This window comes from Protopterus annectens, chromosome 6.part0 (genome assembly GCF_019279795.1).
Source record: "Protopterus annectens isolate FY-2018-M chromosome 6.part0, PAN1.0, whole genome shotgun sequence".
Lineage (NCBI taxonomy): Eukaryota > Metazoa > Chordata > Ceratodontiformes > Protopteridae > Protopterus > Protopterus annectens.
The window spans coordinates 192,526,337-192,598,425 of NC_056737.1; positions in this window are offsets into that span (position 1 = coordinate 192,526,337).

Sequence of the window (72,089 nt, forward strand, 5' to 3'; positions counted from 1 at the left end):
TTCCCCTCCCCTATCTACTGGACTCACTTTATCAATTACCATAAATAAAAACTTATGTACCCCATTATTAGTCAAATCATACCTAGGTAGGGCACAAACTGAATCCTTAGCTCTCAGGCTACTAACATGCTCTCTAATTCTATCCCTTAGCATACGAATGGTCATCCCTATATTGAAATATTGGCAGCATTCACACTGAGCTAAATATACAACATCTTTGGATGTATAATCTGCTTCAACCTTGAAATCATATATTTTACCTGTACTTGGGTGTGTGAATTTATTACATTTTATATATTTTTTAGTATGCATTTTATAAATGAATTTTTAGTGAACGTTACTTCTCGTAGAGGTTTCCTTTAAGCTATCTTTTCTGTTCACTGCATGACGTCAGGGACATGCACATAGTATACTAGGGGATGAGGATTTGAAACTCAGTGTGAAAGGTAAAAATAATTCAATTAGATCGTTTAATGGGAAGCAATAAATTTGAGTAACTAGGAATATATATAATGCATTGTTTTAATGTCATTGTTTATGGTCTGAGGAAGCCACTGGGATGGTGGTGAAAGTGCTTGCCTAGTTGTGAAAAATAAATTTCATGATTTTACAGCTGTACGTCTTATGACCATTGTTTTTGTTCCCCCATTATTAGTCAAATCATACCTAGATAGGGCACTAACTAAATCCTTAGCTCTCAGGCTACTAACATGCTCTCTAATTCTATCCCTTAGCATACAAGTTGTCATCCCTATATAGAAATACTCCTCAGCATTCACACTGAGCTAAATATACAACAGATTTGGATGTATAATCTGCTACAACCTTGAAATCATATATTTTACCTGTACTTGGGTGTGTGAATATATTACTACATTTTATGTAACTACACCAATTACAGTTTCTACATGGACGTGTCCCCCAAGGTACATCTATTGGCTCCCTTTTAGGATAGGTTTCGAATGGCCCAACAGCTTGGAATACAAAAGTTTATTGTGCCTTCTTCAAATACGAAACTGCACGTTGTACACAAATACGAAAATAAGCACCAAATAAATCCACAACGAAAGAAGTTGAACTCAAGCGCTTTCACCCGGGACCTCCCAGGCTTTGTCAAGATGTCTTGTGAACTACTGATCACTTTTTTATACAGATTGTAAATTGATTAATAATACAATTAGTTATCTAATTATATAATTAATTTAAGCACAATCTATTATTATGTGCTATCTAAACATCAACTTTTGAAAAAATACTTCATGCAGCATTGCAATGTTGTTTTTTACAACCACGTTCCTATCTCTGAATTACAGAAACTTAAAAAACATACTTTGTAAAACACATATATAAAAATTTTTACTAAAAATACGTGGTACTTAGTATTGACATAATTTTAAAATCATGTTGTTGTTCCTATCAAATTTAATGTAATGCTCCCTGTTAACTTAAATCTGCAATATATCTCACTTTTTAATTACCTCAAAAGTATCCAACCTAACCAAATGCATTTTGTATTTTGTAAAACATTAAAACATTATTAAGTATATACCAAATTTAATCTATTCTAAAAATATACATACATAATAATAAATATGAAATAAATAAATAAATATATATAACTATCTTAAATTTATATATGAAAACAACTGCCCTTATAAATATGAATATTGACATAAACGTGTACATATAAATTATAATCTTAATAACTAAGAAAAAATTCTATAGCATTTACAATCTGTATAAAAAAGTGATCAGTAGTTCACAAGACATCTTGACAAAGCCTGGGAGGTCCCGGGTGAAAGCGCTTGAGTTCAACTTGGTTCGTTGTGGATTTATTTGGTGCTTATTTTCGTATTTGTGTACAATGTGCAGTTTCGTATTTGAAGAAGGCACAATAAACTTTTGTATTCCAAGCTGTTGGGCCATTCGAAGCTTTATTTTACCTGGTTGGTAAGGCTGTGTCGGTTTGAGAGTTGTTACTCCCTTTTAGGATAGCATAACATCCTTTTCAAATTCTTCCGATTCCTATACTGAAACCTCGGTGCATCACCCACCACTTTTTTAACTTTGTCATCTGTCAGTAAGATGGGCCAGTATTTTTCCAAAACCATCTTAACTTTCCCAATATCACTAGTGTATTATGTCAGGACATCAACTCGTCCCTCTGTTATTAACCCTTCTTCATGCCTCACCTCATTTTCAGTCATTGCTGAATAATATGGCCTTGATTTATCTGTCCCCAGTTTAATAACTTCATCAAGGCTAGAGACTACCTCCCTCTCCTTATAGCCTCGGGACCTTAGATCATGCTTCAAAGTCTTCATTCCTTCCTCAAGGGCCCCTACCTCTTTACTCAACCTCGACACTCACATCCCCTGACCTTTTACAACATTCCCAAAGGTTCTCCTAGGATGCATGCTGGTCCTATGTAGGAGTGTATTCCTGTAACACTCCTTCCTATACAATCTAGTGTCCATCCTCCCTTCTATGGATTTCTCCACATGTGCATCCAGATAATCTATCTGTGTGTTAGATGACCTCATTGTAAACTTAAGAAAAGTGGTGGTATTATGCAACTGCTCAATAAACAGATTGAGCTCCATATGTGTGCCAACCCACAAAATAAAAATATCGTCCACAAAGCGACGATAATATTTCACACATTTCAAGTATACATCCATCTTAAACACCATAGCGACCTCCCATTTTAACATTAATGTGCTGGCGTAGCTATTAGCACAACTAGTGCCCATAGCTACTCCCTCAAGTTGAAGACAGTACTGCCCATTAAATACAAACACATTATTATTCAATACTGTCTTCATAAATAGAGTAAACCCAGTCTCTTTTCATATTCACTATTCTCCAATAGGTACTTTCTCAAATACTCCACTGCAGTATCATTCGGGATACTGGTAAACAGGGAAACCACATCTAAAGTGACAAACATATATTCCTGTGTCCCTTGATAACCCTCCATAAACTTATACAAATTCTGTAGAAATTGTTTTGTGTTCTTAAGTACAACATTTGATCTATCTAGTAAGGTGCTTTTCTATAAACACTGAAAAGGGCTCCATAAGCCACCCCCTCCTTGTCACAATAGGTCTAAAGGGTGGTTTCATTGGGTCTTTATGTATCTTAGGAGAGCCTTGAAACATAGGTATAACTGGATGTTCAACATTCAAAAACTGCATCAGCTCTAAACTAATTTCATATTGCATTAAACAGTTATTCAGCATGAGATGTACACTTCTAATCATACAATTAATATGATGTATATAAACCTCTTTATATACATTACTATCACTTAACATCAATTTCAGTGATGTGACATAAAAGTCCTTATCCATGACCACAATCATCCCACCCTTATCAGCTGGCCATATCATTAGAGATGCATCCTCTCTAAGCCTCTTTATGGCTTCTTGCTCAGGTTTAGTCAAATTTACAAACCTCCTTCCATGTTGTTCTTTCCCCAATATTTCATGTAGGTCATCCTCACATACTTTATTAAATGCCTCAAGAACTGGATGGTTTATGGGTATAAAACTATCACATTTTCTAAACATATTATCCCCATCAACACATTATCTTGGTTCACCAGCTTTAACATAACATTTCTACAAAAAAGTTTTAAATCAAGTAGTGTGTATGGTAGGTCAGCACCCTGTGCTGGAATAAAGGACAAGTCTCTATTCAATACTGATAGTTCATATTTAGTCAATGTTCTCGCTGAAATATTCCATACTATTGATCTGTCTGGCTCCACATCCTCTTCAATATGGGATAGTTTTCCGGTTCAGTCTGTTCCTTCCTCTTCTTTCTCCCTCGACTCATTGATCAGTAATGCTCCCTCCCTCTCTCCTGTTTTATGGGTAATGGGAGCTTCGGAAAAACCTATGATGATGGCTGGGGATTAACTTTCCTCTTAACCACCATTTGTGCTGGTGGTATTTCTTGGGAATCATAAGAAATAACTTCAACATGAGTATCTGTCTTTCGCACCATCTCATTATACACCTCTCCTCTATTACCAGTCTCTGTTATAGTATTTGGCATCAACCCAGTGTCCCAGGTTTATCCGTTTGTTCTACAGTCTGAACAACATCATCATGTGTAGGGCATACCCCTCTCCCAACTTCCCCTCTTGGCCAGGAGAAAACATGTCCCTTCTTAAAATCAGACAAACCTCTGTCTAATTTTTTCCATTTCTGCATGATCAACCTCCTTACATAGAGGGTAACCGATTCATCAGCTTCACCAATCGCTCTATCCACCATCTGTGCAGGGAACTGCATATACAGCTCCTCCTGTTGTCTCTTGATCTTCTTCATGTATCTCTCCTCCTCCGGTCTGAAAAAATCATTCATCAGCCTCAGATAAATGAAGCTTGTTTCCATATTTATATTTTGCCACCATGCCAACAGTTCTGGGTGTTGGGTCCTATACACAGGCATTTTAAGGACCCTTAACCCCCTAGGGACTACACGATAGTGGAGGCAGGTCTCAAAATGAAACCATTGTGCTTGCTGCCTCTTCAGCTTGAACATATCATCCTCTAACTTGTTTAGGCATAGCCTAAACTTTGTCTGATCCACATCTATTACTTCTTCATCAGGTACTGCTCCCCAATTGAATTTCAGCTAATAGCAGGTTCGTCTCTTTCCAAAGCAAACCAGTCAAACCATCTGATTTACGTCTGCTTTGAACCCCAAACGGATTATAATCCAACTCAGTGCCACTATGGGGAACTCCTGCTGCCATACCCCTGCTTGTGTCCAACACCCAAACAATTAAAATGAAGAAAAACACTAAGCAGGCTAACGTACGACTGCAATATAATAACAGCAAACAGGTACCAGAACAAAAAAAATGGTCATAAGACTAACGGCTGTAAAATCATGAAATTTATTTTTCACAACTAGGTAAGCTCTTTCACCACCATCCCAGTAGCTTCCTCAGACCATAAACAATGCCATTAAAACAATGCATTAAGTATATTCCTAGTTACTCACATTTACTGCTTCCCATTAAATGATCTAATTGAATTATTTTCACCTTTCACATTCAGTTTCAAATCCTCATCCCCTAGTATACTATGCACATGTCCCTGATGTAATGTAGTGAACAGAAAAGATAGCTTAAAGAAAACCTCTACAAGAAGTAACATTCACTAAAAATTAATTCATAAAATGCATACTAAAAAATACATTAAATGTAGTAATAAATTCACACACCCAAGTACAGGTAAAATATATGATTTCGAGGTTGAAGCAGATTGTACATCCAAATCTGTTGTATATTTAGCTCAGTGTGAATGCTGCCAATATTTTGATACAGGGATGACCACTCGTATGTTAAGGGATAGAATTAGAGAGCATGTTAGTGGCCTGAGAGCTAAGGATTCAGTTAGTGCCCTATCTAGGTATGATTTGACTAATAATGGGGTACATAAGTTTTTATTTATGGTAATTGATAAAGTGAGTTCAGGAAATAAGGGAGGGGAACATCAGGAATAAGGTGGAGAGTAGTGAGCTTAGGTGGATCCTTCAAATGAGAGCAGAGAAAGGCCATGGCCTTAATGGGAAGATTTCAGTTAAGCCAGTTCTGGATGCCCGGGGAGTTAGAAGTTAATTAATGAAAAAGTATTCTTTGAATACATTTTTATATAAGTGGACAGAGTGGTAGGGGTTTATAATAATTGCATTTGTTATTGCATATAGTATTTATCAGTTGTTTTATATATTAAATGTTATTATTTAATATAATATAAAATGAAATATGTGTATTCATATATTTATATGTTAAATATAGATATATTATATAGTAAGCGTATTAGATATAAATGTATTTTATGAGGATTTTTGTTTTAGTATGCATTTTATGAATTAATTTTTAGTGAATATTACTTCTCATAGAGGTTTCCTTTAAGCTATCTTTTCTGTTCACTGCATGACATCAGGGACATGCGCATAGTATACTAGGGGATGAGGATTTGAAACTCAATGTGAAAGGTGAAAATAATTCAATTAGATCGTTTAATGGGAAGCAGTAAATGTGAGTAACTAGGAATATATTTAATGCATTGTTTTAATGTCATTGTTTATGGTCTGTGGAAGCCACCGGGATGGTGGTGAAAGCGCTTACCTAGTTGTGAAAAATAAATTTCATGATTTTACAGCTGTACATCTTACGACTGTTTTTTTTTTTTTTTGGTACCTGTTTGTTGTTATTATATTGCGGTTGTACATTAGCCTGCTTATTGTTTTTCTTCATTTTTCCTCTTAAAGTAAAGTTTGATTGAAGCAAGAAGTAACAAATTCTGAAACTTGCTGTTTCACCTTTAAAGCATTTTTGAACAAGGCTTCACCCTCCTGACCCCGCCCCCCAGGTGTGAGCCCAACACCCTGCTAATATCTTTGAGACAGTTGTATCTTGGAATAAGGAAATACACTGAAATAAATTAGTTTCAAATTTAATATATCTTTCACTGATTCACTCTTTAATTTCCGGTTTCTGATTTTTTAATTTTATTTGCACTTGTTTTTGACTTTCCACAGCTAACCATCAGCTACTACCAGGTCCTCTCCTCATCTCCTAGGTGTACCAGAGTTATAGCCACTGGCAGTCTAACCCTAACCAATGTCTTGGGCCTGTCAGAAGATTGAGGTACCTGTGGCATCATCATACCACTGCCTGGGAATGTTTGTCTTAATTCTCCACACTCCCTTTGAATCTCAATAACACTCTGAGGGTGAGAAGTACAATGGGCATCAGCACAGGGGCTGGTGTAATGGTTAAGGTGTTTACCTCGTAGACAGATGGTACAGGGTTTGATTCTTAATCTTGGGATGAGAAATCTGTCCAGGCTTTAAATGGCCCACAAGGGCAGATGGCCTATTGCTAACCTACGAACAGAACTGACCCTCACTTCTGAGACTGTCTCATGTGAGCAGATGAATACTCCACTCACTCTGAGGTAGCACTGCATGAATGTTTCCTGGGTCTCCACTAGGGAAACTAGACCGCACAAGTGTCCCCAGTGTGAGCATTTCCCACCTTCCCACCGAGGATGGAAAAGCCCATCCTCCCTGCCTGACCATCAAGTACCTGAGCTGTTATTTAAAGTCGGGTCACCCTGTGTCATAGTTAGAGCTGTATTCCCCTGTGCTACCAGTGCTGGCTATAATTTCTGATATTCTGAACATTGCAATTACAGTACTCATAATATCAATGGGATCCCATGCTACATACACTGGAACTGAATAAAGAACAGTTGTTGTAGGGCTTGTTTGGTTAGAGTTAAGGGCTAGGCTGGTTGAGATGGTGTTTACTACATAGCTTTGTAGCACCTACAACAGTGTATCTGTTTAACAGAGAGCATCTTTTATCAACTTTAGATTTTGTTTCTTCATTTTCTACTTCAGGAACTTGACCTAATGGAGTTGAATTTAAGCTATAGACTGTTTTCCCAAAAGCTGATAAGTTACCCTGAGGTTGTGTGATCTCAGAATTTGTCATATTAAGGAATGGGTTGCTGGATGCTAAAGGCTTCTGGATGGGCATGCATGGAAGCTTACTTTCATGTCATCTAGAGCTTAATTGTTAATTTTTTTATTTTTCCATGGCCCATTATTTAATTTTCTCTTGATCCATTTGCTTCACATAGATGTTTACCTTCATCAGTTGGCTCATATATTTCTTTGGAATTCCTAAAAAATTCCATGTAATTATACTCTTTGTAATGTTTTTTTTTTTTTACTTTAGACCATTCATCTATTTCCCAAGTAGTTTGCATCACAATGCATTGTGTTTGTTACACATCTTCCTGCAACTTCCCATACCTGTTGCACATGAAGTGGAGGCAACTCAGGCTTACCCAGCTACGTGGAGCTCTCCTCAGCAGTCCTTTGCTCATTACCCATACCCTTGTGTCATGGCGTTGTAAGCTATGATGACTGGGTAATAGAATCACAGAAAGGTATCACTCCAGATCATACCTCACAACTGTCCAGATTTTTGCCTCATATTTTTGGTCTGTTCCTCATAAAATTTGTGTTTTTTTCTTGGCAAATCAGTCAGGATAGAAGTCATTAAATAAAGAGAGAAATTTCAATTTCTCATCTTATTGGTAAACACTAGGCTAATTATCTTCATGATCCAATTTGCCTTGGTAAGAATCAAACACTGTTCTTTTTGTCTGCAAGTTAAGTACCTTAACCATTATGCCAAACCCCATCATATGTGTCAGGAAATACATGCTAACATATAACCTATTATTCTAGCAACATTCTATGTGTAAAAGAGCAATATTTAAAATTTATCCCTGTTTTTGGGCCTTTATTTCCCATTGTTTAAGGCTTTGTCTAGATTTCTTGTGCTAAGAGGTTGAGAGGTATGATCCAGATGGAGGTTTTAAATATCATGTCTTTGTTTCATCAGAAGATGCCTTTTTTCCTTGTCCCTGTCTCCTAATTCAAATAAATGGATTCTGGCTGTGACTAATGGTTGAATAAATATTAATAAAAAAGGAAATTTGTGTCTGCTTCCTACAAAATACTTTATGTGAGATGACATAATGTTTGCCCTTGACCTTTTGGCCTTAAACGAATTTATGCTGATCGGCTACTAGTTGGTCATCCCTATATATATATATATATATATATATATATATATATATATATATATATACATATTTTGATTTTTAAAAAGTGTTATTTCACATGTTTATTTTAGAAACATAAGTTTTTGTATATAATTGTATTCTGAATAATAGGGATATGGGCAAATATTACATACTATAAGCTTACATACTATAAGCTTATATTAGTGATTTTTTTGTGCTTGTCACTTTAAGGATTTTCTATATAGATGGATAGCAGAATGCACCATGTGTTTGCTGTTTTGCACTGAAGAAGGCTATGGTATTTTAGCCAAAACCGGTTTGCTGATGTTGATGCTGATACTTTTATGGATGCCACATTAAATATTTAATTAGCCTGTCTCCTGAGTGCTGGTTAATTTTTGTTGGCGCTTAAACGAATTTAGACTTGATTGGTTGTCTACACTGGAAACAGATTGGTTGTCTACACTGGAAAAATATGCTGGGAATAGGCAGACCTGATGGGGTGTTCTGACTGCACTTTGAGCTAATTTAGATAGTTTGGATTCTTGCCTTCTGTAAGTGCCGTCATGTAATAGTGATAAAGATTTATGTCACCTGAAGACATTATTACAAGAACAATTACCTTTTCTGCCACTGATTCTATTTCCTCCTTTATGTTTCTCAGTATTCAGAAGAGCATGGAAGACTCCTGTCTGCAAGTTCTTCCCGAACTGCAACAGACTCAACTGCATATTTTACCATCCAAAGGTAAGGAAAGCTTTCTGCTATTTTTTTACTCCCAGCTTAAGAGTAGTCTGCACGTGTGGAATACACGTCTGTCAATGTATGGCACCATTTTGGAGAAGTTTCATCAGGGATGCTTTCTAAGTTGTCCAGATTAGGTCTTCATCCTTGGACACAATTAGTTCATGCTATTGGACAGAGTCAGTTCCTAAATGCTGTATTCCATGCATGGTTCCCCTCAGTTTATCTATGGTATGATTCCAGTTATTCTCAATAGGGATAATGTGTAATTATTGACCATGGGATGTGTAAGGCTAGTCTCTAACCAAATGGGATAGGTTAATTTGACCACAAAAAAGGAAACTGGCTAGTCATAAAATGATCTGCAAGGGCAGCTAGCCTAGTACTTACCAATGAACCTATAATAGACATTACTTGAGCACAAAAAAAAAAAAAAAACATCCTACATTAAGAAGGCCCTCTTGCACCCTTGTGGCAGAAGTGTGCAGCCCTGGAACCATCTGAGGTGGGAAAAACGCTCAGTTTTGGGCTTTCCTATTTGTTCATTTGTATTAAATCTGTTTAACTTTGCTTGTACTTTTCCAGCGACAACCTGATTGACATGGGGATCCTGAGGCAATGTAGTAATAGCTTCATGTAGACTGACAACCACTTGCTCCTAAAGCAAACAAACACAGCATGTGAGAGCTGTAACTATAATATGAAATTAGAATCAGTCCTCTCAAATAACAATATCAAAGACATATAACACATTGTCAGCACACACAACTCCCCTCTCACACAAGATAAGGCCAAGACACATGAACCCACATACGCGGAGGTACTCACAAAGAGCCTACCAAAAGGCCAGAGAGTTCCCAAGTGCAAACAACATACACATACTGGTACATGAACAGAACCCACCACCACACATAACAACACACATATCAGTGCCTCAACAATTAAGCCTCTAAGGCAAAACACCTCAAAACCTAATGTTCTAGTCATAGGTGACTGAATAGTGAGACACACAGATGTCCCCCTCACAAGGCTGAACAAGGAGAAGGTTACGGTCAGCTGCCTGTCAGGTGCCAGGCTCTGTCAAACCATTCACAAACTCAAGTCACTCAGCTACAAGTATAGTTATGACTCTGTCATAGTGCATGTTGGGGATCTATATCATATAAGCGAATCGCACAAATTGTGAATGCTCATAATATTGAACATACCAGACCTCGAACTTCCTATTGTGGGGGGCTATGCCCCCCACACCCCCCGCTTAATATATATTCCAACTCCGAGATCACACTACAGTGAGGAAAGGGCAAATATCCCATTCTTCACTGTACCTCGATCTCAGAAAAAGCACTTCAGGGTACGGTACGTTCAATATTATGAGCATTCGCAATTTGTGCAATTTGCTCATATGATATAGACCCCATGTTGGTGTGAATGACTTGAGAAGTACCTCTCTGACTATATGAAGAGAGACTTGACTGAGGTCTCAGATTATGTGTCCAAGGTAGGTATGTCCTTAGCCCAAAACAGCATTCTACCTTTACCTAGAGTGATGCCACAATGCAGACAAAAAAATGATTGATTTCAATAATTGGCTTAGCTTCTGGTGTCACTCCAGGGAGATCCAGTATCTGTCTGCCTGGGATTCACCTGTCTCCTCAAGGCTTTTGGATCCTGGCAAAGATGCTTGCCTCCCCCATAGTGCCTTTTTTAGGCAATGTCCAAACAACAAAATTTCAAAAAGCTTAAACAAGTGCAAATCCGTGCAAACACAGGCTTTTAAACCAGAAAGTTGAAAGAGATGGAAAAACTGCCCAAACGGCCAATAAACTACAATTTCTGGGCCAGAAACCACTCCTCTTGTGATAGATTGGCTACCTAGTGCTTACCACTCCCACTGATAAGCTAGAAGACTTCCCTCCAACACAGAAAGGTTGGTGGGGGTTCAGAAAGGGTTCCTATCACATAGTCGAACTTTTACAAGTTCGAACCTCATATGGTTGAGACCATAAGTTGGAATTTGTAAAAGTTTGAGCGTTTCAATGGAAATCTCCATAAGCGGAGGTTTCCATTTTGTTCAATGGGGTGCGATCTTGGAGTTGGTATATTTAAGTAGCGGGGGGTGTGGGGTGCAGGGGGGGTACTTTATTTTGTTTTCCGTTGATTTTTGTTTTTATCCATAGTTGAAGTTTTGTAACATTGAACATAATGGTTAGAACATTACGTGTTCGAAGTTATAAGAGTTCGACTATGTGATATAGACCCGTTCAGAAACTTACAAAACAGTCCTGAATAAAGCACATTTGTATCTGGACTAGACTAGTTACAGGAAAGATGGGAAACAAGCTTAAAACTTTTTTGTTTGTTTGTTTTTTTTTTTTTTTTTTTTTTTTTTGCAGAAAAGCAATTAAAACAGTAGAAAACACTTTAAATGCAGTACAAGCTAGCACACTTAAGTGTGTAGCAATATTAAGGCAAATACAGTATAAATAAATGCAGATAAATTAAAAACAACAAAAAACAAGTGCAGAGAGCAGTAAATTATGAAAAAATCAAAATGGAGGCACTTAGAATATCTCTTTCTCCTTCCAGTCACAAGACTGGAAAACCTCCCTAATCAGCCACAACAAAAAGCAGAGATCCGTTATCAAATCCTCTAAAGCCAGCTATGAAGGCAGAATTGCAGCTGACACCAAAAACAACCACAAAGCCTTCTATAGCTATATCAAAAACCTCCAAGGCAATACCCAGATTTGCTCTGAGTTATTGCACAATGGCACATCCTATACTGAGCCAACAGATTTAGCCAACATACTGGTCAACAGATTCAGTGCCAAGTTTACCACTGTCTCCCTCCAGGGCCCTATCACAATACCAGAAGAAAGCCTGGTACCCACCATTTCTGCGGCACAGGTAAAAGCTGCACTGCCAAGAATACAGCATCCATGGGACCTGATAATATCCCTGGCTGCGTCCTACATGAGGTACAAAAGGAACTGGCACCACATCTCTGTGCCCTGTTCAATCACAGCCTTACATCAGGCTATGTCCCTAATGAATGGCGCACTGCTACAGTCATCCTGCTCCATAAAAAGGGAGCAATTACAGACCCTGGGAACTATCGCCCTATTAGCCTGATGAGTCTGGTATGCAAAGCTATCGAATGCATCATCATGGACATGCTTAACAAAGATATAGGTAATCTCCAAACTCTTGACCCCACACAGTTTGGCTTTGTCAAGGGGGGAGATCCTGCCTGCTGAATCTGGTTGACTTCTTCAAGGCAGTCACCAAGGCTTTGGATGAGGGTAAGGCAGTGCATACAGCCTACCTCGTCCTAGCCAAGGCCTTTGATACCATTTCCAGCTCAGGTATCATTGATCAACTCACCAAACTAGGCATCGATCCTTTCATCACTAGGCGGGTTGCAAATTGGCTCACAGACAGGACCCACAGAGTGAAAGTTGCAGATTCCAAGTCAGAGTGTCGACCAGTCATATGTGGAGTCCCACAGGGCTCGGTCCTGGGCCCTCTCCTGTTTGGCATCTACTTCTCCAAAGTCCAGGCCAACACAGAAGGACTCTGGCTGACCAAGTTCACTGATGACTGCAAGCTAGGAGTCATTATCAACTCCCCAAGTGAGTGATGCAGACATCCTACAAAAGGGTCTATCTGAGACCAAGCACTGGTGTCAAAACCATGGCCTGAAGCTTATTGCCAAAAAATGCGTTATCATCCCCTTTGGAAAAACTCAGTTACCATGAATTACCACGTTGATAGGAGCCCACTGAACACTAAAGGGGCCATAAGAGATCTAGGCACCCAGGTCAACAGCCACCTCACCTTCGACCACCACATTGCCACTGTGGTCAGAAAACCCTTCTATGTGGCACATCTTATAACCAAAGGTTTCACATCCCAGAAAAAAGAGGTCATCATCCCTCTCTACTCATCCCTCTTTAGAGCAGTCATCGAATATAACACCCCATTTGGCATGTACCTGACCAGACACCTACAACAGTTGGAAAGGCCACAAAAGTAATTCACAAAAAGGATCCTAGGCCTTAAACACATGTCCTACATGGACAGACTCAAGAAACTTCAGCTGTTCTCACTCTCTTATCATCTACTTAGAGGTGATCTGTGCATGACTTACAAAGCTATGTCCGACCCAGCCCTACTTGAAATGCTACACCTAACGAAATCCCAATCCCCCCATGCCACATGCTCCAGATATCACAACCGCATTACCACAATTAACAGAACATGCTGGAGGGACAGGTTCATCTCCCAAAGACTGCCAATACTCTGGAATAAGCTTCCCATTCATGTCAAGCAGAGCACCTCGCTGGCCCTCTTCAAGAGAAATCTTGACGAGTGTATGGTTAACAGAAAGTTCATCGCAGGGATCACTCCAGTTGCTCTACTGGATAGGGGCACTATGAACTAACATCAGGTGGCACGGTGCCAGGGAAATTTTTTGGGGCTAGGCCATTAGCCTAGTACACACCTATGAACCTGTGAACATAAAGAAATCCACTAAAGACAAACTCAAGGTCATGCTGCTTAATGCTAGGAGTTTAAAGAGTAAACTGCACTCCCTGGAAGCACTCCTCACCTTGGCAGATGCTGATGTTTGTGCAGTCACTGAAACTTGGTTCAAGGCCACTGACAACACCCCAGCCGTGCAAGGCTACAATGGCTTTCACATGTTCAGACCCCAAAATGAGCATTAAAGAACCATAGGTTGAGGTGTATCCATCTTCATCAAATCCAAATACACCTTAAGACTGGTGAAACAGTATGACTCTCTTGAGCCACTCTAGGTCGAATTAACTGTAGGTAAAATACCCCTCAACATCATCGCTAGCTACAGATCCCCTACCATGAACCAGTAGAAGTACACCACCTACCTGGACTTGCTAGAGTCACTCAGTATACAGTCAAACACCTTGGTCATGGGAGATTTCAACTATATTTCCATTGAATGAGCAACTTACATGAGCACAAACACAATCATTATGAGGTTCCTGGACTTTGTTAATTCATATGCCCTGGAACAATTGATCCACACCCCCACAAGGGGCTCAAATGTCCTAGACTTAGTGCTCACCAACATGGGGGGGGGGGTCAGTGTGCTACCCACTGTGTGTTGCCCTCCCTGGTTAAGATCAGATCATAAATCTCTCTTGTTTGAAGTAAAGATCAAACCTGACACTCCCCACAGGAGTAAAACAACTGAAAATTTTCTCCAAAGCAAACTATTGCCTACTAAGCGATGATATAAAAAGTTTTAAAGCCCCTGCCAACATAGCCAACAATGAATATTATGTAGAGGAATACACAAATGCCCTATACAGCCACATAAAGAAATGCATTGAGACGGCTGTACTCAACAGTAACAAAAGCAGGTCTTCCCAAAAAAAACAATACACACTGGTGGACTGTAAGTATAAATAAGCTATAGAACAAAAGAACGAAACTAATAATTAAGAACAGGAGGGAACTTACTCAACACAGCAAGAATATCCTCCACAGCTTGAACAAGCAAATCAGATATCTTGTTAAGTCCTCTAAGGCTAGCTACAAGTCTAAATTAGCATCCCTAGCTAAAGACAATCATAAGGCATTCTTTAGCTAAATCCAAAAACTAAAAGGGAATGCCCAGCTGTGTGCCGAACGTATAGTGGATGGTACCACTCACACTGAACCTGAGTAAATTGCCAACCTGCTAGTTTGACGGATTCATCAATAACCTCACCCACCCCCCCATCCCCACCAGACATACCCCAAAGCATTTCTGACACCAGTCCTCTACTGAGTATCTTCAAAGAACAGGTCATACAGGCACTCTTCAAGGCCAAAAACACAGCCTCTGTATGACCAGATGATATCCCAGGCTGCTTACTAAACAATCTAAAACAAGACCTAGTGGAACCACTCAGCACCCTCTTTAACCATAGTCTGAGAACTAGCTTTGTCCCGGCAGAGTGTAGAACACAGCAACAGTAATCCCCTTGCACAAAGGGAGTGCATCAACTGACCCTGAGAATGATCAACCCATAAGCCTAACCGGCCTTATCTGCAAGGCCATGGAAAGAATTATCATGGACCTTATCCACAAGGACATAGGCGACTTTCAAACCCTTGACCCAACTTCTTTGAGAATGTCACTAAAGCCCTGGATGAGGGCAAAACAGTACATAGCACCTATCTTGATTTAGCCAAGGCCTTTGACATAATCCCCCATTCAGGTATCACAGAGAAACTCTACTAGCTTGGGATTAACCCATACATTACTAGATGGGTAGCAAACTGGCTCACCGACAGAATACACACTGTCAAAGTTGGGGAGTCCACCTGCACCAGTAGACCAGTTACCAGTGGGATACCATAAGCATCTGTGCTGGGCCCTCTACTGTTTGCAATCTATTTTTCTGAAGTTCAGGCAAAGGAAGATGGCCTGTGGCCTACCAAGTTTGCAGATGACTGTAAACTGGGCACAATCACAGAGTCCCCCAACTGATGCTAACATATTACAGAAAGGGCTGACATAGACAAATTATTGGTGCCAAACCCACGGACTAAAATTTAATGCAAAAAAGCCTCATTATCCCCTTTGGAAAAGAAGTAGCCGCTGCTAATTATGATATAGATATCATCCCTCTAAGCTCAAACTCAGTGTTGAGAGACTTGGGAACACAGGTTAATAGCAATCTAAATTTTGATCACTATGTGTCCATAATCATAAGAAAAACATTCTACATTGCACATTTCATAAAAAAGGGCATCAAATCCAAGACCAGGGAGGTTATATCTCCTCTGTACTTGACCCTTATTAGACCACTAATTGAGTGCAATTCTTTATTTTATATGGTCCTCACCAGACCTGCAGCAACTGGAGACCACAGAAGCTTCTAACCAAGAGAATCCAGGGCCTCCAAAACATGACATACATGGAAAGACTGAAAGCTGTGTCACTGTACTCTGTATCATATAAGCTGCTGAAAGGGGACCTGTGCCTGGCCTACAGAGCAGTCTCGGACCCTGCCCTAATGGAAATGCTGCACATCCACAAAGCAAATTGGACAAGAATAACTCATTCCAGGGATCTCAGCCTAGCCTGTGACATTAACAGAACATGCTGGAAAGACAGATATATCTCCCAGTGATTGCTGCTCCTCTGGGATAAGCTCCCACTCCATGTAAAGCAGAGCTCCTCAATGACAATATTCAAGCACAACCTTGATAACTGGATGGATGACTGTAAATTCACCCCAGGGGTGGCACCTATGTCCCTCATGGACAGGGAAGTCAGTGCTGATCACAGAATCCCTCTAACAATGACCATCTAACTATGGTCAGTAAGGGTACTCGGGTTATTACACAGCTAGGCTTGTAAAGGCCCTAGGGCCATTAGCCCAGTAACCTCCTATGAATCTATGAACATCTTCTAGTAGGTTATTTATAATGTTTTGCATCTTTTTATTAGAACTAGTGATAGTATAGGCATTCACAGCCCACCTACCTTGTTTTCTAAAGAGTGATCTGCAGCCCTGTGTGTTCTCAGTTTTACCTGAGAACTGGATATAGTGTAATGGACCTAGATTCTTAACTGGGTAACCTACTAGTGGACTATTAACTCAAATGAAGCAAAACAGTAAAGAAACACTTGATTTATTCACAGAATACAAGATAAAGCTTTCGGGTAACACCCTTCATCAATATAATATTATAATATATATTAATATACTGATGAAGGGTGTTACCCGAAAGCTTGCAGTTGGTATGTATTCAGTAACCTACTAGTGGACCATGATTGAACTCTCAAGTTGAAAACAAAATAGCAGGGGTGGCTTGCAACTATTTTTTGTTTCCCCACATTGGTGACTTATTGTGAGCTTTCTTCTGTCTCTTTTCTCATTATTTTGGATTTAATCTGTTGAGTTTATGTCTAACATAGTTTTTATTTAGGGAGCTATTCACATTATATCATATTATTACTTGACAGGGGATTTACATGAGCTGGATCATTAAACAGATTAATATCTGTATATATATATATTTTTTTTCTTTCTCTCTGTTAACACATATTTTGTATGCAACATGAATTAGTTGAAGTAATAATACCTGTGAATGTATTTTAATGGGTACGGGTTTGTGTACGTTTCATTTGAATTCATTGGAAACTTTTAAATGATAAAGAACAACACTTTAGTAGTAGAGTTGCATAAAAATAAACAAATGCTTTAAGATACTGTTCACCTAATGTAGTGTCTAGCATTGACTACCTGATGAGTCCTTTCAAAAGTTAGGATTTTATTGTTAAATTCCTGCTTTGTATTTTTACACTTCTGTATTTTTGTCTTTTAGTGCCGACAGTTTAGTCCCCTTTGTAAGAGACTAGATTGTCTATTTCACAATCCTTCCGCTGCATTTCCTATCACATCGTGCTGTTCAGTGGAAACAAAAACAAATGAGGTAGGTATTCTTCTGTAAGCTATTTTCCATTTAGTTTTCAAATGTAGCCTACATTGTCAGATCTTTCTGCACTGAAAGACTCCTGCTGTTGCCAGGCCTTTTGCCACAATACAGACAAAAAAAAATCTCAGTCCATCATTCCCTCCCCAAGGATACAGTTAAGTTGCATCCATTTTTTTCATTATCCATTGTGCTCATTTTATTTTTAATGCTTTGACATGTCAGAATATTTCTTAAGTATGTTTCTCTTTATCTTTCTCATGCCTGCTTGTAATTGGCTGGCTAAGCAGAACATGCCAAAAATAGGAAAATAAATGGCTTTTCAAAGAAACAAATACTTCTTCCTGTCCAAACATACTAAAATGGTTTATTGCCTATGTTGGAAAATAATATCAGACCTCTCAATTGTTCCTATTTTATAGGAACACCCCTGATGTTTCTCAAAGTTTTTTTTTTCATTTCTCCTAAAATTGGAAATCATTTTGACAATTTCAAAGATAATAGTGCCAACATTTAAAATGTGTCCCTATTTTTGGATGTTTTCCTTCGTTATTTTTTATTTTGTTCAAAATTCTGTTGATAAAAGTTGAGAGCTGATAGTGTTTGCCCAGAAACATTCAGCCAAGCCTTTGCAGCCCTCAGTCCAAACTATAACTTACTTCAAGGTATATTAGTTTCGGAATTAGTATTTTGTAAGGAGTGGGTAAGGGGGACATAGCTCCAGTAAGTATGTTGGCTACCTTGTTCTTGTTTATTAGAGTTAAACTTGTTTGACTAAAGTTCTTAGGCAAATATTATCAGGGAGTGAACTTCTGGAAAATTTGCATTCAAATCAGCTGACATGCAGACAAAAACAATATGTTTCTGTATAGTTTTAAACATGGTCAGTGTAATATACATACTGTGCATAACAGTCTTTGTTGGGATGCACAAATCTTGGACTAAAACACCTAGAAGGTCTGGTGATATATTCTTACCCAGTCATGGAATTTTCCAGGCCTACATTTAACAATATATGAAACAGGGTTTTAGGATATTTGGACTGAGATATTTGCATCTTGCAAAGGTGATCTTTGAGAAAAAGCATTTTACTCAACTATTCATATCATTTGGGTATTCTTACTGGCTCCTTATCATAAATCTTAAATAGAAAATTTGAGGTCATGGATGTCTAAAAATGTTGGTTCTAACAGGAAAACACAGCATCTCTCTTGACTTGCTGTTTTACCATGAAGGTGTTTCTGCAGAGGATCGCCACCTTTCTGGTCCCCTGATGTAGGGATTGTGCCCCCACATCCCACACCACTGCTTCTTATATAGTAACTCTGAGTTCCAAGTACCTTGGAGTAGGGGAGCATTCAAAGACACCACAACCAGAATATATATTCTCCTAGTTTCACTGTTTTGAAAATCTGAATTATTGTTCTCTGAATGTCATCTGGCATCCACTCTTATCTTCCTTGATTGCATCAGTGGTATTCATGCCATTTAGTTGAATTTGCTGAAGCTTCAAGTACATTTTCACAGTTGGAAGAGTTTTTTTATTATTATTTCCATTTTCTGCTGATAGCTACAAATTTTACTCATTGTTTTATGCTGGATTTCAATTAAACTTTTTTTTCCTAAATGGTTTAATATTAATATTTTAACATTTTCACAGATTACTTGCATTTGTCCTGTGAGGGTTTTCTTTTATTTTTTTCTTTTTTTTTTTGTCTTATGCTATACAAACATTCTTGTGGAAGGCATTTGCCCCAAAGGGATTTCTCCCCTCAATGTATAAATGGGAGATGAACACATAAAAGAGAACTGCGAACTTTACAAAAAAATTAAAAATATATACTTTGTTCACCAGGAGCAAAAAACTAACCATGGAGGCCTACTTATTAAAGGGAAAGATTAGTAAGTGTGCCCCAGACTTCAACTGCCTCTTCCTAGAGGAAGCACTGCGGAAAAGAAGAATAAAATATTCCTTAAAGAGTAGTAGAAAAGAAAGCTACTTAAAAAAATAGAAGACTTCACCAGCTTAAAATCTGTCTAGGGAAGTGTTTGGCTTCACTATAAGGCATGACTTCTGGTTTTGTTCCCATTTAACCTTCTAACAGGAGTTGCAGAGACAACTGATACCACCAGAAAGCCTTCACCGATAATCTTTTTTGCTAAGAGGAAAAGGTGCTCCATCTGCAATAAGAAGCATTCTGTGCTGCCTCACTCTGTCTGTTAGCAGGTGGCTTTGATTTGCATTTCATTATTTCTTTAGTCATGGCACATGGCTGTGCCACTTCAACCAATCGTGTCCTTGTGAATGGAAGGCCTGTGACCCACAACCATATGGTCAAGCAGTTCCTTAAAGGGGTTCTTAAGGGTGTCTCTATAAAACCAGCAGCTGCTCCAGCTCAAAGCTCAGTCTTTTGGAAGATTATGTTCTTAGTGGCCATCATCTGTTCTCATAAAACCTCAGACCTTCTGGATTTCTTTGTGGGGAAACTTGTCTGGTCTTTCACAAGAACTACATGTTCCTTAGGGACAACCCTCATTTAATTTAAAATGAGATGTTAAAATTTTCCTTAAACCGGTCCATTAAATCCCCTCTATGCTTTCTGGGAACAGAATCCATGGACACTGCACATTTTATTTCCTCAGCATGCATCACCGACTAAGGTTTTATTTTTGGCACTTAGTGCAGAGGATTAAGGCTATGAGCTGTTAGTAAGCTGCTTCATGTAATCTAATGTTTGAATCCCTCAGCCTCCATTTGTCTATTGTATAACACTGAGGATGTCAGTTAACCAAACAGTGCTTGAGGGCAATTTGGAATTTGGGCAAGGCTTCCCAATGATCTCTTGGGCTAGAAAAGAAACAAGAACCTCTGGACAGTGCATAAGTTCAGGAAGATGGAAATATGCTAATCTCTTTTCCTCCAGAAAGGGGAGATACTTGTAGTGGCTGAGCAAACACTTTCTAAGTAGATTATTAACTGCAGTGTTTGGCTACTGAACTAATAACCACACTGCAAATTGTCATTGCTTAAGGACACTCATTTAGGGTTTTAGAAGTTTTTAGAATGTCTCCTTTGCTGATATTTGTGCTATGGGCATTTAAATCATCAGTTCATGCCTTTACAAGCCATATTGCATGGATCATGACTTCAGGGGTCACACATCTTTTATCCCTTTGGTGTTACAGGTGTTGGACTGTTGACGTTCACCTTTTGATCCTTCTCCAGCACTGATCTTCCAGGAGGTTTTATGGTACTGCTTGGGATTCTTTCCAACAATCAGTCAAATGAAGAGAGGTCTCTATTATTGGATCTAACATATATTTACTTCTGTGAATTTTTATGCTACTGGTTGGAATTCCTGAAAGGCCTCATATTTGTAATTCCAAAATTCCTAAATGTGAGCCTCAGAATTATGACAAAAGTCCAAAAATGCAGGAGAACAATAAATGCTGAACATTGCTGTTTTCCTTTGAAGTTATTTTTGATGGGGGGGGGCAAACCCCCAATGTACCCCCAAACCCCCACATACCTCAAGCTCATATACACTGACTCCAAAGTCACTATACTTCAGAGAAAAGAGAATATTCTGAGAAATTTCAATCCTGGACTTAATACATATTAGTTTGCATTTAAGATGTTCAGTCTTACTGTTCCAGGATTCACACTAATAAGTCTTAGAATATCAGACAGTTACCCTGTTCTAAACAATTGCCCACTATGGAGAACTTTCTGGCATGTATGGGTGTCTACAGCCCTCTAGATAGTCAGTGTTTTAAGTATTTATTGAGCTACGCTGTTCTTTATCATTATTTATCAAGTAAGATATTTTTAGGCTGTATTCAATAAAACATGCTATGTTTTTAGTGAAAAATGCTTCTTCTGAAGGCCTTAAGCAACAAATAAATTACACAGTTTATTGTTATATATCAACTGATGTGCTTATCGTAAATAAAATAATCAAGAAAATAGGTTTAATTGGGGGTCAATAAACTGGTTGTAATTGTAAGGTACAGAGGCAGTTTATGGATGAAAGTGAATGACCTTCTCCCAGTTGAAACATTAATTAGAAGTCTCGTGATGACAAATATATCAAGCAATTAGAAAACTGCACTGAAATGCACCACAAGGCATCTAAAATCCCATGGGTTCCTTGCCATCATTTGTTTCCTACAGCAAGAACAGACCATCCAAAAAATCCATCACTTCTCCAGTTTACATAACTTTCTTGTTAGTACTACAAGTTTATATCAACAACCCTTAATTTTGTGGTTCATGAAAATCCCCCCCACCCAGATAATTTTCTGTAAACACCCATACTGGCATATCAGCTGATATGCTTCCTCCCTGCTCATTCCCCATGCTAGTGTTTAATATTAAGATGAAAAACTTGAGAGTCACATTTTATTCACTTAGTTGTAGGAAATCCGAACAGCTATAGGTATTGTGCATCAAATGACCATATGCAGATTTGCATTAAAAATTCAGAATTGATCAGTTACAAGCAGAATTGTATGTGGAATGTATCTATGTATTCTGCCTTGACCTCTGCTGAGGTCATGATAGATTCTTTAGTATCATACAGATTTTCTTAAAACTAAACATTTCTATATTATTTTAAAATAATCAGTATATATTTCTTCTGTTCTTTTTGCATGATAGAATACATGTTGCTGTGCTATTCTCTAGAATTTCAGTTTGTAGTCTTTGCTTTTTAGGGTAATCCTTTCCCCTCAGAAGTTGACTTAAGGTTGCACGTTTCATAGTTCCCCTGTTTATTCTCATTAATAAGTTGTCTCGCTGACAGTGATGAGTACTTCTAGGAAATATTTACTTGTTCCATCCCAACCTGGGTCAGGAGTGTCATCGGATATAATTATCTCAGATATGTATGCATATGTGTGTGTGTGCGTGTGTGTGGGTGTGTGGGTGTGTGTCTGTGTCTGTGTTACTGTCCTGACTAGCTTACTGTATTTTGGAACACCTCCCTTATATACAGGATCCCTACCTTTACTAATCACCTTTTATTCTCTCACCATCTATGAAAACCAATCCCATATAGGATTCAACCATCCCAAACACCTTACTACCGTCCAATCCTCTCAAACCTTTCCGCCCACTCATTCATGTCCATTGATGCCAACTCCTTTACCCCTGCTAACACCCACCCTGTTATATCCAGATATGTTCACATCAAAACTAAATACTACCAAAAACTGATAAATACATTTCTAAAGCTCATAGCTAGTCTGCCCCACAGCCTTACTATTGATGGGGATATCCACCTCAACCCTGGGCCACCATCCCCAGACAACACTAACTCTAATCATAATAGCCCAAACATAAGACAAAGCCTAAATAGACCCCCTAACTCACTATTGACTTGCCACTTAAATATTAGAACATTAGAAGCATCAACAATAAGATCCACAACTTCCATACCCGCCTGACAACCTACTCCCCGACATACTCTGTCTCACCAAAACATGGTTAAAACTAACTACGCCAGATAATGAAATTCTACTTCCAGGGTATAATATACTCAGGCTAGATCGTACTACCAGGAAAGGGGGAGGGGTTACTGTTCTCTATAAAATCACCCTAAATTTTACTCTAGACAACCTTCAACCACCTATATTTAACAAAGCAGAAATTATGATTTCCAAACTACAAATAAATAAAAACAAATGTATAAACATAGTATGTGTTTATACTCCCCCAGGTAATAACTCAGGGACCCTAGAAGACATCCTCTAATGGCTATTCAATGGCTATCCCTAAGAGACCATTGTTCTAGGGGACCTCAATATAGATTGGAATACCTGCAATGCAGAGACCCCAACCACCCACGTAAACCTACATGGTTTTACACAAGCTATAACCTCCCCTACTAGGATCAGCAAGCCTAACAATAAAGAAAGTATCCTAGACTAGATACTAATTAATAGCCCCCACCACATGTGCAAATCAGGTACTTTCCCTGAAGATCTAAGTGATCATTTCTTAAAGTATACTATTAGGCATAAAGTTGAATGTCCACATCTATCCACCTATAAAACAATAAGAAATAACTAAAACTTCATCCTTAAAATTCTTAGAAGAACTTAAATTATGCAATTGGTCAATTCTAAAACAACTACCACTAGATGAGGCAGTAACACACTTTAATAATACATTCCTGAACATCCTTGACAACCATGCACCTGCATACTGTATTAGAATTAAAACAAAAATTGTCCCCTGGCTCACTGAAGAAACCAAACTAAAGATCATCCAAAGAAATCATGCCTGGAACACCTGGCACTCCTCTAAAGCCCAAGATCAACTCAAATTTCGACAATATAGGAATGATACAAAAAATCCATATTACTAGACAAAAAAAATATTTCTGCCATCTACAGCAGAAACACCACAACAAGCCACAGAAGTTCTGTGCAGGTATTAACAAACTCCTCCACCCTGGGCAATCCACAACTCCAGCCCCCTCAGCCCCAACCCAAATATTGCCAAAGTCCATTGCCAACACCTTCAACAGTTTCTTTACAGAAACCATCCAGGCCCTTACAAGCAAACTTAAACCCACTTGTCCTAACGCTGAAACGCCTAAACCCAGTGACATTCTCTCCTTCAGCTTCCAAAAAGTTTTGACTTCACTCATTAGAGCCCTAATTAAAAAATTCAAACCAGCCACCCTTTCAGCTGACCTCCTCCCTGCAGACTACCTGCAAAAAGCAGCTGATGTTATAGCATTCCCTGTCTCTATTTTAATAAACAGAACCATAACTGAAGCCTCTGTCCCGTCTATCTGGAAAATATCATATGTCGTACCACTCCATAAAGGAGGCAGCTCCATTGAGCTGCCAACCTATAGCCCAATAGCTATCCTTTCCCCTTTGGCTAAAAGTATGGAAAAGTGTATCCATAAACAACTCTTATACTACTTTATTCAACATAATCTTCTGGCCAACTCCCAGCATGGATTTAGACTACAGAACAGTACCACCACAGCCCTCTTCTCCTTTTCTAATGTCATAAATTCCAACCGTAACAACAACAAACTATCTTCTGCCCTGTTTCTTGATCTTTCCAAGGCATTCGACATGGTTAACCACCAGCTACTCTTACTTACCCTAAAAAAAAATCCCCAAACAAGCATGCCATACAATGGTTTCAGTCTTATTTTAGTGGAGACAGAGGGCTGTCCTTTGGCAGGGCAAACTCTCCACCCTTCTCCCCGTTACCCTTGGTGTCCCTCAAGGCTCCATATTAGGCCCCCTTCTTTTTTCCCTTTTTAATGACCTCCACACTGTAATCCCAGATGCAACCTTTATACAATATGCCAGTGACTCCACCCTGATTTGCTCAGCCTCTACCCCTACAGATCTCCGTAGTTTAACCCAGAAAACCTTTAATACAGTGGAAAATTGGATCTCTAATCAACAGCTGATATTAAACCCCAATAAAACAAAGCTGTTGCTCTTCTCCCCTACTCACAAATCCTCTCAACCTTCGTTTACTATAACATCTAACAATGCGACCATAATCTCGCTAGATATGTATACCAAACTCCTGGGTGTTATAATAGACAACAACCTCAAATATGATATGCATGTAAACCAAACTGTTAAAACCATTAATAAGAAACTTGGCACCCTATACAAAAACAAACCTTTTCTCACCCCTCTAGCTAGGACTGCCATTGCTCGTACGCATCTGCTTTCATCTCTACTCTATGCTTCACCAATACTCACTAGCTTGAACAAAACTGATCTCAACAAACTCTAGCTGCTACAATCAAATTGCCAGGTTTGCCACAGGAGCTCCCTACAAGGCTGGCTAGAACTCCCCAAGCTAATTCAATTTAATCAACTTACTGTAACATTCAAGGTTATTAACCGTCCAGAAAAAACATCCTCCCTTAAAAACATTATCCATCCCTACAAAAACGCTACGCCACTTCGTTCCACTACAAAACTTTTGGTTCAATCTGTCAAAGCTAACAACCTACCTGGAGAATCTTTGTTTGCATGTTCAGTAGGCAAAACCTGGAATTCGATCACATCTGACCTTACTCTGAACCCCTCCCTTAATCAATTAAAAAAATAAATCTAACCCAGTATTTTAAAACTCACTGGTTATGTCCTTGCCCTAACCCTGACTAAAGCCTAAGCTACTTCCATATCCCTGCAATTTTTTATTCACAGCAACTTACCTCTTACACTAAAAGGTTTGAAAAGAAAAACTTTCACATCTCTGCAGATACTCTGTATATAGCTGCACCTATAGGTTTGATAAGAGAAACTATAACATATTTGTATATATTTCTGAATATAAATGGTATTCTTCATTGGCTTGAAATGTGACTGTAACTTGTATGTTAATACAATATGCTTGTGCATATACTGTAACTTGCTTGTCTTTGTCTGTTTGTAAGTTTGGAGCTTTTCTTCCAGGCCTCTGTTGAAAATGGACATGTATCCAGTCAGACTATCCCGGTCAACAAATGTAAAATAAATAGGTAAATAATTAAATGTTACACAAGCACAGAAGTCAGAGTTGCTGCTTCACAGGACTTGGTTCCCTGGTTCAGTTCCCAGCTGGAGTACCTTCTATGCACAATGTGCATCCTCCTGTATTCATGCAATTTTTTGCAGTTTCCCCCCATATCTTCAATGTCATTCCATAGCTGAACTGAAGAGCCTTGTGAGTGAGCATGCAGTGCGTGAGTGAATGCGCATAAGCATCCTACAGTAGAATGACATTATTTCTAGGACTGGTTTCTCTGCCTTTCACTTAGTGACTGTTCTGCTTCCCCATGACCATGAATTAAGAGGGTGCCTGACATAGATACCAACTCTATGTCAGGTAAATGCATCTCCTCAGTGTATTCATTTTTTGCTGGTTTATTATTGCTACTGCACACACCAGACTTATTTTTATCTGAATTTACATTGTCTCCCTTAGGCTGCTTTTGCATTACTTGGGGGGAAATAGCTATATATGTCCTGTAAAAATTATTTGTGGCCAATGCATTTTGGAGTAACTACTTATTTCTTGCATCATTTTTATAATGAATTTCTTCTTTGCTGCTGAGATTTTTTCCTCAGTGCACCTGTTTTGTGATCGTTGTAAGAAATATTCTTAATTACTATTTTACTGAGTTCTTTTGTTAACCTAAATTTTATAAAAGTTCCACACCAGAGAAAAGTGCTTTTTTTATTCAGCTTTTCTGTGCTTTTACACAGACCACTGGGGCTGTCTTTTATAGTAAAAGTCCTCAGCCAATCCCCACATCCTCCCTACCTTACCTTGGGATCTCCTGGTCTGTCCCTGGCAGATCCATATTCCCAGGAGTATAACCATTGGCCTCCTGTTTCCTCCCTCTTTTATCCTCTCCAAGACTCTCTCATCCTACACTGACATGTGCAGGGACCAATACACTGTAATGGTCCACCAGCACTTCCCTCTTTTTCCTCTGACGTAAATGTTAAAAATGTCTACCCTAGATTCTTCTTCAATCAGTGGCCATGTTTCTTGTATAGCAGCACAGCCCACCTGCTTCATTTACATCACTACTTGTAACTCTCCAGTCATTCTTCCCACAGTCCTTACACTACATACTGACTACCCAGCCATGCTCTGAAATCACACTTGTTTGTTCCTTTGCTATCATTTTTTTTAATTTTTCTCAATTTTCCTAATGCCTAAATACCTACCCCTATCTTTGGCATTAATGACAATGTTCTCCCTTCCATTGTAGTTTAAAGGCACAAGTTTGCAGCTATAACTTTGTGGCCCACCTTTAGTGTTGCCAAACTTTTGGGCTAAGATGGAGCATTTACCTGACATAGAGTTGGTATCTGTGTCAGGGACTCTCTTTCTCTACTAGCATCAAAGCTCTTCCCTTCTTGTTCATCTAGTTCCACAGTCATTATACTCCCTAGTCTGTTATAGCTACTAGTACAGATAACACTTCTGACTTCTGTGACTTCCTTTTTTTCTCTGTCATCTCCATGGCCCTGCTTGCAACCATTTCAGCATTTTTTCTTCCACTCCTTCCTACTGGTGAACACCTTGGGGTCTTCCTCCCCTACATTACAAAATTTAAGACACCAAGATCATTTTAATTCTAATCTGGTCTCACTTGTTTCTACTGCCAGGAGTCTAGATCCCCTTTTCTATGTAGTCTTCAATCATTAAAAGTCGTTCCTCTTTGCCCACATTGACTACACTCTTCTCCTTCCCTTCTGTCTTGTGTTGCTACAGCACTAACCTGCAGCCTTTTTCACTCTAATTGCACCACTTTCTCCGTACCTGATGTGCTTATCACCTGTTTCCCCTCATGTATTGTGACATTTATTTTATTTTATTTATTTTATTTTACATTTGTTTACCAGGATAGTCCGACTGGATACATGTCCATTTTCAGTGGAGGCCCGGGGAGAAAAGGTCCAAATAGACAAACTTACATAGATTACATAAGAAGTTCGATAACATTAGAAAATATAAAAAACAAAGTGATTATGTACAGTGGTTTAGTAATGTTCCCTAGTAGAGACTCACAATTCTCATGGACAGACACAATTAAAAGCAAGTAGTATTCCCTAGTAGGGACTCACAATTCACATGGACAGACACAATTAAAAGCAAGATATGTCAGATTAGATGCAGAGCTTGGTGACGTAGTTACATGTTATGATATTTACAGATTATGTTTTCAGTTTATAACTTAATTAGGGTTGCTACATGGGCAAAGCCAGTTCACTTTGAGATACTGTTTGAGGTTTTTTTGAAGAGACTTTTGGAGTATTGTAGGGTGATATAGTTTGGCAACGAATTCCAGGTTTTTGCCAACAAAGTTGGCAAACAGAGATTAACCAGTGGAGTTATTAGCTTTGTGGGTTTGGACCAGTAGTTTGTTGGCTGACCGTAGGGATCTCAGGTTGCTATATAGTTTAATAATATTTATGAGTGAGGGGATATCCTCAGGGCTGTACAGAATTTTGTGTGCTATTAAGAGTTGATTGAATTGAATTAAGCTGGGCAGTTCTAGCCACTCCACTTGTTTCAGGTTCTGGCAGTGGTGGGTTCTATAGGTGGAGTCAGTGGTGAATCTGGCAATATGGTTGTAGCTATGGGGCAGCTTACCTAATTCAGATTTGTTGAGGTTTGAGAGAACAGGCGAGGCATATAAAAGTGTGGAGAGTAGGTGTGACCGGACTATTGCAGTCCTAGCTACTGGCGGTAAAAATGTCTTGTTTCTATACAGTGAACCAAGTTTCTTATTGATGGTCTGTATGGTTTTGTTGACCTGTAGGTGAAATTTGAGATTATTGTCTGTGATAACCCCTAGAAGTTTGGTGTGTTGATTGGGGGAGATAGTGGTACCATTGTTGGATATAACAGAGAATGAAAGTGTGGCAGATCTACTAGTGGGGGTGAAGAGTAGCTGTTTAGTTTTATTGGAGTTCAGCAGTAGGCGTTGGTTGGCATGTTCCTTTCCTGTCCCTAATATACACTTTCAAAAACCCTGTCCATAGTTTTTCACTCATGGCTATTCCTTCTTTTACTCCCCTCCCATGCTGTATCTTAAAACTATTGGTCTTTCTTCCTTCATTCCTTCCTCTTCTCTATATGCTCCCACCGATCCTTGTACCCCCCCCCACAGTATGCACCACTTTCTTGTCTACTTCTCCATTCCAGTTCCTACGCATTACCTGTCTGTTCACCTTGACCTGGCTCTTGCTTGCCTTTCTCTGCCTATCCGTATCAGGCTCCTATATTTTCCCTCACTTCATCTTATTCATCCCTCTTACTTCATCCAACTTTTCCTCATAACTTCCTGTCACCTATCTTTTGTGTCCATCCACTCCTTACCTCACTTCCCATTTCATCCTCTTCTACTTCTACCTGTCTTCCTACATGCCTCACATCCAGGAACCCCCTTAGAACCCCCCCCTCCCCCACAACCGCACCTCTAACCCATACCTATAGCAATGCACTCACAGCTGTTTTTGTCTCTCTTCTAATATTTCACTTCCTTGATTCAGTTTAATGCATGTTTTGTATAATTCATTTGCAACATGCATGGTCTATTACACCTCAGTAAACTTTCAGTGAAAGGTTCCACTTGACAGCAGCAGATTTATTTATTGCCTAATATACCGTTGTGGTGTTTCTTCATCAGTACACTTCTACCCAACAGACTTGTAAAGCTTCTTTAACACACATTCTCCATGAAAATAACAGTTATAGGTATATACAAAAAAGGTCAGTGCTGTGGACCTTGGGATAAATAGTTAGCAATCACAAGCAAAACAGGAATGGGAGAATGTTTAACATTTAATTGGTAGAACAGAATACACATGTTAAGAGCTAGCAAGTTTAAGAATATAACAAGGGTGTAGTTGTACGCTGATTAAAAAAAAAATAGGAACAAGCCTGTATTAAAAATGAAAAAGAACAACAAGGTATTGATTCTCAAGATTTTAAGGATACGCCATACTGCACTCCTTCACAAATTCACATAACTAAGCAGCTGGTCAGTAATTTACATTTAAACAGTTATAAAAAGTAATGCAAGAACAATTAAGTTTAATTTTCTGCCCTAAACTATACTTTCAAAAGTTAAGAAAGACAAGCTGAATTTTGCAACTAAAACCAACATCAAGTCAAAATGTATTGTCAACATACTCATCAGTTTATGTCAGTGAATAAGGTAATTGCAACTTCATAATGAAAATTGTCTTTGTAAGACCCAGGTGAAAGGATGCATGAACAACGTAATCTTCGTGTGATGTACATTACGCATATGAATCCAAATTTGGAAAGGAGTCATAAATTTGTTGGCAGAAAGTTCCCTCTTATTTTTACACCAAAATATGTTAATGTTCACAGGGTCATTAAGCAGAATTTATTAAAGCATTTTAATGTGAGTCTGTGTGAGTAATTTGATATGACTAAATCCATATTTATTTTTACTGAAGAACACTTTAAATATTAACAAGACAAAAATAAAATAAAAATAAACACTATAAGATGTAGTAGACTTGACTTTGAATCTAGTACTGACTATTGACTACTTGAAGGTTTAAATGCCTTATTTGCCTTTTAACCTTTATTACCTTTTGCCTTTTAGTGCTGTCAATTCATCATGCCATATGACAAACCAGACTGCCTATTTTATTGTCATTCACCTACATAGTGATCCATGGAATGTCTTGAAATGTAACAGAAGTAAAAGAAATGGGTAACTACTCTTCTGTGATCTGCAGGAATTTTCCCTTCTTTGTAAGTTTCATAAATTTGTATTCAGGGCTCATATCACAGATCCTCAAGGAGTGGCCACATTTTAAATATAATGCATATCCAGATCTACATAATTTCAGTGAAAAATCTATTTATTGAATAACTATTCGTCAAACCCAAATTGTCAAAAGCTATCTTCATTGAATGACCATTTCATCAAACTTTTTCACAGGGAAAATAAACAGCTGTCCAACCTAGCGCCCATCACTAGACTCTAAAAATGTAAAACCCATCCAAGTGGGGGGGCTGCACCCCTCCCACATTCCCTTAACTAAATATATCAACTCCAAAATTGCACTACAGTGAGGAAAAGGGCACATTCCCAATGATGGCCAACAGTTGTTTTTTCCTGTGAAAAAGTTCTATAAAGCTGCTGTTTGATGAAGAGAGGTTTTGACGATTTGGGTTTGATGAATAGTTATATGACAAATAGGTTTTTCGACCAAGCGTTACAGACCCGTATATTCAGTCCAAGTTGAAAACCTGTTGATGTTGACAAGTCTTTTCCTTAACTTAGGATTACCTTTCTAACTAATATGTTTTGGTTACTTTTTAGTTTTCATATTCCACAGAATCATTTCCTTTCAAAAGGCCATGAAAAATTAGTGACTTGTTTAATCCCATCATACTGATCATTTTCCAGAGGAATGTCACCAAACTGTTTTTGGCTCTTTTTGCTCTTTATACGTAAATACATAACTCATTGCACCGGTCTGATATTTTTATGAAAATATCAAAGACTGTTATTTGGACAATTATCTGTACAACATCTGCAGATTATGCTCCAGCCCTGAATAGTGCCAGGAGCAGCAGCAGCTTGAATTTGAATTTTAAAGAAAAGAAAATGCATTTTAAGTCATTGAATCCCACATCAAATACTCAGAATAAAAATTCACTTTAATGCAAAAATAAACATTAGTTTTAGAAGTAAAGCAACGACAACACTAAATAAATATATGGTGTATAAATATAAATGCTTTCATAAGTTTTATTATTTTTACATCAAAGAGAACTGAAGGCTAACTTTTGCCTTCATTTGAGTATTCTGAAAATGTTGCAGTTTATCCATTCCCAAAGGTAATTCTTGCCTGAATTTGAGACTGTCTACAAATGCAAATGTCTAATTGTTCCTTCAGGATATCCATCTATAATTTTCAAAACAAGACAACTGGATGGTCAGCTTTATACTGCACTCCCTAATAACCAAATGTAAACAGCAGAATGCCAACTATATTGCAAGAATGTCAGGACAACTAAAATATGAACTTTATTCCTGTAATACTTAAAAAGCAGGAAAATTAAATAAAATGTCAATTTTTGACAAAGGAGTATTATTTTTCATTGTTATTTCATAATACAATAATGCCATGATTCGGAAATACACTGAGATTGTCAGCCTGCAATCAGGTGAAAGGTATATGCTTGTTATGAACCAAACGGCAGTAAGAAGAGAACCCAGATGGCTATTAAGAATGATTGATGGAGGTACCTAGCAATAAAGAACCATATTTCCGAAAACATTTGGAATAATCTAATACATTTCTTAGCAAAATATGTTAAAGCCATCTCCACAGAATGCACTTAGTGATTCCAGATATAACAATATATGAATAATGTTACCCTCATGTGATGTACTATACTGCATATGAGTTTAAATTTAGAGGAAGGAGTCATAATTACAGCTCAGTAGAACTATATCTACACATGTACTGCATAGTTCAGCTTAAATAGAAGTCATATACCTATTTCTAGTGCAAAGCAAGTACAATGCAATAGGCTAAAACTATTGAAAAGACCTGTTAAAGTATTACATTTGGTTCCTTTATATAATAGGTGATATGTCAGGTCTCTAGTGAGACACATTTACAAAACCTTCAGGGAATGAGAACAGTATGCTTTGCTAAAGAATATGCCCAAGACTTATCCAGCCCTAGGGTAAGATGACGATTCGGGTCATAGCCTGCTATAGGTCCCCAACCATGTCCCAAGACTCTCACTCCACATTCCTAAGCACCCTAGAAACTATTAAGATCCAACCCAACACTCTCATACTAAGTGACTTCAACTACTCCTCCATCAGCTGGGAAAACTACTCATGCACCAATGCACTGGCCCAGCGCTTCCTGGAATTCATCAGTTACAATGCCCTGGACCAGCTTATTCTTACCCCCACTAGAGGAAGAAACATCCTTGACCTGGTTATTACTAACATGGGCAACCATTGCTCTACACCAATACTCAATTCCTCCCTGGTTAGATCCGACCACAAAGTAATCACCATGGAAATCCACATCTCACCCACACCCCTCCACAAAGGTATTCACCATGAAAAACTTCTCCAAAGCTGACTTTAGACTCCTAAAAACAGAAGTGGCTAACTTCACGGCACCCATGCCAATGGAAAATAAATGCATGACTGCCGAATCATACACCAATGCACTGTACAAACACGTAAATAAATGCATGGAACTAGCCATACCCAACAGAACTAAGATGCTCTCCTCCAAAAAAAGGAAGCCAGTCTGGTGGTCCCCTGCCATTAATAAACTCTACAACAGAAGGAAGAAACTGTTGCAGAAAAAGGTGAAGTCCCAAGACTGGAAAAATTCCCTTATTATCCTCAACAAAAAGTTGAGACTCTCATCAAAACCTCCAAAGACAGCTATGAAGGCAGAATTGTGGCAGAAACTAAAAACAACCACAAAGCCTAGTATAGTTATATCAAGAATCTCCATGGAAATACCCAGATTTGCTCTGAGTTACTGCACAATGGTACCTCCTATACTGAGCCAACAGATATTGCCAAAATACTGGCCAGCAGATTCAGTGCCAACTTTACTCCTCTCTCTCCCCCAAAGGACCAATTTCAATATCGGAAGAATGGCAGGCAACCAGCATTACTGCAGTACAGGTTAAAGCTGCATTGCCTAAAGGCCAAGAATACAGCTTCCATGGGACCCGACAATATCCCTGGCTGTGTTCTACATGAATTACAAAGTGAACTGGCACCACATTTGTGTGCTCTGTTCACTCACAGCCTCACCTCAGGCTTTGTCCCTACCGAATGGCGCACTGCTACAGTCATCCCTCTCCATAAAGGAGAAGTGACTACAGACCCTGGAAATTATTGCCCCATTAGCCTGATGAGTCTGATATGTAAGGCTATGGAGTGTATCATCATGGACTTAATTAACAAGGAAATAAGGAATCTACAAACTCTAGATCCCATGCAATTTGGTTTTGTGAAATGTAGATCATGCCTGCTCAACCTGGTTGACTTCGTTGAGTCAGTCCCCAGAGCGGTGGATGAAGGTAAGGCAGTTCATACAGCCTACCTTGATCTGGCTAAGGCCTTTGATACTCACTCAGGAATTATTGATAAACTCAGCAAACTAGGCATCAACCCCTATATCATTAGGTGGGTTGCAAATTGGTTCACAGATAGAACCCACAGTGTGAAAGTAGTAGACTCCCAAGTCAGACTGCCAACCAGTCATGAGTGGAGTCCCACAGGGATCATTCCTGAGTTCTCTCCTGTTTGGCATCTACTTCTCAGAAGTCCAGGCCAACACAGAGAGACTCTGGCTGACCAAATTCATAGACGTCTGCAAGCTGGGAGCCATTATTAACTCCCCAAGGGATGCAGACATCCTACAGAAAGGCCTCACTGAGACCAATGACTGGTGTCAAAATCATGGCCTTAAGCTTAATGCCAAAAAATGCGTCGTCATTGCCTTTGGGAAAAACTCAGTTCCCACTAATTACCCCATTGATGGGACCCCACTGAACACTGAAGGCGTTATAAGAGATCTGGGGACACAGGTTGACAGCAACCTCTCCTTCAACCACCACATTGCCACTGTGGTCAGAAAGTCCTTCTATGTGGCACATCTCATTACCAAGGGTTTTGCATCCAGGAAGAAAGAGGTCATCATTTCTTTCTACTCTTCCCTCATTAAACCAATCATAGAGTATAATGCCTCATTTGGCATGTACCTCACTAGACACCTGCAACAGTTGGAGAAACCACAAAAGTACCAGACGAAGAGGATCATAGGCCTTAAACACATGTCCCACATGGACAGACTCAAAAAACTCCAGCTATTCTCTGTCTCATATCATCTACTAAGAGGCGATCTCTGCTTGACTTACAAAACCATGTCTGACACAGCTCTGCCAGAAATGCTACATTTAAAGAAATCCCATTCCCTCCACACCACATGCTCCAGAGAACTCAACCTCATTACCACAATCGACAGAACATGCTGAAGGGACAAGTTCATAACTCAGAGACTGCCCATGCTCTGGAATAGACTTCTCATACATGTCAAGTAGAGCACCTCACTAGCTCTCTTCAAGAGGAATCTTGATGAGTGGATGGGAAACAGAAAGTTCACCCCGGGGATCACTCCAGTGGCTCTACTTGATAGAGGCACTGGGAACTAACGACAGGCGGCACAATGCAAGGGCAGTTCTATGGGCTAGGCTTGTAAGGCCCCAGGGCCATTAGCCTAGTACACACCTATGAACCTATGAACCTTAGAGATTTCAGTACAACTCAGTGCTGAATTTGACACTAACAGATTTTCTAACATAGAACATAAAGTTTGGTGAAGCTAAGTTTACTCTTACAAAAATATGGTTTGTCAAAGTAAAGATACAGGGATTTTACTTCTGATGCAATGAAAACTCAATAAAGAAATATTCTGAACATATCCTTACTACTTCAGCACTAGCATAAGTCATAGCCAAAAATAATGTAAGAAATTACTATAGTTAGTGAAATGACTGTGAAAATGCTACACAGGTGGTATATGTGTACAAAAGATCAAATGTCAATGCCTCTTCTATATGTTTTTGCTAACATTTCATTACACAGGATATGCATGTATAAAATGCACCTGCTATTCTACTGTGAGGGAGTTCATTTTAGAATAATGCTGGAACCGACATCAGCAAATCCTCTTCCTCAGCACAAGGAGTTTTGATGATTTTTAGTTTGTTCTCTTACAAAAGTTGTTTTGTCTTGTGAAATACATAGAATGTTTACTCCTAATGCAATGATATCTCAGTAAATAAATATTCCTGACAGGTACTGCATGCTTTAGCTTCAGCACAGCTCTCAACTGTCCAGATTTTTGTCTCATATTTGTGGTTTGTTCCTCATAAAATTTGAGGTTTTCTGGCAAATCACTAAGGATTGAAGTAACTAAATAATGACACACACGAGTTTGAGACTTCATATCCTTCAAAAATGCATACTAAAGCAAATCCTGTTATTCTAGCCACTTTCTAAGTTTATCAGAACAATATTTAAAATCTGTCCCTATTTTTGGGCCTTTGTCCCGTCATTATTTTAGGCTTTGTCCAGATTTCTTATGCTATGAGGTTGAGAGGTATGCAGCACATTAGGGATCCAATTCCAAAAGACTTGTTCTCAGTGTAAGTGACAGAGGATTCTTTTCTAAAATTAATCTGATTTAGGCATTTGCTAAAGGAATGATGACTTCATTCGATCTGTATGAGATATATTTAAGCTATCTGGGCTAAACAGAAGGATTTCCTGAATATTTTTGCTGTGTAACTGTTAAAACTGTTAAAAGATAGGAAGCTGTCTACATAGCTGACAAGATCTCTAACTATATCAGGCTGGGGGGGGGGGGGGGGGTTGCCTGTACTTTAAACTGCTCTCAGAATTTTTTTACCAAAGGTGACAATGTTACACTTCTTTGCATCCACCCCACAGTAAGTCTGTTTATAGGCAGGCTTTGGATCAAAGTAAGTCACTTAAACTAAGAACAGGTATTTCAGAATCAGGGCAGAATTACACTGACAGCAACTCTTTCGGAATATGACCCTATATTTTTACCACAGTAGAAACCAAAAATAGCCGAGCATGCCAGACAGTGACAGCAAAATGTCTCTGAAGTCTTTTATTTAATACCTATAGTTAGGTTAAATAAAATCATAAATTGAGCTATGACATAAGCTTGAATTATTAAGCAAAGGTTAAAAAAATCCTGATTGCCTTTTTAAAACAAGCATTTATTTTTATCTGACAGATAAGCACTTTTGCCCTTATAGGGTTTGATCAGATCTAAGGATGCAATAAGCTTAGTTCTTAATTTATACATTTAAACACTTAAAGTAAGAGTTGGGCTGTTAATGTTGTGGATTACAGTTTAATAAATGTTGTGATTTTCAAATAAATAACTAAATAAATAAATAAAGTAAGAGATGGGGATGATCACACCAGGGCTTAGAAAATAAAAATTGGAGTTATCTAACTGGGTGAGACCTTAGCAACCCTAATTAAACATTGCAACACTTTTACTTTTTTTATCCCCCAGTGTGACCATGCCCATCTCTAACATTCAGAGTTCAAAAGTATAAAGTAAGAAATAAGCCTACAAATCCTCAGATCTGGTGAAGCCCAATGACAGGGCAAAAGCACATATCTGTCAGATAAAAATAAATACTTGTCCCTAAAAAATGCATGCTAACAATAACTCTAACTCTGCTGTGCCCCTAACCCTAACCCTATACCTTACCTTTAAAACATTTTCTGTAAGATATCCAGTATTCAGACAGATCTAGTGTTATGGGCAGTTTATTGTAGAGAACACAAAAGGAAAACATGAATCTTTTGTAGGTTTGGTGTATGTGGTTGTTGATACTATGAATGTACAGTGAGTTTAGTGATGGTGTTTTCTTTTCTACATTTAAACAATTTCATCATTCATACTATAATTATAAATATATATATATATATATATATATATATATATATATATATATATATATGTACCAGAAATTAGGAAAAAACACCTAAATTCGACCAGTGAAATATCAACCACATTTAATTGAAAATATGCAAGTTGACACCTATCATACCTCTCAACTGTGCGTGCTAACATAAAACGTGTTATTCTAGCAGCTTTCTAAGTTTTTAAGAGCAAAACTTAAAATTTGTCCCTATTTTTGGATCTTTCTTCCTGCATTATTTTAAACTTTCTCAAGATTTCTCTCACCAAGAGGTTGACAAGTTTTTCTACTATACATGCAGCAAGAAACAGCGAATGTGCATGCAACGACTAATTAATAAATTAATAAAACAAAGTAAAGCATTTTTTTTCAGGGTGGGTAAGCCCACTTACACTCTTCCCATTCCATGTTAATTATATATACTAACTCCCCTTCCCAGGGATTGTTGATCTTGCACATCTGTCAATCAGCTGCCTATTTGACCATATGCAGTCAACTAGGCAACTGTCAACGTTAAACATACTTGATATTTTCACTAACACCTACTACACACACACACACACACACACATATGTATGTATATATATATATATATATATATATATATATATATATATATATATATACATACATATATATATATATATATATATATATATATACATATGTGTGTGTGTATATACACACATACACACACACACACACACACACACACACACACACACACACACACACACACACACACACACACACACACACACACACACACACACATCTCTCTCTCTCTCTACATATATATATATATATATATATATATACATATATACACACACACACACACACACACACACACACATATGCATATGGTTGCAGTTCATTTGGTCAAACAGTTGATATATGGAACACTGCTTTTGCTGGCTTAAGAGACTGAATTCACTTATTGATGTCGTGTGTGTGTGTGTGTGTGTGTGTGTGTGTGTGTGTGTGTGTGTGTGTGTGTGTGTGTGTGTGTGTGTGAGAGAGAAATCATGGTACAGTGAGGAGCTGAAACAACAGAGACATTTATCTTTCACTCTAGAAGGATTACAAAGGGATATAGGTTGTAACCTTTTTCCAGAAGAACCACACAGGTGAGAGCCTGATACCCAGGCACAATCCTGTCCAAGAGAGTTATATAGTTAGGAAACCATAACCCAGGCAAGACCTTGTTGAAAGAGATATGTGTAGGTGGGAGCTTTATATCCTGTCAAAGGTTTGTTCAGGAGAGGAATTCCACATCCTTAAAAGAGAAAAATGCAGCCCATAGTAGGGCTGTGGCACCAGAGAGGCCAGGGATCCTGAAGCAAGGTCAGAAAAATGTGCAAGGAAACTCTGTACACTTGGTATAAATGTAACTAAAGAGAACTGTGACTTTACTGAACTTTAATGAATTATTTGCCTTCTGTTGTCTTAGTTTCAGAATTATTATAGATCTAAAAGCATACCATAAATTATGAAACTTGTATATTAATGTGACAACTTTTCTTTAATAAGCACATGATTTAATTTATAAATGCATCCTTTGTGTGTCCTGTGAAATGCTTTTAGTGCATGTGGTTTATGAATCAAAATGAAAGTAACATAATGTTGGAAATTCGTGTAATTTGAGTGAAGTTCCCTATGGTGTGGTTTGAGGGGACTTATGTCACCACAGTAGTGTTCTAATGTTGGCAGAGTTTGATTCTATGATATTACTGTTGCAAGCTAAAGTGAATTTAAATTGAATTGCAGAGTGTAATAGAGACTATACTCCACAGAAAGAGAAAAGTGGAAAATGTTTTGCTTACTGAAGTTGCTGAAATTAGTAAGCTGCAACTGCAGTTAATTAGCTGGTTGTCTCTGTTATGTACCCCTGTAAAGCTTATTCTTTGCTAGGATAGTGTGTATCCACAGGGGATAATTGCTTCACTGGGTATCAATAACATTTCTGCTCAAACATTCACTGCGTATTAGGAAAGATCTATATATTTTGTACTGTTTTTTTGGTTAGATGAGTGAAGTAAAAATATTATTAATAAATCAACATTTATACCTGCCCATATTTGTTTGAAACCACATATGTAACAGATGTAATAACAGTGAATATCCAGAAGTTGGATGGAGTGGCAGAGCAATCCTCTCACTAAAGCATTGTTGAACAACGTTTTACTGACTGTTTGCTCAGTATTATATTCTAAAGAACCATGGTTATAAACTGTCAGTGTACAGGCAGCCATGACTGTAGCTATGGAGTTGGCTTTGTTGAAATATATATACATACAATTAGATCTGAAGCAAATGCAAGTTTTAGTTACTGCTTTTTAATGGATGATGGAAAGTGCAAAACATAAACTAGACCGTAAGAGTAAAGTAAGTGAAGATTTATTTAAAAAATGCCTAAAAAGCAGTAGCATGTTGTCGTGTCTTTTGGCTTTTCCCAGTTAGGGGTCGCCACAGCAGAACTCCGGTCCGCTAATGATTGGCAATAGATTTTTACGTGCCGAGTTGCCGGCCCTGATGCACAATCTTCAATGAAGGTATGCCCATTCACGCATGTCTCCACACAGAAGATGCTCTAGCTGAGAATCGAACAGGGCAACGTCTTACTGTGAGGCGACAACGCTACCGCAGCACCACTTGGTGCAAATGTTGAATGTTTGCCAAAGAGGTGATATGAAATTGGTATCAGGATGTTTAACAAAGATGTACATAGTCAATATGCTAAGCTAATGAAGGAAATGAATTCGGGAAAATGTTCTTGAAGTGAAAGTTATGTGCTCACAAAATTGCTGCAGCTGTGTATATGCAATGAATGAAAAGTAACCTATTTAAAAACTGAAGCAATAACTGATTTGAATGTATTAAAAGGATTTCAGGAAACACAAAGCCTGTACCTACCCTAAGCAATATTTGATAAATCTTGTTAAAGATGTTTGTATTTCTACAACATGCCTGTCATGGCATTCACAAAAGCAAACAGAAAGTAAAGTTGGTTGTATAAGAAGCTGCAGTAACAAAAAGTAACTAAATGAGAAAATGCTATTGTTAATAACTTGTGACCAAATGTTTTGCCATAAGCGAGTGCAGATGTTGCAAACTGTTTGCTATTCATTCTGTAGCACAGTGCCTAAAAGGGAACAGCAGGCAAATAAAATAAGGCGGAGGTTATATTTGTCCTGCAATTTTATAAATATTGCTTCTAAATCAATTTTGTTTTGTTGCTCTCTGAAAGAACTCTGTACCTGGAAAGCAAAATAAATGTTAACATTTTGGGATAGAGTTGTGAACTAAATAAAGTATACACTTTGTGACCTGATACTGCAAACCAAACTAAATGAAATTACATGGTCTTAGTTGAAAAATAATGCATAATAACTGAAAGCAAAGTGAGGTAAGTGAGGTTCAGGTCTAACTAATAAACCTTCTGCTTTCATGAACTGATAGACAATTAAAGGGACATTGCTGTAAAAATCTTATACCGAAACCTGGTAAATTTTGTAGGTTGAAAGACATTGCAGATTACAATACTTGTGTTAAAGGTAAAAGTGTTAAGATACAGCAGGGGGAGACTGCCAATGAAAAAAGTGTGTTACTGAATCACAAATATTTCAGTAAATTATGTGAAACCAAGCAGGGTGCTGGTAACTGAATGTGTTTATCTGAAGGTGCTACTAACATACAACAGAATGATACCAACAGTCAAAAAGTATTTCAAACTGATGCTGAAAAATAAACAGTGTAGTTACTAAACTTGGTGTGATGGAAAAGGTTATAGAGGTTCCAACACGGCATGTGATAAATCTCAGTGGGTGACAACAAGAAAATATGCTTGACAGACAGCAAAGATAAACAAATATGCTAAGTACTGTGGCTGAAATAGTAAATTTCTAGAAAATGTTATGTATTTTGAGGAACTGGAAAACAAAGGTATGTTTCTTGATTTTGAGAGACAAACGAAATTTGTCTAAAACCCATAAGGTTGTTGAATGCTCACAAAGTGATAAAGAGAAAATATGTCAAGAATCGCAAACTGACTGTGACGTACTAAAAACCTCAAGAACGGGGATGGGGTGGGAGTGAGGGTGAAGAGTGGAATTACAGAAATGCATAATAAAGATCTGAATAGCATATCTGCCACTTCAGAATTGAAGAGTGTTGAAAAATTACTCTGCAGTTGAAGGAGTGAAGCAGCAGTCTTATTTTATTTTGTTTTCTTCAGTTTTAACTGAGGGTTGCATGTGTAAACAATTGATACCTGACAGGGTCAGCTATTAAAAGAAACGTCAATGTGAGGAAGAGCAGATATGTGTTATGTGCGTGATGTGAATTCGCTAAGATGCATCTTGTGTTGTAGCACTATGTGGGTAACGGGTGCAGGAGGGGGTGTTAAAAACAGAATTGTGCAAAGATTAAAAAAATGTGATTCTGAAGAGTTTGTGATATTATTAGAGATTTGTCTAAATTGTTATAGTTTTTATTTTTTAACTCACTTCACATCATACTCAAAGAAAAAGCAGTTGTACAGTTATCACTGTAAAATGTATAATACAACAGACCAGAATTTAGTGGATAGTGATAATAATGGTTTACTGTTACATTCCCAAAACTGCTTTGGTCGACCAGTCAAAATGTTGACCCGGAAAGATGAACCCGTACCATTGAATAGGCAGCAAACTCAAAACGGAATACATCGACTCCCGAAGTTTGATGACATCAGTCACCCATGCTATGCAGCTTACCATACCATGACTTTCCAGAGTCAACGGTACATGTAATTTACTATTTTACAGGGGGGGGGCAAGCCCCCCCTGCAACCCCATGCCCCCTGAAAATTATGTATACCAATTTTGAGATCGCACTATAGTGAGGAAATGGGTTAATTCCCTGTTCCTCACTGAACCGTGATCTCCATACACAATGCAGAACTCATAAAATTGAACTATGCATTGCTACACATTCGCTGTAGTGTAGTTCTGGTTCGGTATTCTGCCCACTTGAAAGCTGCCTTTTGACCACATGCCGGTCGACCGAAGCAGTTTCAGAAATCTAATAGTAAACCAATAATAATACATGTATTAAATGTAGTAATTTGGTAAATCTGGAATCTGGAGTAGAAGGTCGCAGAAGGGAAGTAAGCATAGGAGGTGAAAATTTATGTAAGAACTGTAGGAATCTGTATTCATGTCCTTAAAGACAAGACAACTGGTGTGAATGGTGATGAAGTTAAACAAATTTGTTTCACTATGGATCAAGGGTCGTGAACTGGAAACAGCTTAGTTTTAATGGAACAGAATATTACAATAAATAATAATAATAATGTAATATATTGTGAACTGGGATACAAACCAAAGAAATGGAGTTTTCTGATACTCCTTAGGTGAAAAGACCTATGTCATTTTTGAATTTAGACAATAAAGGTTATGGTAGTCTAGTAGGTGACTTCTACACAAGTCATAGAATAAAAGAAAGAAACAATGAGAAGAAAAGGTCTAGGAGAGATAGTGATAACAAGGAGTGTAGTTTAGAAGAACTTTCCCATAATATGAGAATTAAGAGAAGAGCTTCTCAGGACAACTTTAGAATTATATATGAGTATTATATATGAACAAAATGATTCAGAAAGGATCTATTTCCTGGAGTATTAATAATAAGGGGCTGTATGAATAGATTATGCACTAAACCCCTGAGTAATACAGATTGGGTAATAAATTAGTGGACATTTATTCAAGTTTAATGCAGTTGTTATTGGATTGGATTAGTTTTGATTCGGTTATTATACATGTTGGTATTAATGATTTGCCAAAGACACCTTTGTTGCACATGTATAGAAATGTACAAGATATTTTTGAAATATGTTTTTAAAAAAGGGTCAGTTTGTGTTTTTCAGAAATTCTTCCATCACTGGCCTTGTTGGACTATCAATTCACTAAGGCTAGAATATTTAATACATGGTTAGGTAATTTTTTTGCTCTGAATGATAGTGATTTAATTAGGATGTGGGATGACATCTATGGATAGGAAAATATTTTTCATAAGAACAAGTTCTACTTGAGTTACTATGGGAGTAAAATACTAAGTAAGAAAATCTGTGAAATTGTTTAACATTTTTTTAGATTTTACCCAAATGCTACATTAAGAAAGATTTGTTGATTACAGAATGTGTCAATAAAGATCTGTTATGCAAATGCTAGGAGTCTTAACAAGAAGCTAAATGAGTTAGAACTGATCTATACTGATGGAAAATATAATGTGATTGTGATCATAGAGCCATGGAATTATAAAGGGGGTTGTCTGCTTGGTTACCGAACATCTGTATGTTTGAGAGGTAGCAGACTAGGAAGCAGAGTGATGCATTTGTATCTAGTTTGTTAATTACTAGAGTATTGTAAGTTAACCACAGTAAGGAACTTCTGTTCCTAGAATTAACTATTGATCCTACAGTTAAACCATACATACACTGATTGTTACAATCTAGCTCAAAGTAACATTTGTATGTAGAAGAACTAAATACATTTTCAGAAGTAGCTAACCTGATCATATTGGGAGATTTTAATTTTCCTAAAATTAACCGGATAGAAAATGCAGCTGAAAGTATGGTTGAGGACAGATTTTTGGATTATTGTTCCATTCATAACCTTAACCAAGTTACTAATTATTAATTTTCCTATGAGGTGAAATAGTATTTTAGATTTACTACTTTCTAATGTTCCAGATAAGATAACCAAATTTAAACAATTATCTCCACTTGGTAACTCAGATCATATGATGTTTGAATTTGAAGCATTAGGATATAATCAAATTAAGCATTTGTGAAAGACAGTACTTAACAAGTCACTAAATTTTTATCTAGATGTGATATATAAGATTAACAGTATTGATTTATCAATAGCTGATATAGAGAGGCTTAGTGTAAACTGAAATAACTCTGAAAGTATTTCTAATGGGCATCTTAACAAATGTAAAAAAAAAAAAATGTCAGACTTGTTACTCCTTGGTGGTATCAATCTATTTCAGAGTGATAGTATCTAGAAAAGGTTTAAAATAAGTTCTGTGAAAAGACCATATACTTGGGAAGCAGAAGATTGAAAGCATCGATAAAGAATGGCAAGACTAAACGTGAAAGGCATCTAGTGACCACAGTGTCTGTAAATAAACTCTACTCTTACGTTAATCAGTCTAAGAACAAGAAAAATATTTGGTCCAATTGTTTATTTTAGGGAGATATTACAAGTATTAGAAAAACTGGAAAATGAGTTTAACAATTATTTCTTGGTGCATGATGACTTTGGACCAAAAGCTACATACGATCTGAGTAGTATAACATTTGATTACTTTGTTTACCCCATGTTTGGCCCAGATTTGGTGCAATCACTTTTAAGATGTATTAAAGAGAGTTGTTTTATGCAGCCAGATAGTTTATCAGGTTCTTTCTGGGTAGTTTGTATTAGGTACATATCAGCTACTATCACATCCTTATTTAACAAAATGTTAGAATATAGTTATGTACCTGAAAGCTAGAAACCTTCTGATATTATTCCTGTTCACAAAGAGGGGCCTGTGGATGGCATTACCAACTATAGGCCAATTAGTTTAACCTTGATAGTGGCAAGTGTTTTGAAAGTGCTTGCTAAAACTAATGACTAGGGAACTTCTATGTCATTTGATGGATAACTTACAACATAGTTGAATAGTTCAACCTTTACTAATACGGGTTAATTTTCATGAGCCTGTGTCACAGGCTCTGGATATGAGACTGTTGGTTGCTGTCATGCATTTGGACTTGTCCAAGACATTTTCCTGTTATTTTAGAGGCCATGTATTACCATCTTATCAACCCATATGTTAATCATTGGGTAGCCAACTGGCTGAGAGGATGAGAACAGAAGGTTAAAAAAGGCAGCCATACTTTGGAATGGTTGGAAATAAGCAATGATGTACTTCAGGGATCAGTTTTAGGCTCCCAACTGTTTAATGTAGTTTTTTTAATGTCTAGGATACTAACTGCATGGATGGCTAAGTATGCAGATGTTTCAGCCAAGGACATTGACAAATGTAATCAGTATTTAAGCCAGCTTGATTTATGGTTAAAGTAAAATGGGTTAAAGATTAATATGGAGAAGACTGGTGTCCTATTATTTGGGAAATCTAGTATAAAAACATATGTAACACTGAGCCAAACTCAAGTAGGAGTAGGGATTTCTGTATCAGTGTTAGTAATACCTTAAGGTTTCAGACACATGCTATGAATTTTAAAGTTAAGTCTATGAAAGTTATTGGTCACATTTTTAGGAAATTTGATAATAATAGCAAAGAATTACTTAAACAATTGTATATATTATATGTTTATCCTTAAAAACAAACAGAATGAGGCTCGCCACAGCACGAAATACGCCAAGAAAACAATTAACTGCAGTAACCAAAATAAGCGCTTTCACGTTTCACAACACTTCAGACTTTTTACAGCTGCTAAAAACTCAATTCTCATTTAAATAAAAACATGATGCACCTTCTACTCAAATCAATCACAACATCATGAAACCATTTTCATTTAAAAGCAACAGTCACATAATAGCAACATCATATATATACTATTATTTAAATATATAAAAAATATAAAGGACATAAAAAACATAAAAAACATAAGTATATAACGATATATCAAAACACATAGAAATCTATATATATATATATATATATGTACAAATTATGTGAAATATACATAAAATATACCTATATACACGTATATAAATATGTGAAATACTGCGGTGGTGGTGTTGCGGTAGCGTTGTCGCCTCACAGTAAGACGTTGTCCTGTTAGATTCTTAGCTAGAGTGTCTTCTGTGTGGAGACATGCATGAATGGGCGTACCTTCATTGAAGGTTGTGCGTCAGGGCTGGCAATTCGGCATGTAAAAATCTACTGCCAATCATTAGCGGACTGGAGTTCCGCTGTGGCGACCCCTAACCGGGAAAAGCCAAAAGACACAACAACAACAACACGTATATAAATACATATCAAAAAATACATATAAAGAATTTTTCACATATTTATATATATATATATATATATATATATATATATATATATATATATATATACGAAATACTATAATCCTAATGGACATAGGGGCATGCTGCTAAAAATGGTTTTAAAGTCACTCTTTCATTTAAACCATGTCCCCTATAACTTTGTAATCTGATTATCCATCTATTTTCACGTTCCTCAGTATAATTCTTTACATCTCCCAGTCTATTTGTTACACCAATCAATTCTAAAACACTGAATTTGAATTTATGTGTCATGTCTTTGTCTAAAACATGCCGAGCTAAGGTATTATGTTCATCTTCCCTATTTATTGCACAGACATGCTCTCTAACCCGTTCCCTAAGACTCCTATTCATTTTTCCTACATAAAAACATGAGCATGTCTGGCAGACAGCTATGTATATTAAATTCCTTGACTTACAGTCACCATAAAAATTAAACTTATACCTATAATTTGTATCTGGATGTATAAAGTAGTCATTCCCTGACATAAATAAGCAATGATTGCATCCTCTACAAGGTAGCGTACCCTGTCTATCCGACTTAATAAATGTTTTCTTATTATTACTATCTTCATAACATAGCAGCCTCTTGAGCGACTTCATATTTTTATATAAAAAAACGAGGTCTATGGCCTACTATTTTAACTATTTTTTCATCCGTAGTGAGTATCCCCCAATTCTTTTCTATTATTCCTCTAATTCTTGTATTCATATTAGAGTAAGGAATTGCTACTCTATTTACATTATTCTGTTGATTTTTCTTATTATTAATAACCCCACCATTTTCGTATAGATACGGTCTCCCTTTTCCTTTCCTTATTGAATCATTCATTTGGTAAACAACTTCGACTTCATGTTTACTGTACCCTCTTGATAACAAGTTATTAGCTAACATCTCTTGTTTCTTATTATAACTATCATCACTTGTAGTGAGTTTATCCTATAGTAGAGTACAATATGCAGTTTTGTATATATAGTAAATGTCTCTCGTCCCTCTCTAACATAGATGACTAGCAGGCGGGGTATTGTGTTTAGATGCTTTAATATATAGAAACATATCAGGATGGATAGCAGCATCATAAAAAGTAAACAAACTGATTAACAGACAGACCTTACAGACATGCATGCTTACATCTCAACAGCTTACTACAAAATGGCAGTCAGTTTCACACATGCTCAGTATTTATATACTTCTGTAAGCCCTTGGATAGCTTCTTAAAGGTACATACATACATATTGATCTACATCCTCCCTCTTAAAAAAGATTGCCCTTAATAAAAACAACATTGGAGTTAGACATGCATTGTTACAGACATTAGAAAAAAACAATATTCCTGTCCAAGTTGCTGTGTATCTATTACATGGTCTGAACATACGACCAGATCTGGTAACATAACAATTTGAACTGAACTTAGCAACAGGGACAGTCTTTGGTGAACAACTGATATCAGGAACTTCTGGATTAATCACAGGAATGGGAGTATTCTCTGAAATTGGAACACCAGACAACTCACACTGAGATAAAGAATCTTTCTCACAGACTATGTGCTGTGGTATAGGCTCAGACACTGGCATCAAATGTTTCCGATTCCACCTAAACTCTGCTCCTTGTGATTCCACAATATACAATCTTGGCTCTGGGCAAATATTCTTCATGACTCCAGTCCAATCATAACCTTAGGACATTTGCATCTTTACCACTTCTCTTCTCGTAATGGATTGAGCAGTTTTATGGTCTTATCATAGTGAGACTTCTGGGTTAAATGCTTCTTCATCAGATTGATTTTCACTGACCTGTTGTTGTTAACACATGGAACCAACAATTGATTACTGATTAGTAAAGTGGTTCTGGTTTGTCTTGACAGAAGCAGGTGAACCAAGATGTTTACCATGAGGAATGTTTCTGAGATTCAAGAGATTCAGGAAACATCACTATTATCTCATTTTGACTTCTCAAGTAACTGTTTTGCACTTTTAACAACATGTTCTGGCAAACCATTTCACTGCAGATAGTCAGGGCTACTCATGACATGAATAAAGTCCCATTCTTTGGCAAATCTTTTGAGCTATTGGCTTGTAAACGGTGTGCCATTGTCAGAAATAACTTTGTGTGGATTACCATGGACTGCAAAATGATGCTTCATCTTAGTAATGACAGTACTGGATGCTAGGTTGGGAAGCATGTCATTCTCAAACCAATTAGAGTAAGAGGAGTCTACTAACACCAAATAATGCTGACCATTCTACTCGAAAATGTTGGTGGCTACTGTTGACCAAGGTAGTTCTGGAATCTGGTTTAGCTGAAGTGGTTCCTTCTATTGATGTGTCTTAGTACCATTACACATGGAACACGGTAATAGCACTTTTTCAATGTCTTGTGACATAGAAAGCCAAAATGCTAGATGTCTTGCCCTTCTTTGGGTAGTGTTTTCTTGGGTGACCACGATGCAGGATAGTAATGTACTCTTGTTGCAAGAACTTTGGGACAATCACTTTTGGACCTTTCATAATACCTTTGTCAGACAAAAGCTCATCTCTGTATGGAAAATAAGGTTGCACTTCTTGGGGTAAACTAGATTGCTTTGACAGCAATCCTTGATCGATAAAGTGGTTGAGCCTTTGTAAAACTGGATCTGTGGCTGTGTGATCTCTCAGCTCATAAAGACGTGTGGAAGAAAACTTTCTAACTTCCATGACTTCAAAATCAAGGTTCTTATTCTCATGCTGTTCAGTGGTGTTTCTGGGCAATCTGGACAATGTATCAGCAAGATAAAAAAGTTTGTTTTTTTTGTAGGCAAGAGTAAAATTATACTTTCGCAATCTCAGCATCACACATTGCAATCTGGCTAGACCTGAAGGCATAGGCTTTCTCAAGATAGTGACTAGAGTTTGATGGTCTGTTTCGATCTGGATAGGTCTACCATAAACATAATTATGGAACTTCAAACATGCAAACACAATTTCCAAAAGCTCTTTCTCAATCTGAGCATACTGCATTTCAGTTTGGGTAAGAGTTCTTGATGCATAGGCAACAGGTTGATCCTCTTGTAGAATGACTGCACCAAGACCAAATTTCGAAGCATCACAGGAAAGAGTAACTGAGTTGTGGATGTCATAGTATCTGAGAATAGGTGGACTAGCAATTCTCTGTTTCAGGACATCAAATGTTCTCTGATATTGCTCTAACCAAGACCAGGATACATCTGTATGTGTTAGCTCTGAGTGGTGCTGATAGTTGGCTCAAGTCTGGAATGAACTTGCCTAGGTAGTTAACCATGCCAAGAAAATGTTGCAGGTCTTGAACATTGTCTGGAGCTGACATCTTGAGAATGGCTGTTTGCTTAGAAGGGTCTAGTTGTAAGCCTGAACTGTTAATAAATGACCGATATAAGTAACCTCTTGTAGCCTGAATTTGCATTTCTGTGGGTTGAGCTTAAGATCCACTTGACTTGCTCTTTCCAGAACTTTTCTGAGTTTTCTGTCATCCTCAGCTTCACCATTACCTACTAGTAGTATGTTGTTGATTATAATAGCACAAGGATACCCAGAAAAATGTTGCTTCATTGCACGTTGAAAGACTTCACTTGCAGATTTTATCCCGAATGGCATTCTCAAAAATCTGTATCTGCCAAATGGAGTACTGAACCTAGTGAGCGATGATTATTTCTTGCCAAGCTTAATTTGCCAAAATGAACTTTTTGCATCTAAGACAGAAAAAACAGTGACATTTGGCATCAGGTGTGCGACTTCTTCAACTGTATTTCTTGGATGATGAGGTTGTTTTAGTGCTTTGTTCAAGTCTCATAGATCAATACATATTCTGATGTCACCTGAGCTTTTCTAATGAGGTACCACCATGGAAGACACCCATTCAGTAAGAGATGACCAACCAACTGGATAAATCACACCTTGTTGCACCATTTTATCTAAATCGGTCTGACTCTGTCCTGCCTGGCTACTGGAACTTTTTGAGCTGGCCTGATAACTGGACTAACATCTGGGTCTAACTTCATGGAGTACACATCCTGAAGCTTCCCCAGTTTGTCTTATAAAAGATCAGTATAGGTAGAAAAAAATATACTGGACAAAATTAGAGTAGTGGTCTTTTAAGCTAACACAACGGACTTCCTTGTTAAATGAAAGCAGTCCCATTTTCAAACTGTCTATGAGCCCTAATAATGACTGGGCATGCCTCTTGACCACATAAAATAAGTTGTAACATCTCCCAACAGAGTAACATGAAAGCACTACTGAGCCTTCACTTTGGAATTCTTCGCCACCAGAAGCAACAAGCTTCACACCCTTTGTCAAATCAAGCCTTTCACCATTACACACTCTAGCAAATGTTTCTGCTGAAATAACATTGCACTTGGAACCTGTGTCAGCTTTGAGCTCTATGGGTTTTCCATTTATCCAAACAGTACAAAATACTTCATTCTTCACCCTTAAATCTACTGCATTGACTGTTTCATGAAGCACTGACAAACCATCAGCATAAAGAGTAGGGTTGCAGCTTTCTAGTACTAAGAACTCGATATTTACCACAAGCAATGGCTCAATTATGGAATAGGTTACTGTTACATATATGGCAAGCTAGTACATCATATTTGTTTAAAAAACATCTTGATACATGAGTGGGTGACAAAGTCTATTCCTTGATTACGGGTCTGCTTTTTTAAATGGCTATTGGCCTTAATGCAGTTTTAGGAGAACCACTGAACTATTGAACTATCTCTGGTTGGTTCATGGTTTGGTAAAAAAGTCTTGATTCTGTGATAATGGAACAAGTGTACTTTCAAAGACACTTGACCTCTTAAAGAAAATCTTAGGTATGCATATGGTTACAGCAAACATTTTAACAAAGCATCCATCAGAGCAAAGTGAGCAATTAAATCAAAGTTTGAAAAGCTAATACATTATAAGCACAATTAATAATAAATCTGAGGAACAGAGAAAGTATGGCAGCTGCTTTTCAAGAAGATCAGAAAAGGGTAATAGCTGCCCTAAAGTATTTCCAAAATAAAACAGACAAAGAGTTAGAAATCTTATTCAAAGAGTTTGACCAGGGTAATGTAGATATGTGTAAGCAAACAGGTGCCCTAACAAAATGTCTGCGAAAGTTCACTAACCAAGTTTGAGACATAAAGGAAACTGGTTCAAATGAAGTCTGAAGTACAATGGTTACAGAAAACCTTGTCTCCAAATGAATTGTATTTGGTAGAAAACATCCAGACTCACAAAATAAAGGTATTGGATGTACATCATACACATCCACTGGTTTAAAGACTAGAAATGCAAGGTTTTATGAGTCTGTCTTAAACCTAGAGGTGTCTAAGCAAAATGATTCCTTACAGAGGAGTGAGCATAAGACATGAGAGTTTGTGAGTCTGGAAAAGGATATGGCTCAAAAGAGGAGTAAGCAGCCATTTTATACAGAGCCTGGTACACAGCCTAACAAATAAAGTACTCTTTGTGGTAGGTTTCTGTTGTGAAAAGGGCATTCATGGTAGAAATAGATGAGGAGTGTGATGAACATGCAGCTTGTAGCAAAGTTAAAAAATTCATGGTATGGAAAGGGAGTCAATAACATAAGCGGATGATTTATGCGAGGGGAAGCATGACTCAATGCAAAGCTAAAGAAATGCATGGCATAGAATGGCAGTCAACAGCAAATGTGAATGTATTGTATGAGGGTGGAAAAGGCCATTTAATTTATTTATTTATTTATTTTGGTAACCAGGGAATGTTTAACTGAGCTCCAAGAGCCCCCTTTCAGCAAATATTTAAAATACATTACCCTGAAATACAAAGGAGTGAAGATATTATCACCGTAAGTTTAGAACAAAACAAACGGTTAGAAATTTTTCTATAAAGTAAAATGAAAAAATACAAAGTATACCATGGCTAAAAAATATGTAGCAGTTTCACTGCTTGGTTTATGATAGAGGCATGTTGGAGAATATAAGAAATACTAGAAATCTTACTTACAATGGATAGAGGGGAGAAGAAATGTATAGTAAGTGGCATCGCTGTTTAGATAAGTAGAATAGACAGAAAGGAGAAGAGATATACAGTAAGTGTTATATGGATAGCTATGTAGATATCTAGAGCAGACAGAAATGAGACGATATACAAAGAATGTTATATGCCATTTTTATAATGAATTGTTACTGAGTGTAGGAGTCATTTTATGCTATATATCTTAATTGCATTGTTAGGTTAGGACTACCTAGAAGAAGTGATGAAGGTTATTTAACACACTGGCCGATCCAAGCCTCTGTCAGATATACCGTTTGACTGGCTAAGAAGATACTAGTGTTGAGAAGAGATGTAATACTGATGGAACATTGCTGGGGATTGGTATAATGGTTAAGGTGTCAGACTCACAGACACATGATACAGTGTTGGATTCTCACCTTTGGGAGGGAAATTGGCTAGGCTTAGAATAGCCCATTAAGGTAGTTAGGCTAGTAATTGGCTATGAACTCATGAACTATAAATTAGCTATGAACAGATTCCAGATTTTTGCTAGTTTGCTTTATAAGAGAGTGACAAGAGAGATTTATTTAGACACAGAGTTTATTTTGATAAGACAATCGTAATAATCTTGTTGGAATATATTTTTCAATAGGAGTAGAAGTTAAATTTAGTTGGGACAATAAAACTTTCAAGCAAAGTGCTTTTCTTTAATGCTTTTCAGTGATGAATTCAATTAGGTAGGTTAGCAGAAAATTTCACTACTTCAGGTAGGTTAGCAGAAAATTTCACTACTTCATTACAAGATTGCTCACGTCTTTGAAAGTATGCCCTTTGTACTTTGCTAAAGATAATAGAAGCGTATTGTAGACTTGGGAGTAGGAGAGTATTAATTACTGCTAGGTCTTATATTATCTGTAAGAAATGTTTTACATTTCTATAACATACCTAATTTTCTGTTTTTCTTTTATATTACTGGATGTATGTGAGGATTTAATTTTATTTTATTATCTGTTATAATTCATAATAATTTAATATAACAGACATTCTATTGAGGTATTGTTTTTTTTGTGATTAATATTTGAGTAGATTCGAAGGTAAACAGAAGTATTTTTTGGCATATAGAAGTGAGAGTTCATTACCACTGCTCAGTTAGTGAGGAGTGTTGAGTGATGTTACAGTTGGGATGGGATTTTTGCAGTGCACATTAATGGTGAATCATCTGTTTATTGAGTTTGTGTGGAGGAGGGGTAGAGACTTGTACCACTCATTTATAAATATACTGATGAGGAGAGGGCTCAGTATTGACCCTTGCGACACACCTACAGTTATGGATTTTAGGATGAATACATATCATGCCATCACACACACTGTGAAGTATTGTTAAGGCAGCTTTTGAATCAGTTTACTGCAGACTCACTGAGCTGGAGACTGAGTAGCCATGCTCTAAGCAAATAGTAAGGTATTGTGTCAAATGCCTTTGATAAATCAAGCCATGTGGTAGCCTGTGAGAACCAAAGAGACAAAAAAGTTTAGTGGAGAACCATGTTGCAAAGTTCAAAATGTTAAAGAACACTACAGCTCACTTGTTGATGCAAATGAATTGAAGCAAGTCAGTTAAAATGAACTGAGGAGTCCATTTACAACTCTATAGGAGAGCTGGTTCAGCTAATTTAGCAACAGGAGGCAAATAAAACAAGATAAACTAAAATAAATAATGCAGTACAACAAACAGAAGAACAAACTGAAATAAATAATGCAGTACAACAAACAGAAGAACAAACTGAAATAAGTGGTAACTGCAGATGCACCTGGAGGCGTCACTCGGATGGAAATTACACTTGATGCAGAGAGCTGCATCTGGAAATACTGTGGTGTACTTGTAATCCTCTCAGTGAATGTCCCCCACTGTTGCCAGTGGTGAAGATTGAGGCTCCTTGATTACTGGCCCATTGGAGGGTTGTCACATTTGGTTGGCAGTGGTGAGAACACCACATCACATACTGGGATTCAGTGGTGTGGATACTGAACTCCTGTAGCCTGTAAACAGTGGTCACTGAAGAAGGTGTTTGTACTCTCAAGCAGCCACACAGTGAACATTTAGAGTTCCATATCACAATAGTTTTATTTATTTTGTGTTAGCTTAGTTAGTCAGGGAGAGCAGGCAAGGATGCCAGCAGAGGATTATGGCAAGTTGACAAGGAGCCAGTTGGCTGAGATGTGCCAAACGAAAGGACTGGTGCGTGACATCCTGACTAAAGCAAAAATGTTTGCAGCTTTAGTCACAGCTGCATCACAGACCAACAACTAAGAGGACAACCAGACTGGCTTTGGGGATGTACAACTCTCAGAAAATGGACAGTTCAGCTTTGCCTCAGATGACTTAAAAATCTGTGTGGAGTTAAAGAGACTTGAACTGGAGTTGAAATGTTTCAAAATAAAATCAGCAGAGAGACTGCTGTGTTTGGAGGTCAAAGCAGAATCAGCAGAGAGACTGTGGCATTTGGAAGCCGAAGAAAATGAGAGACAAAGGCAACATGAAAAGGAAATGCTGACTCCTTGCCAGGGTCATAGAGGTAATGGGGAAGGAGTAACCACACCCCAGAAGCAATAAAGGTCAGTTCCTCCACAATTTACAGAGGGTTATAATTTTGATAGTTTTATTCATATGTTTGAAAGAGTACATAAACAGTATAATGTTGACCAAGGGCTCTGGGTACGGTTCCTGACTGCCTTACTCCATGGTAAAGCTGGAACTGCTGTTTCTAAATTCTCTGATACTGATTGCTTAAATTATAATACAGTTAAAAATTGTTTATTAGAGTGTTTTCAGTTAACACGTGAAGTTTATAGAAAAAAAATTTTGTGAGCATAGATGCAAGTGTGTGATTATGTTGTTCACAGGTGGGTGAGTGAGTGTCAGGTCATCACTTTTGAAGGGCTGACAGACCTTTTGTTGAGGAAACAAGCCCTTAACACTTTGCCTGAGGATATGAAATTCTGGTTGGGAGATGGAGAATGCAATACCGCAGAAGAGTTGGGGAAAAAGGGAGACCTATACCTAGTAACCAGGGCATCACTGCACAGTAAAGGGATACCCAGTGCTGCACATGGGTATAAGGAACCCATGGTGGGCAGCCTAAACCACTCCAACAGAGTCTGCCAGTAAGAGGGGAAGCCACTAGTTCAGGTACACGGCCAAGATCAAGGGTTAAATATTTTAAATGTAACCAGTGGGGCCATGTAGCATATAGATGTCCTTGGAGGCAAGGTGGGGAGCAAAAAGTAGGAGAGTCAGCAAGTGGGAATGACAGAATGCCAGTGGTAAGTTGTCTGGAGACAACAAGGGTACCAAACTACCACATGAGATTATATCCTCTCTTAGTAGATAGGAAACAGGCCATTGCTAAGAGAGACAGAGCCTCTGACCTAATCATTGTGAAGCCTGCAATGGTAAAACAGGGTGCACTACTTGCTTGGGCAGTCTACTCCAGTCAGAGCTTTATGCGGGACCCCATTCCAAATACCTTTGGCTAGGGTTCACCTTGACTGTGAGGGTAGAAAAGGAAGCAAGCAATTAGGTGTGTTTGAGGATATCCCTGCAGATGTCCTGATAGGGAATAATTTTGATAATGCAGTACCTTGCATGCATGCAGTTACATGCAGTCAGTCTTGGAGACAATCATGTGGGTCTGGTAGCCTGGGGGAGGCCCAGACAGACCACACACTTAAAGCCAGGACTGTTGAGGTGGTTACTTCAGGAAGGGAGCTACCCTGTAGCAGTGAGACTGAAGGTGAGCCACAGCTGCTGGTGGGAACTGATGTTCCCTTAGACAGAATGACTGCAAGGGCAGAGGTGAGTAGTAGTACCCAGGCTGACAGTGAGGCACCACTGTCAGAGGATACCAGACTTCCTGTGGAAGGGGAGCTGGGAAGGGTTACAAAAAGACAGTTGAGACAGGCTCATCTCTCAGACCCTACATTACAAGGCTTGAGGGAGGTAACCAGGGAGGTGCCTGATTCTCAAGGAAAAGGAGAATCTGTATACTGAGACAAAGGGTTACTGTACAGAGAGAGGACACCTGAGGGAGGGCTAGAAGGTGAGGTAATACAGCAGTTGGTAGTGCCCAGAGCCTACCGTCTGGCACTTCTAGGCATAGCCCATGATATTCCCTTTGCAGGCCATATAGGCATTAAGCATACAAAGATAAGTATTATGCAGAAGTTTTATTGGCCTGGGATTTCCAGGGATGTAACAGGGTACTGCAGGACCTGTGAACAATGCCAAAAATTAGACAAGGCAGGAGACAAGGTCAAAGCTCCTTTGATGTCTTTGCCTGTGATTGAGGAGCCATTTCAGAGGGTAGCTATGGATATTGTGGGGCCTCTGAGTACCCCAAGTTTCTCAGAGAAGAAGTATACCCTAGTGGTAGTATATTATGCTACCAGATGTGAAATAAATAAATAAATAGATAGATACCCTAAGGCAGTGGACAATGCAGCATGAGCCAATGTGGCTGCTACAGGTGGGAGATTCACTCAGCCACCATTAGGTCTTCCCAATGACACTGCCCTATCATCCTGTGTTCCCCTGAAGATGAACAATTTAGATTTGGCCACTCAATGCCTTCTTTCCCAGTCAAGTCCTTCAGATGGCTGTGCTGTTAAATGAATGCAGGTTGTCTTGGCTGTAGTCAAGACTTCATCCCTCTACACCATGGGGCTTGGTCAATGGTGGAATATTTTTATACAAATCATATAATTTTCTTCTCCTGTTATAAAACATATTTATCTGAGATTAATGCATTTAATGCATTAGGTGTTCACTCTTGAATTTCCAGCAATACTTATGCCTAACAGATACTGACAGGGTTGGGAGGGTGGCCTAATGGTTACAGTGTTTGCCTTACAAACACAAGGTGCAGGGTTTGAGTCTCACAAGGGATAACTGGCTAGGCTTAAAATGCCTTGTAAGGGCAGTTAGCCTAGTACTAATCTATACACATTAGGTGAGAAGGCTGTAAAAATCACACATAAGTGAGATAGCTTTTGATATAGATTCAGTGTAGTGTAAATTACTGACAAACATGTTGTGTCTGAGGGATTAGACTTCAAATTTAGTTAGTATTATCTTTCATAAGTAGTATCAGTAAATCAGAGCCATAGCAATGATGGGGAGAAGGGAGCAGCTGCCTTAGCAGCAGGCAGTTAGAGGGCACAGTTGGCAGCTTTGCCAAGGTTCCCCGATTGGAAATACAAACATTTCCAGAATGCATTCAAGCAGCTGCTTGTGAGAAAACATTGCAGTCACTCAGTTTGTGCCAGATGTCTGGATAGGTACATACCAAGGGGGCATTAGACTCAATGATCAGCCTAATGAGTGCAGTAGGCAGTGGAATGATCACGTCCATGGACCTGGATACTATACTCTTACTAATAAGGTGTGCAATGAAAAAGGACTTCCTTACCACAGTGGATACATGATGATCGAGTAACAGTGCATTGTTTACATGGGTTCCCAAGTCCTTCATTACTGGGTGAATTTTCTGGGGTGTGTTGTCAATGTAATAGTTATAGGGGATGTAATTCTCGCTGAAGGATACACTAATACATTTCTTGGCATTTAGTTGTAGGCTGTGGTTTTGACATCAGCTCTTTGTTTGGGAAAGGCCTTCCTGAAGGATCTTGGTATCTTCTGGAGAGTTTATGATGGCATCAAGTTTATAATCATCTACAAACTCAGTTATCCTTTATCCTGTAACATTAACTGTGATCTCAGAGAAGTAGATGTCAAAGAGGAGTGGCCCAAGGACCCTGGGGTACACAACTAATGACAGGTCTTTTGGTAGATGTAGAGCCACCCATCCTAACTTCTTGGGTTCTATTTGTGAGCCAGTTTGCTATCCAATAGGTTACATAGGGATTTACATTTAGCTGGATGAGTTTATCAATTATGACTAAGCTGAGGATGGTGCTGAAGGCCTTTACAAGGTCAGGATATGTGGTGTGCACAGATTGTTTTAGTAACCTTTTGGAAGAAGTTGTCTAGATTTAGTAGGCAGGATCTGCCCTTTACAAAAATGAACTGGTTCAGGTTGAGATTTTTTAGGTTGCCTATTTCCTTATTTATCAATTCCATAATGACTCTGTCAGTAGTCTTACACATAAGGCTGGTAAGGCTTACAGATCTATGCTTGCCTGGTTCAGTTGACACCCAAATTTGTGCAGGGGGAAATGACTGTTGCAGTTTGTTAGTCAAACCCTGATTGGAGGCTGGTATTGAAGAGCCTCTGAGGGGGTTTGACAAGTCCTGTTTCAGGCTGTCCAGTAGGCTTCCTGGACCTGGTATGGTATCAGGGCCCCATAGAAGCAGTGTTCTTTGCCTTGGATAGTGCTTCAAGGACTTGTTTCTGGGAGATTGGGGGGTGGCTGCTGGTATTTGAAGTGCAAATGTGGGAGTGGAGGGGGTAAAGTTAAAGCTAAATTTATTAGCTAATATATTGGCAATATCCACAGGTTTGGAATATGTGATATCATTTACTGTTAGCTCTGTGCAGTTTTAAACATTATTTCTGTGGTTTCCAACATGGTCAAAGAAAGCTTTGTGATTACCTTTCACCTGGATGGCTATTTTTACCTCATATCTACCTATGGTTGATTTGCTCAGGGAGCAGAATTGCTTGTCAAGTTTCATAAAGGAGCTTTTTGGGCATTTGGAGGGTTACATTTATTTTTACATGCAATAAAATTTTCCTTTTATTGTAGAGCCTGTTTATATTTGGATAGCATCGTAGATTTGGCTTCATATTTGTTTTGGTGGGGGGAGAGATGCTTCTATTCAGCTAGTTACATGTGCATAGAATTTGGTGTTGAAGGATTTTGCATTCACAGTAGGGTCATTAGGGTGGAAAGGAATGCTGAATTTAGCCAGATCATCACTCAGATTAGTCTTAATAAATTAGCTTTAGCATAATCACTAAATGCTGAGTTACTGGAGTATGCTTCTGTCTTTTGTTTTATGGTGAATATGACTGATTCCATTTCCAGTTTGACAAGGGAGGATGTCACAACTACTAGGGAACATAGCTGTCCCATATTGTTGAGAACAAAGTCCAGTTTTTTTTTCCCCATAGTAGAAGTGCAGACTAGTTGATCCAGCCAGTTTGTTTTTATGAAGTCCACTAATATCTGGCCCTATATGTGTGGGGATATTTAATTTAGAGTAAACTTGTCTGATGACAGCAGCAATAAACAAACTCTATAATAAAAGAAAAAAAATGCTGTTCAGGGCCAAGAAGGAGCAGGTGCTAAGTTGGAAGCAATCTGTCCTTTGTTTGAACAAGCAAATAAGGTCACTGGTGAAATCCTCTAAGGCTAACTTCGAGTCCAAATTGGCCACATCCACTAAGGACAATCACAAGGCCTTCTTCACATATATCTGCAATCTCAAAGGTAACACCTAAATCTGGTCAGAACTGGTGGTCAAGAACACCACATACACAAACACTGTAGATATAGCCAACCTGCTGGCAGACAGGTTCAGTGAAAATTTCACCCCCCCTGCCCCCACCATTAGTAAACCAGGACATCTCCAGCACCTGCCCCCTCCCCTCATCACCAGGGAGCAGGTCTTTATTTCCCTCTCAAAGGCAAAATATACAGCCTCCATGGGACCCAACAACATATCTGGCTGCACCCTATATGAACTCAGGCGTGAGGTCTCAGCACCATTAGGTACCCTATTCACCCAAAGCCTGAGCACCTACTTCATCCCAGCCTAATGGAAAGCCACTGTCATCCATCTACACAAAGTGGAGCCTCCACTGACCCAGGTAGTTATAGGCCCATCAACCTAACTAGTCTGATCTGCAATGCCATGGAACACATTATCATGGACCTTATAAACAAGGACATTGGCGACCTTCAAATCCTTGACCTCACACAATTTGGTTTTGTCAAAGGGAGATCATGCCTATTAAACTTGGTTGACTTCTTCGTAATAGTCACCAAAGCCATGAATGATGCACACTGCCTACCTTCACCTAGCCAAAGTCTTTGACACTATTCCTCACTCGGCCATAATAGATAAACTCTCCCAGCTAGGCATCAACTCATTTGTTACCAGATGGGTAGTTAACTGGCTCACTGATAGAACTCACTCAGTCAAAACAGGGGAAGTCACCTCTAATAGTAGACCAGTAATGAGTGGTGTACCCCAAGGATTGGTCTGGGGGCCTCTACTGTTTGAGTATAATTTTCTGAGGTGCAAGCCAAAAACAGTTGTTTGTGGCTGACCAAGTTTGCAGATGACTGCAAGCTGGGTGCTGTCTTAAATTCCCCTAGTGATGTGAACATCCTCCAAGAGGGCCTTACCCAAACTAATGACTGGTGCCAGAAGCATGACCTCAAACTGAATGCCAAGAAATGCATCATTATCCCATTTGGGGAAAATGGCACCCCCACTAATTATCATATTAATAAATACTTCCTAAGAATGCAATCAGTAGTGAGGGACTTGGGCACCCAGGTTGATTGGAAACTGACTTTTGACCACCACGTTGCCTCCATTGTACAGAAGGCTTTCTACATGGCCCACACCATAACTAAAGGTATTTTGTCCAGGAACAAGGAGGTCATAACATCCCTGTACTCCTCCCTTATCAGAGCCATTATTGAATACAATGCCCCCTTCGGCATGTACCTTGTCAAGCACATGCAGCAGCTGGAGACACCACAGAGGTTCATGACCAGGAAAATCCAGGCCTCAAACACCTATCCTATACAGATAGGCTAAAAGCCCTGTCCCTCTACTCAGTCTCATACAGACTGCTCAGAGGTGACCTGTGTCTGGCATACAAGGCCATCTCAGACCCAGCCTTGATGGAGTTGCTGCATATCAGTAAGTCAAAGTCCACTCTCGCAACCCACATGGAAGGCCTTAACCTGGTCTGTGACATTAATAGAACTTGTTGGCAGGATAGCTTTGTGTCCCAAAGACTCCCCATCTGTGGAATAGACTCCCTCTCTATGTCAAGCAGAGTACTTCACTAGCCATCTTTAAGAAGAACCTGGACGACTGGATTGGAAACAGAAAATACACCCCTGGGATACCACCTGTGTCCCTGCTGGGCAGAGGAAACGGGTGTTGACATTGTGGTTACATGGGCGAAATTCTTGGTTAGGCTTATAAGGGCATCTGGGCCAATAGCCTAGTACTGACCTATGAACATAAGTTTCCCAGGTGATGGAGAGGTCTTTGAAGTTTCTTAGAAGAGTGGTGTTTGGCTGAATGTGTAGCACTTCCACACTAGTCAGGTAAGAAATAAGGACCAAGAGGGGTCTAGAGGTGGTCCTATAGTTAGTTATGATGTGATATGGGATTTTGTTAATGGTAAGTAGGACCTTCAGGTTGTTATCCTATCTAACAAGTCTGGATGTAAAATTTTGTTTTACAGTTATATAGAAACCCCACTGCATTTGGTGCCTTCATCTTGTATGATAGGTTTAAATGTGTGGTAGGCTTAGAAACTTTGCAGTTATGGCATGCTTTCAATATTCCTGAACCAGATTTCAGTGACTGTGGATATATTGATGCATTCTGGAGTCTGGACTGCCTGTATAGAGTGTAGTTTTTTGTTAAGGTTCCTAGCATTGAGGTTTTTTTTTTATGCTGGAAGCTTTTGAAGACTGACTTTGTCTAAAAATGCATTATGGGGTGGATAAGAGTTTTGTCATTATATAAGCACCCTGAGAGGACAGGTACAGGCCATCCTTGTTGAAGCAGGGGCAGAGACCAGTACATGACTGCATATTAGTGACTATCTGACAGATGAATTACCAAAAAGACTAAGTAAAAGGAGCCATCAACTGTCCTACAATTAAGCATGTGAACCAGATCATAAGATTCAGTTTTAGCTTGAATAAACATAGAAAATCAACAAAAAACTGCAGAAATTCAAAGTCAAAGTAAACTTTATTGTCATTAGAACTATACACGTGTAGCCTAAACAAAATTCCATACATCAGCTCAGTTTAAACAACACGCACAAGTAGAGGAATAAACATACTAACAAATAAAATACTACTCCCAATACATGTAAGAAAGAGCAGAGACATTTACTAACACTCAGATATGAAAAGAATACCATCCCCTAAGTTAAATTAACTACCCCATTTAATGTAATACAAAACACACTGCAGATTGAACAATGCCTACGTTATTTGTCTAATATTGCACTGAATGGGTTAAATAATACTGACTATGGATATAATAAATAAATATTGCACTTACCTGGAATTTATATAAGTATATATTGCACAAATAAAAACTGACTTATTATGTGTCGAGACATCTGGGACAAGTGTCCAAGTTCAGAAGTCTAATCACTGTAGTCCTGCAGCAGATGCTGTGATATCTTCTGCCTGATGCCAGATGCTTAAACAGTTCATGCACAGGATGTGTGGTGTCCAGTATTATTTTGGTGGGCCATTGGATGCTTCTTGCAGAATAAAGATGTTGTATCGATGGAAGACTGGAACCCATTACCTTCTCTGCGAGTCTCACCACTCTGCAGCATCTTAGGGAGGATGGCATAATAGTTAAAGTGTTTACCTTGCAAACACAAGGTGCAGGGCTTGATTCTCACATGGGGTAATTGGCTAGGCTTAAAATGGCCCACAGCAGCAGTTAGCCTAGTACCAATCTATAAACCTATGAACCTAATTCCTTTCTGTAACTGTGCAGCTTGCAAACCACACTGTGAAGTTGCAGGTGAGGATGTTCTCTATTGGACCTCTCTAGAAGGTGAAGAGTATATGAGGAGGAAGCTTAGCTTTCTTAAGCCTTCTCAAAAAGTGGAGGTGCTCGTGCTCTTTCTTGCCCAGCTGCCTTGTGTTTCCAGGCCATGAGAGATCCTCTGATATGTGTACACCTAGGAATTTTGTACTCTTGACCCTCTCCACACTCTCACCATTGATCATGACCAATGTATAGTTTGTTCTCCTTTTCCTGAAGTCAGTCATAATCTCTTTGGTCTTGATTACATTCAGGTCAAGGTTGTTCCCCTTGCACCAACTGATCTGAGATGCCACCTTCTCTCCGTATTCCCTTTTATCTTCCTTTGTGATGAGCCCCACAACTGTGGTGTCATCAGCAAACTTGATGATATGGTTGGACTTGTGTTTAGCATAGCAGTCGTGTGTCAGAATGGTGAATAACATTGGGCTGAGGACATATCCCTGTGGAACCCTGGTATTAACTGTGATGCACTTTGATGTCTTATTACCCGAACACACCCTCTGTGGTCCCTCAATCAGGAAGTCCAGAATCCAGTTACAGAGATGTTTACTGATTCCTAAATATGCCAGTTTTTCTATCAGCTGTGTGAAGTCCAGTAAATATCCTACCAGACTGCTACCAATAATGTGATGTCCCACCACTTAAACCCCGGTCAGTATATAAGGAGCCTCAATCCTCACCACTGATACCAGTGTGGGAGCATCATAAAAAACACCAGAGCACAGAGCACACGAGTAAAATTCCTCAATTTCCCTTAAGAGCACATGCTCTATTACCTGGGACGGGACTATATACCTCTGTCCACCCAAATGTAATCCCTTATTATACACTTCAGAGGAATGTTCCGGTTTAAGACCTCTTACTCATTCACACTAAAAATAAATTCAAATCTCACACACTCAAACACTTATGGGAAGCCTGACACAGATTTCCAGCTGTTTTCCCTCCCCAATACAAATGGTAAATGCAATCACCAGAGTCAGCTAGGTCTACACGCCCTTCAAAGGGTGATCAATTATTAAAAATTAAATATCAAAATAAATGATAGCTATGACCAGAAGCAGCCAGGCATTCAAGGTGACCTGGGAGTATCAAACAGATATAACCACTCTTTAATCTCCAAAGAGCACACTGATTGTCCAGCCACAATGTAAAGTATTGAAAAACATTTAATAATACATAAAATGATTACAAGAATGTAAATCAATAATTGTCAATAAACACCAGAATTCAATCACCAGAAATATAAAACTAAACTGTAGGATAGAAGTCCATCATTTTAGAAAAAATCTAAATAACTAAACTTTCCTAATCTTACTAGAAAATACTGTTCTTGATCTAATCTAAAACATAACAGTAAGGCAAAGGCAGGTTTACAGTTTTTGTTGAGTCCTTTTTCTTGGGTATCCACTGTACATGGGGTTGTTACCTTTTGTTGTGGCTAAAACTGGAGTAAGGCCACACCCCTCGCATCACCTCTAACACCGCCCATTCCCGCACTCTTCCCCGCCCACAGGCCACCTATTTTGTGACGTCACCATGGCTTCACTTGATGGGGAATGCCCTTTTTTCTGTTCCTGATGCCTGCTTTCAGCTCAATTACTATGCTTTTCTGTAAAAAAGCATAATAAATCAGCTGATTTAACAAACTCCAATAGTCTGTTTCCTTTTTTGAAGAAGAATACCGGAGTTTGTACAGTGTTTTCTGAAGACTACCAGACAATCAATTTGATTTCTGGATAGTCTGGAAAAAAACAGAGGGGTGGCAACCCTACACAACTCTCTTCAAGACATATTAATTTAAAATATATATTTAGGACAGTGAAATAAATTCCACATTCGAATGTCTATAAAGAATTTCTGTCAGCAGAATTAATACTCTTGTAGCCATACCTGCCTGAGTCAAGTAACTGCAACTTAAATGTCTCCACAATTATCCACCCAGCTTTGAATAATTTTGCTGTGTGTTCATGTTAACTTGGGAACATTATACCGTGTTTCAATAAGCTATTCAAGCTGCCTAATCTTCCTTCAAACTCAATACTCCACCATGACAATCTCCATAGTAATCCCAAGTGTCCTCTTATTGAGTTCTTCATGATCTGACTTCATGGATGTATCATGGAATTACATTCATGACATCCCTGCAGCAAAAGGCTCAAAGGTTTCTCTATGCAAACTGGAACTGGGAGAAGACAGTTAACAGCAGTAATAACTCCTGCTGTTAAATAAAGGATTTCAGTACATTCCCAGAATTTTACTTTTTTGTAAGTATTTTGCAAGTACTTGCAGGATACTAAGTAAACCTGTGCTGTGGGCTTTGTATGTGAATGAGTGTGTTTATGTGTCTGGCTGTGTGTGTGTGTGTGTGTGTGTGTGTGTGTGTGTGTGTGTGTGTGTGTGTGTGTGTGTGTGTGTGTGTGTGTGTGTGTGAGAGAGATCAGGAGAGAGTGAGTGTGATCACATGTGAGTGAATTCTGGTTACTTGAGTTCCAGTTAAGTGAGAGTATAATGTCATTATTCCTGGACATTTCAAAGTTTTTTGAATTACTTCCGGGAGACGGGAGATGCTATAATAAATCTGGGAGACTGCTGGGCAATCTGGGAGAGGTGGCAACCCTAAGTGTACAGCACTCTAACTGACTGCAAGTCTTAACTAACTGCTCTTCAACTGACTTCAGCAGTCTCTTTTATAGTCCAGGTTAACAATCTCAACTGTCTTATTTTAAAAATAATCAGCTGTTTGAAAAAGTTCTTTTTCCTATCAATCATCTGTTCAAATAATCACCTAACGACCAGGAGCATCCTAATTTTATTTATTTTAATTTTATTTTATTTTACATTTGTTGACCGGGCTAGTTTAGCTGGATACATGTCCATTTTCAGTATAGGCCTGGGGAGAAAAGCTCCACAAACAGAATCATAAAAAAAAAAAATTGTAAGAAAAAAGTAATACAAAACAATGCCAGTAGAACAGCCAACAAAAATACATCATGTGGAAAAATTGCAAAACAAAGGTATTGCTAAAAAGAGTGAGAAAACATATGTATCACTGATATCACAAGATAGAACATGTTGAGGGAAATACACAGGGGAACTATCAATGAATTTTTTTTTTTTTTTTTGTTTTTTTTATCCCTAATGACATCACCTACTGATCAGCTGATTCTCCTCAGACAGTTTGTACTTTAGAATCTTCCTCACAAACATAAGCAATTAGAAATGTATCAAAACACTGACAGAGTCTTTAAACATTTTGAATAAACAGGGAAATACTCAACATTTTGAAAACCTATTTACATTTTCACAATTAGACATACTGGCATACAATACAAGTTAATCTGAGAATATATACAAATCCTTTGCCAGACATGCTAACACAGATGATAGTGTTTTCATTTTCTTTACAAGCTGCATTGGTACCACCATATTAAATGCAGAGCTGAAATCTATGAACAGCATCCTCACATAGTTGTCTTTGCCCTATAAATGTTCAAGAGAGATGTGTAGTGCTAATGATATGGCATCAGCCGTGGATCTGTTTGCTCTGTAAGAGGGTCAAAATCATGAGGTAGGCATGATGATAGATGCTTTTTGATCAGACACTCAAAACATTTCATAACAGTGGATGTCAGAGCAACAGGTTTGTAGTTGTTAGAGCTGAAGAGAGTGGTTTTCTTAGGTAATTCGGTAATGTTAGTTTCCTTGTAGCATGAGGGTGCTTTCGCCAAGGCAAGAAAGGTGATAAATATTACCATGAGTACTGTGCACAGTTGCTCAGCACAGCCTTTTAACACCTTGCCCAGCATGTTGTTTGGGTCAGCAATCTTCCTGGGGTTCACCTTCCTTAGCTCTCTTATTACCTCCTCTGTACTGAGGCTGAGTATACCATCCTTCTCATCAGTGAGAGAACTCATAAATTTCATAGTTAGCCCCAATAATTCCAGGCCAAGATGAAACTAACTATTGCTAAGCCATATGTAAAATGTGACTTAGTGTGCATTGCTGCTCTTAAGAGCAGCAGGTCCAAGCCCAGGTGTAAAAAAGGCAACAACAAAGAAATTCCAGTAAATACAGCAAGACTGTGATGGGCTCAGTTACACCACAGTTTAGCATTATAATGAGCTGGCCCATGCAGCTAAGTTCCTTAAATACTTGTCAAATACCCACCTAAAGGGGAAAGCACCAAGCAACAGCAAGGGAGCAACAGGTAGCCAGTTAGTAAAAAAAAAAAAAAATTACAATAATCAGCAGCCAGTTCAGGGAGGCAGGGGCAGAACTGATGTCCTTACATTTACTGCTGCAGTATTGTTAACAGACGGGATTCCCTGCCATGGAAGCAAGAACATCTGGCCAGTCTACCAAAAACTACTTGTTGCTTTTAAAAGGTATGCCAAATGTCACCCAAAGGCTATTTACGTAGGATAGGGTATAAAGATGTCATTCAGGCCTACCATAATCAGAACTTCTTTGCCACCAGTCTGAACATATCTTTTTACCATCGGTCTGTTTACCTGTGTGTGTTTTCTGCCAGTTGAATGCAGTTTCATTCTCCTGTGACTACCTATACCCGTTTTCTGACTTCTGTTGCAGTTGCAGATAAGTACCCCATTGGGGACTTTGTTTTTTTTCTTAATTTTTTGTTGCTCCTTGGGAATAATGTCATCCAGGAAGGGTAAATGTCAGTGTGGAAGACAGATTCCACATAAAGACTGCCATGATAAGTGTCTTTTTTGTCTAGGAGCTTCTCATGACCATACGTCTTCTTCTATTTGTCAGGCGTTCATTCCGAAAACCTTTTGCAGTAGGCTTTCTTCCCTTTCCTTGTATCTTGAGAACCAACATCTTAAACTTCTCACTAAAGATACAATGGAAGGAATCTCCCGTCCTGAGGGTCGGCCATTAGGGAAGAAGAAAGTGAAAAATATATGACCGGAATCTTCCACTGAAAAAAAAAAGAGCCAAGGCAGTACTGACTGCAAAAACTGAACTTTACTGGTGCTTCCTTTTGGTACCTTGGCCATATTGCCTTCAAGGCAGTCAATACTGCCTTGGCTGTGCTTTTTTTTTTTTTTTTCAGTGTTGTTTCCACTATTTGCTGGTTCGGAATCTTCTGCTGTCAAGCCTCTTCCAAGTGTTTCTCCTGAGGTTGTTACAAACCCAGAGGCTCATCTGGCTGTGTTGTTGGATTTCTCTGCCATGACTGTGTTGAGGGTCCGGCTGGCAGCACATCTGAAGAGGTTTTTCAGGCATCCATCTTGAACATTCGGGGGGAATCATGGTTGATTTTTTCTGAGGGGCCTAGGGGAGTTCCTCAGTTTTTAGTTGGGGAAGAAGTTCCTACTATGGTTCTCAACTGCTGTCCTGGGTCTGAGCCTTCTCAGTTTTAGGAGTTGACATTCCCTTAAAAAAAGAAACACAAAATTAAACTTATTTTTTCTGCTCTTAGGGATCCACAAAGTAAGTGGTAGGCCTTCACTTAGGTGCCATTTAGTGCTTTAATGTCCTTAAAGCCTCTTCAAGGGGTTTCGTTTCCTGGTCTTCCTTGGTCCTCTACTGCCCTTAAAAGGCCTAGAGAACAGGATTCTTCTAAGGATGAGTTGGATTTGGATACTGAATCCCTGAATTAGTTTATTCAAATTCCTTCTCCTTTAGACTATGGGTCAGAGGAGGAGAAATCTATTAGTCCAGATGCTCCTTCTGAAGAAATTTCCTTTGGGGACACACTCTTTAGGATGATAGATTTTTTTTTTAAGTGGGATTGTGCTTAGGTGTCTGATATCTATAAGAGGTACTATGACTTGCTACAGTTGGAATCCCCTAAGCCTGCAGCTATTCCTCTTGTTTTGGCTGCTTTGCTGGATGCTTTTTCTAATGCCTCTCATGTGCCTGATTCTCTGACCCCTGCTCCCAAGAAGCCTGACAGGTTTTATAGAGGGTTTGAGGACTGTTCTTTCCTATATAAATGTCCTGCTGCTGACCTCTCTGTCATGTCTGTAGCTTCTGATAAGCCATCTCAATTGCTTATTTCACCCAAGTTGTTGCCTTCTGACAAGGATAGCAGAACTATGGAAAAGTTGGGTAAGAAGGTTTACACTTCTGCTACCCTAACTTTTAGGGCTATTAATTATCAGATCCATATGTCTAGGTATGTGTTGGCTCTTCTTTCTCAGGCTTGTCAACCTATTTCTGATTTTCCAGACTCAGAGGATAAAACGTCTGTTCTTTCCTTGCTAGGGACTTCCTCTCAAGTCATTTATCATTCTATTAAATGTAATTATTATGTTGCAAATGCCTCTTCTAGGGCTGTTGTTTTTGCTTCAGTGATGATGAGATATTTTTGGCTTAGGCTTCAACCTCTACCTGATGATATTAAAGCTAAGTTGATGGATGCTCCTCTGGATTCTATAAGTCCCTTCAGGATAAGACTAAGGCCTTGCAGGACCTTAAACATGTGTTTGTTTCTCCTGTACCTACATTTTAGAGAAACTACCCCACCAAGCCTGCCTTTGTTCATAGGCAATCCTGCCCTTCTACTAAAGGTAGGAAGAGTGGCAAACAGGCTCCTCCTGCTAAGGTTACTCAGTTTTCAGGGACTCCAAAGCTTTCTCTTCTGGACAAACCAGGTCCTGTATGACTATTTGTCTCTCCCCAGCCACATTCCTCTTTCTCTTCACCTTTCTCTTTCTCTTCCTGTTTGGCTTCAGATCACTCAGGATTTTTGGGTTTTGTCGATTATTCATCAGGGGTACTTCATGGTGTGGAAATTGCATCCTCCCTTTATGAGTATTCCTCAGCCTCCTCAGGAACAACGTCCCTTTTTCCCAGAGGTTCTTCAAAATCTCTTAACTTAGGGTACTATTCAAGAGGTGCCTGTGTCCCAAACAGGGAAAGGGTTCTACTCCAGACTGTTTCTAGTGCCGAGAATAGAGGGCACTTAGAAACCTATTCTAGACCTCTCTCATCTAAACACTTTTCCAAAAGTGCCTTCCTTTCAGATATTGTCCCTTCAGATTCTATTTCCTCTCTTGCTCCCTCAGGTCTGTGTGGTGTCTCTGGATCTCAAGGATGCTTATCTCCATATTCCAATCCATCCTCTTTTCAGGAAGGTTTTGCATTTTTCTGTTGCTTTCTGGCATTTTCAGTTCTCTGCTTTGCCCTTTGGCCTTTCTACTGCCCCACAGGTGTTCACCAAATGCCTTGCTCCTGTGACTGCTTTTTGCAGGTTTCAGGGGATCCAACTATTTCCTTATTTAGATGACTTGTTAATTCAGGCATCCTCTCCAGAGACCCTTTTGCAAAATCTTCATTTTGCCATTTACCTTCTTTAGAGCTTGTGGTTTACTATAAATTTCAAAAAGTCTTCTCTGACTCCTTCTCAGAATTATGTTTTTCCAGGTTGCAGGATTCAAACAGTGCCAATGCTTGCATCCCTGCCCTCTCCAAAGGCATTAACTTTCTTTTCTTTCTTTCAAACTCTTCTGTCTCTGGCTTTCTTTACCTCCAGGGAGATTCTGAGAGCTCTGGATTTTATGGCATCCACCATTCTGATGTTCCCTGTGGCCAACCTACACATGAGAAAGTTTCAGTGTTGTCTGAAGTTAGTGTGTCTCCAACATGCACATCTTTAGACTTTGTAGTTCTTCCTTGTCTCAGACAGGAACTTCATTGATAGATTCAGCAGTTGTCTTTGAATCCAGGGATACCTTTTCATTCCCCCATCCCTCTCAGGAATTGTTCACAGACACTTCAGACATGGGATGGGGGGTGACATTTGGCTCCCTAAAAGTACAGGGGGTGTGGTTGCCTCGTCAGTAGAAGGAACATATCAGTGTCAAATAGATGAGAGCTCTTCTGCTGGCTCTTCAGACCTTTCATCCTCTTTTCTCTCCAGGGCCTCTCAAGATCTTTACAGACAATACCACAGTGATGTGGTATATCAACAAACAGGGAAGAATGAGATCTCAGCTTCTTTGCCGGTTGGCACTTCTGGTATGGGATTTATTTTTATTTATTTATTTATTTATTTAACATTTGTTGAATGGGATCTTGCTGTCATGTATCAAGTGGCTCTTCAGGCAGTTTATATCCCTTCCAGTCAACATTGTAGCAGACACTCTGAGCAGGTCCTTAACTCAGTCCCACAAATGGATGCTTCACAGGGATGTGTTTCTGGACAAATTTCCATCAGTGGGGTACTCCTTAAGTGTATCTTTTTGCCTTCCCTCTGAACAGACAACTTCCACTGTTTTATGCCAGAATCCCAGGTCATTTGGTATGGAAGGTGGACGCCCTCTAATTTTCTTGGAAGGGGATGTTTCTTTATGA